The following is a 72089-nucleotide window of genomic DNA, read 5'->3' as shown; positions in this document are numbered from 1 at the left end:
TTCAGGCTGTGTTATTCTATTATAGAGCAGCTCATGAAAAAAACAACTTCCTCTCTGCTCATCCCCAAAATAAGATTTCAATTGATTAAATGCCACAGTTGGGAGGGAGCATCATCAGATCTGACCAAAGTCTCTCAGCATGTCGCCGCGGCTCCGAACGGGCAGAGGTCGGAGGAAGTTTGGAGATAAATGTACGGAAGCAGAGAGGAGGTGGATGGAAGGGAAAAGGAGAAGCAGCTGCGTGATGGATGGCGGGGAGGGTTGTTGTGTCGACGGCGGGGTTGCAGGAAGCAAAAAAAAAAAAAAAAGCAAGACGGAGAGATTTCCGCCAAGTCTGCAGCATAATCATCCAATGTGTCTCCGTCTGGCTCGGCGAAGACATCATTAAAAAAGACCTGAGGTTGTGCGGGTTCAGGGAGCTGTCGAGGCTCGGCCTTGCTCCTTTCTCTCCCACCACTCAATTTGTATAATTCACCTCCTCTCTGAGTCTGTTTTGAAAGGAGGATGCTTGAGCCCAAATGTGGATTTTGACCCCTAATGCGGAGAAGTCAAAAAAGCTATGTCTAAATAAAAATTGATGTCTGAGAGACTTCCTGGCGAGGGAGATGCTGATGGTGATTCGGAGAGAAGTCTGCACTTCGGAGGAGTCGTTTAGGTATGCGGAGAGAGGGGGAAGAAAATGAAAAGTTGAAGTGTGCCCTTCCCTGAGGTGATTTGTACAAGTGACCCAGGATTGAAAGGATGCTCCGCGGCATGCACATTCCTCTGCAGAAAGGCGTACGCTCAGTTTATGTTTTATACCCTGTCATGATGAGGCCGCTCTTAAGGGATGGAAGGATGGAGGAACCAAGGAGGAGAGAGCATGCTGCAGCAGTGGAGGAGTGATTACCCAGGGAGGAGAGCCGAACGGGTATTTTATTTTGTCAATTGGAGTGTGCAAATGGAAATGTCAGAGCAGCCGGAAAACTAATGAATCTGATAGGAGAGATGCCACCTCTCCCGCCGAACGCCTGATCAATTGCCATTGTCTCTTCTGGGCCCTGATGTTTTTCGTTGTTATTTTTTGATTGTTTTCTCCGCCTGGCCTGGCTGTTTGCGGTTAAGAGTTTGATGGTGAACTTTGAGTCAAGGAAATAAAGGAATCGATCTAAGATGTGAATCAATGCTTTCATCTGTTACTTACAAGTCTGGGCCTGTGAAAAGTGATTTTAGATTAGAGTTCTCTAACTCAGTTAACAAAGTCAACTTAAACAAAAAGAGGGTGTGCCAGCCTCTGAACAATTTAGTCTCGTTTATTTCCTCATCTCCATGCAGCGACAGATAGACGCTGATACTGAAATTCCCTAACGGCAATAACAGAAAATAAGTTGTCTCGCTTCGAAACGGCAAGTAACTTCTATAACCTTGGAGCAATTTTTGCGCATCAGTGAGAAAAAATAACACGGTTTAAATTTAGCTTTGACAACGATCCAGTTTGTTGGGGCTTTGTGCTTGTTTAGTCACAATTTCTGCTTCCTTGATGAGTGTTGCAAAGACGGCGAGTGCTGCGCGGGATGAAAGGGGGGGGGGGGAACACTGCATTTGCACTTTTCTGTTTTGACAGGCAGGCTTATTTCTGCCCAGGGTCATCAATATTTCTGACACTTCAGTGGTGGCATAAATATAGAATGAATGTCCCTTTGTTGTGCTTGGGGAGCCACATGTCTCTGAGCATCAACAGAAAGCACTTGGATCTGTTTGTTAGCTTGTTCTGTCGGTTGACGAAGCTGTCGCCGGTTCCCTCAGGAGTCTGTCTGCTTTCAATATCATGCATCATAAACAATATCCAATTTGGGCTACTGAACTATGAAAATACACTGAGCAAGGCGTGGGTGGGAGATGGCAAGAAATCAAACAGCTGTATGAGTGACGAGTAAAAGCATTGTTTTAGGGTAAAACATTGACTCTTTATTTTGGGATTTTTTTCTCTTAAGTCGTGCAGCAGAAACACAGAGCATTTAATAAGCCTCAAAACTGTCATTTCTCAACTTTGGGGTCGGGACCCCATCGGGGGTTGTGAGACACTGAGAGGGGGCCCCCCAGATTCCCTTAAAAAACTAAGAGTATTTCTTTAATTACACTGTTGCCACTATACACCAATTTTAACCCATTTTCATTCATTTCTCCATAAATTTTAGCACATTTTTGCCATTTAACACCTATTTTGTCCATTTTAAACCCTTTCCACCACTTTTTTTCTGCCTGTTGTTGCCACTTCCAAACCAGTTCTTGCCACTTAAGCCCAATGTTGCCTCTTTTGACCCATTATTGCCTCTATTAACCCCCCCCCTTTTTTTTTTACCACTTTTTACACCCAGTTTTCCCATTTAAACCACAATTCTCTGTCTGTTACAGGGGCGTAGCTAGGGATTTAGAGCCCCTAGAAAGAATATTACACAGGGCCCCCCTTAACCGGTTTGCCAGGCAACAACTGTTGCCTCATTTTTACAGATATCTGCATTTTAATGTTTTTTTTTTTTACCATAATTTTGCCACTTTTCACCACCTAGATTGTGGTTCTTGCAAAGGTATTTTTCAATAATTTGCTCTTTGGTTGACCAGGGTTGAGTAACACTGCTCTATTTGATACACCTTTCAATCTGTTGAATGATTCATTTAGTCACTTTTGATTCAATAATGACACTAAATGCTGGGAAAGTAAATAAAATCACACTTTTCATTGTGAGCTTCTCAAGGGCCCCTTATACTGTGGGCCCGGGTAATAATCCCCCCCCCCCCCCCATACTACACCCCTGATCTGATATGACGATTTTTGCCAGTTTAACTTACTTCTGCCAATATCTGTCTATTTTTTCTTCCTCAGTTAACACTTTTTTGCCAGTTTATGTTATTTTTTCAATTCAATTTAATTTTTTCACCAAATTTCCACCCATTTTTGCCAATTTAAAGCTTTTTCAGCCACTTTTGAAACTCCCTTTTACCACTATTTATGCCCATTTTTTCCACTTTTTCTGCTACTTTTAAAAATTCAATTTCACCTGTTTCTACACTTTTTTTTGCCATTATAAACCCATTTTAGCAAATTATAAACCATTTTAATCCTTTTTTTCCACAAAAGGGATTTACATTTTTAAGAAAGGCCATTTACTACACAAATGATGAAAAAATAAGAGTGCTTATTTTATCAGGTTAGATATAAAATATGATCATCACAGCTTAACTTTATAATGGATCATGATTTTACTGGCCCTCTTGGGCCCCCAGTTTGGCAGGGCACCAGAAAGGTCTCCCATTTATCCCCCCTTATGGGCGACCTTGTTTGTACATAACTATTCTTGAATGGCCGTGTTCAACTACCTTTAGGTTCAGTGAGGTCCCTGGTCTCTGGCACCTTTATTTTTGGGGTTGCAGGCTGAAAAGGTTGAGAACCCCTGATTTAAACAATGATCCCTTACCCTAACCCTGGCCCCCTTTTGCAGTTTTAACATCCTCCACTCTTCTTTGAAGGCTTTCCACAAGATTTTGGAGTCTTACACACCAAACTCATCAAACTTTGTCTTTATAGTCCTTGCTTTGTGCACTGGGGTACAGTCATGTTGGAATAGAAAAGGCCACCCCCAAACTGTTGGAAGCATAGCATTGTCCAAAATGTCTTGGTACGGCCTGAACTAGAGAAGGAGCCTAACCCTAACCCTGAGAGCACAGCCCCATACCATTAAAACCCCTCCACCAAACCTTACAGTTCACACAGTCCAGGCAGGCAAGTAACACTCTCCCGGCATCTGCCAAACCAAGACTCACCCATCTGACTGCCAAACAGGGGAGCGTGATTCGTCCCACCACATGTTTCCGCTGCTCCACAAGTAACGGTGGTCACTCAGAGTCAGACTAAGACTTTTCCTCTGGGGATAGTTGATCTCACTCTGATTCAACTTCACACCAAAATAGAAAGCAAACTAAAAGTAGCTTAGCCTTGGACAACAAAGAAACATGCTGTTTGTGTGTTTTTTTTCTCTTTATTTCCTGATCTTATGCTGCAACTGCTCTGTGCTGATCTCAGACATCTGTGATAATTAGTTTGCCAGGTGAGCACAAAGGAAAACTATTTTAAGAAGGACGTTCCAAATTATTAAGCAGGCCACAGCTGCTAAAATGCCATTACAAAGCAGCAAACAGGTATTTGAAGCTGCTGGAGCCTCTGGAGTCCAGGTGTAGGATCCCCCAGAGGCTTGCAGTCGTGCATAAACCTACTATTCAGCCACCCCTAACCAATGCTCACAAGCAGAAACGGTTGCAGTGGGCCCAGAAATACATGAAGACTCATTTTCAAACAGCCTTGTTTACTGATGAGTGCCGTGCAACCCTGGATGGTCCAAATTGGCTGCTATGGGCATAAAAGGAGTGAAACTCATGGTGCGGCCCCCATCCTCTCCTGACCTCAACCCTACTGAGAACCTTCGGAGCATCCTCAAGCTAAAGATCTATGAGGGTGGGAGGCAGTTCACATCAAAACAGCAGCTCTGGGAGGATATTCTGACATCCTGCAAAGAACTTCAAGCAGAAACTCTCTAAAAACTCACAAGTTCAATGGATGCAAGAATAGTGAAGGTGATATCAAAGAAGGGCTCCTATGTTAACATTGAACTTGGCCTGTTAAGATTTTTTGACTGAAATAGCTTTGATTTCAGTAAATATGACCTCCGAATGCTGCACATTCAACAAATGTCCATTTTCAGTTCTTTATGACCTATAAAATGTTTTGAAACTATGTTGTGCATAATAATTTGGAACAGTGCATTTTGAGTTTTTTATTTTTGAATAAAAAGTAGTTATCATTGGGAGGTTTGTTCAATAAAATTGGAATTATGTTCTAACGGCTGGCGACTTGAAAATTATGCTGACTGTCATTTCCATCAAGTGTTTAAGAAAACCAGAAAAAAATATAATTTGTATAATAATTTGGAATGCACTGTAGTCATGTAACAGTGTGTTAGAATGCATTTTAGGTTGTTGACAGCAGTAGGATTGATAGATTTGCACACCTCCATTGGCTTCTTGGCTTTGATTGAAGAGTTTTTTCAATCAAACCACCACTCCACATGGTTTATTTACCCAATATTATACCATTGCTTTTTTTTACATGCATGACTATGGGCTAATGAGGGAGAAAAGCTGTTGAAGTGGTCTACATCTTTGTCTTTGCTAGCATGTTTTCAGAACCAGGTCACACGTGGAGTGATGTGTGCCTAATGAGAGAAGGTGTGTCAGAGTTTCTTATGCACCAGATTCTGTGATGAATATTTCCATAAAAAGAGATTTTTCTGCAGAATAAAACAGAAACAAGATGAGAAAATGTCATCAACAGGTTTCTTTTCTGATCCAAGCACTTATGCTGCTTTGCTTGCCGAGTATCTATATCTGTCTCCTGACTGCTACAGGCTTAAGACCTCTTTGTTCCAATAGCTGTCCCATTCCTTTGATTGAAGCCTCCTCATTACCGCAGCTCCCCTTTGATTCCGATCGAGCTCGACTCCCCCATTTTCTCACCTCGCTAATCCTTCGCGAGAGCCGTGAATGCATGACTGGAACTTGCTCAATCTCAACACCTCCCTGTTTGAACGCCGGCAGGGAGAACTCGACAGCAAGACTTCTCCTGGCTCCAAAGCGAAGGCCCACGGCAAGGGTAGTCATTTCATAGAATCAAGATAGTAGCGGTGTAGATGCTTCCCCGCTAATGGCTTGCAGGAGTGAGAGAGATACAAGCCAGGGAACTTGTTATCACACATGTTCTTTTGGACACACTTCAGAGGAGCGAGAGGAGCTTTCCCTTTTGATCGGAACGAGATGAGGCTTACAAACAGAGCAAATCTACAGCTAGCTGCGCACACAGAACAAAAATAGACAGCTTTTAGTTTTCTTTCCTGCTGTTTCTCTTCAGTGATGTCATCAGCATTCATCCCTGCAGAGAGAGAAACATGTTCAGACATGGTCTGGAGAAACGGTAATTTGTTATGGGGACATTAATGAATGTCATGGTATTTCACACTAATTCCAGCATCAACATAACACAATATAATGTTTTTTTATTCCATAGAAAAGCAGCTTTCATTTAGAAGACACATCATTCTGGGTGCATATATTATAAAGGAGAGCCTCACAGTTAACTACCCCACTCCCTTCATTTCAATTGCAAATAATCTAGATGGGTAATTTATGTAAAACTATTATCATCAATGTGAAACGGTCATTCATTTTCAGCGTGATCTAATCTAAACTGGTGGATTTGTCTCATATGGAGATGAAAATATCCAAGAACAGAGCAGAGAGAAAGGAAATAAGGGGAATCTATCAAGAAGATAATGAAGATCAAACACAGGGCGCTGCTTATTGTTGTTCTTGTTTCCAGGGAAGCGTGTAATGAACTGAAGGAATATGGTTGTTTCCTATAACCTCACCGCCGCTCCGCGGTGTAGGGTACCACACAGAGTGCCAACGAGGGAGGGCCGGGATGATTGATGCTCATCTGCAGCCGTTTGTGTGCTCAAGTTTAAAAAATGGTGTAAACAAGGAAGGGAAAGCACACAAAGATGTCTACTCTCTTCAGCTAGGGGGGAAAATTTCATGTTAAATAAACTCACAATACACAGGTATGAGCAGCAATTTGAAGCATCTGACAGAGAGAAGTAGCGCTTTATCTGCACTGATGTGCTCCTCAGCTCAATGGCCCTCATGAGCCCCGACCCCCATCTAATAAAGTCCATCCCTCTCTCCGCCCGACGCTGCCATCATTACATCAAAGAACGAGGCCGCCCGTTATGATGAAAGAGACACGCCGAGCCATTTTATTTAGGCCATAGACCTCCTCGCTGCCTCATTCATACTGTACACAAAATCTCAGCAGCTCAGGAAAGGCTTTGATGCTAAAATGCTGCTCATTTTTCTGATATTTTTTTGCATTTTTAGATTAAAAACAGCAGAAAAATACTGATTATTGACTCATGCACTGAGGATGAGTCAATGGGTAGGATAAAAGAATATGGCGGCTTTACAATCCAGATCCTGGATCTGAGTATACTTGTCCAAAAAGGCCAAAGGGCCGATTTGCTTTTGTCGATATTGATGCAACTGATCTCAGACTTGATTTAAGTGGACTCTGGCACGGTTCAAATGAGATGTGTCAGCTTTATGAAGTCATTGTGAAAAATCAAGTATATAGCGTGAGGCCAAAGAGTCCAGAGCTGCCATATAGTCAAGATTAGCTGATCATACGCAAGCCCTCATCAGCAGACAGCCAGCTGATTTGCTCTAAGCATGCTATATACTAACTGCATTTAAACTGCCCTAGCCTGGCTATGCTCTGCTGCTCCCTCTGTAAATAGCTCTTTGCAACCCTCCTCCACCCCAGCTCCTCCTCTGAGCTTTATCTGACTTAATCACTGTCATTCTGTTGTCACTGATGGCTGCTCTCCTCTTGGTTTATTGCTGCTTCTCTCCCTGCTTTAGGTTTTCCTTTTAGGCACAGAGTATAGAGAATCATCAGAATCAAATCAACAAATGGTAACTTATGACTAGGTGAATACAAGTCAGTTCAAAAACCATCACATCCACACAATGCAAGCCAACTCAATCCTCTGAGCTGCATATAGATGTGTAGATATGAAGAGCAAAGTTGCTGGCATCTCAGAAAGTGATTTAAAAACCTCCATGGTGGCAGGATGGACTTTTTTTTTTGCCAGCTTAAAACATGAACAGTCTTTGCTCAGGTCATGACACGAGCAGGTGCAATCATTGCTTCTTCTTTTTCCGTCCCATCCCGGGCTGCAAACCAGCTATGTGCATGCACCTGCTGTAACAGACTGAGTTCATAATCGTGGGAGTGGGGGCAGATCACTCTGGCATCTGGCAATGTTTGCATGACAACATCAGCCAATGATGAACTTTTTGTTGCATTTTGGCTGTTTCTTGACCAAAAATGGTGGACTCCTGAGTTTATTTTGATCTGTGCTGTTCAGTCTTCTTGAAATGTTCTCCATCTGTAGTGGTATTTGGTACATGCAGGTGTGCTGAGGAAGTTTTTTTCTCATCATCTGTTGCATGATCTTAACCTTCAGGCTTTCTTATCTGCAGTTTTACCCCATTCTTCTTTGCAAAACTGCTCAACTTCTGTCAGGTTGCACATAGATCAGGCATCAATAGCCCTTTTTAAGCCTTTTCTATTGTTTTGAGGTCTGGGCTTTGACTTGTCCACTCCAGAGCATTCACCTTGTTGTCTGTGAAGCTTTAGCTGTCTGCTTTGCTGTCATTGTCTTGCTGGAAAATAAATCTAAATCTCTCACGCCATAGTTCTCTTGCAGACTGAATAAGATTGTCCTCCAGAAATGTCTTATGTTTTGCGGCATTGATTTTCCCTTCTACCTTCACAAGCCTTCTAGGGCCGGCTGCCGAGAAGCATCCCCACAGCATGATGCTGCCACCACTGTGCTTCACAGTGGGGATGGTGTGTTTGTGGTAATGTGCAGTGTTTAAGTGTCTTGTCTGATGACCCAAAAGCTCCATTTTGGTTTCATCAGACCAAAGAACTTTCCTCCAACTTGACCATGGAGCCTCCCACTCTAGTTTAGATTTATTCTGAGTTTGCGTTCTTTCTCTGCAGCTTGAACCTCCTTCAGAGTAGTCATAGGAGTCTTGGTGGCCTCTCTCACTAGTCTCCTTCTTGCACGCTCACTCAGTTTGTGAGGACGGTCTGATCTAGGCAGATTTACACATGCACCATATTCCTTCCATTTCTTGATGATGGATTTAACTGAACTCCGGGGGATGTTTAGTGCCTTGGACATGTTTTTGTATCCATCTCATGGCTTATACCTTTCTATAACCTTTTCTCTGAGGTGTTTGGGGTGTCCCTTTCTCTCCCTGGTGTAATGGTTGCCAGGATCACTGATAAACCTGTGACTGGACTTTTCAGACACGGGTGTCTTTATGCTAAAATCTCTTGAGACACATTGCTGCATTCAGGTGATCACCATTGCACCAATTGTGAGACTACTAGGACCAATTGACTGGAGGGAGTTCCAGATTTTTATTTAATTGGCATTACTATGTACAAATCAGTTTTCATTTTGGTGTTTTTGGATTTTTTGCACTTTTTTGGTCAAGATAATCACACCTTATTTGTTGACCATGCCTGATTTATAAAATAAACAAAAAGGTAAAAAATCCAGAAGGAGGACTACTTTTTATAGGCACTGTAAGTTAAGTGACAGATGCAAATCAAACTTTTTTCAGCTTTTAGATAAGAACAATCAAGCCAAGGCTGTAGACTGAGGTAAAAGCCAATCTGTTTTCTAATTTTTTATGTATTTTTTCTCTTCTATAAAGACCGCAGTAACCACAGCACAGGAACAGAAATCTCATTCAGATGTGCCAGCAATTCAAAAAGCAGAATTGTCCTTTTATGTCTGTAACTATCTGAGCAGCATTGATGGTTGTTTTCCTTTTTTCTACCATGCTGTTGCATACAATCTGCTGTTGCTGTTTACTGCCACCAAATTGCTTAATTTAGTTTCTGCTGTGCGAAAAGCAGCGTTTTATGTCGCTGTTACTGCTGCAAAAAAAAAGTCAGGAAAAAACAAGTTTCTTCTACATGTTTTACTCTTTTGAGTGCTTTTACACAAACTGAATCAAATTGATGTTAATGATTCATATTCCCATCCTTTTTCCATTTCAGCCACCCTCCACGGTTACTTCAAAAGTCTTACATTGGAAGCAGATGGTTCGTCAATTTGGCCGGTGCTTGACAACCAGTGGGTAAACAGGCATTTAGGCACGTTTTCACAAATATTAGTCCCCTAATTATTTCAATTAAAATATTCCCAGTATTTGGGCCTCTTTACCTCCTAGCTTGGTTGAGCTGTGAGTGCCTAGCTCTATCTCAGACCTACCATCTGCGTAATGGAGTCTAGAGTACAGATGGATATGAGCGAGGCTCTACATGAAGCAGCCTGCAGTAAAAAAGGTGGGACAATAACAGTAGGTGGCTCTTCTTCCATTCTACGAGACTTTAATGTTCTCTGATGATTAATGTGGGCTTCCTGGAATATCGATGGCCTCTGTAGTGCTAATGATTCTGATGGGAGTGATGGTGCATCAGTGCCACCAGGTTGACAAAGCTTTATGAAACCTGCTTAGAGATAGATGCTCTTTCATGTCCTTTAATGCTCACTTGTTTTCCACCTAACCATGCCTTTTTTCTCAATACCAATCCATCATTAATGTAAGCACACGAATGTGGATAACTCATTAGTCTCTGCATTGATCTGGCCCAGGCATGTACCAGCTGCACGCCCTCCTTGTGGAGGAAACAGCGGTGAGACAAAGGAAGGCAGGAATCAATCAGTAGCCCAGGAAACCAATCATTTATTTGAGAATGGGGCGTCCAATTAGTGAAAAAGCCCTCTGTGGGGTGATATCTAATCCCAGCTGATTTTTCACTGTGGCCTTCACAAGACTTATGAGCTCCAATTCATCAATATGTAGGGTTACTCAGAGGGGCTTTATGTTTAATATTCAGAGGTTTTATGATGTACTGAAGATTTGCAATACAAAAATGTACAACCTGAATTCCATAAAAGTTGGAACAGTGTGTAAAATGAAAGTAACATGTCATAATCTTATCCACAGTGGAACATAAAACATATCAGACATTGAAACTGGGATGTTTAACCACTGAATGAAAGATATCAGCTCATTTTGGATTTCATGGTTGCAACACATCCCAAAAAAGTAGGGACGGGGCAATATTTACTAACATGTGTAAAAAAAAGTCAGGAGACCAGCTGCTGGAGTTTTGGGAGAGAAATGTTGTCCCATTCTTTACCTTCCTAACCGTCCTGGGTCTTCTGTGCCAGATTTCTCCTTTTATGATGCTTCAAATGTTTCTGTTGGTTAAAGGTCGGGACTGCATGCGGCGCCTGGACTCTTGTATTGTGAAGCCATGCTGTTGTGATGTTTACAGTATGTTATTTAGTTTAAATATGCAAGGCCTTCCCTGAAATTGATGTCTAGATGGGAACATAAAACCTTTCTCTACTTTTCAGCATTGAAAGTGTGTTTGCAGATGTGTAAGCCGCCCACGCCATAGGCTCTAATGCAACCCCATACATCAGACATGCAGGCTTTTGAAATGCACATCGATTAAGACCCCCATTCACACTGAGACGAATTCGGGTGTATACGCAAAAGTTTTTTGTCGTATCAGCATTTCATCCACACTGAAACAGCGTTTTGGGTGGCTGTAAACGACACTTTTTGAAAACGGGTCCCAGAGTGCATAAATCTGTCAACGACTACCGTTTCGTCTCCGTGTGGACGGCTATCCGCATCTTTCTTGAAACGATTATGTAGCTTCCTTATGGCGCCTGCGCGGGTCTGGCCAAAACAATAATGGCGGACTTCACGGTTGTGTTCATGCTGCAGAAGCTACTGAGCTTGTTATGGCTTTTACAGCAAAATCTGATGCTCCTTTTACCACCACTGCGAAACGCATACACCATATGTTCTTAAATCCAACACGCAGAACAACCAGAGGGACAACAAGAAGAAAGTCTGTGTCAGTTTTCTGTGATCTTCTTCTTCTCTTTTGGTGCAATTCCATGACAGCAATACAGCGCCACGTACAGGCTTGGCATATGCACTACAGTGTTTTCAGTCATTTTCAGTGGTTCCATGCTTATGCAGATATTTCCTGAAACGATCCTGTCTTTATTGAAAACTTTTTCAAAACAAAATGGCAATATATTGTTTTCGTCTCCATGTGGACAGGGCCTAAAAGGTAGATGGCCCCTCTTCTTTTCAGTCCACAGGACAGAGCGCCCCTGGTTTCAAAAGAGAATTTCAAATTCTGATTCCCTCTGACCACAGAACAGTTTTCCATTTTGGCCCAGTAAATGTGCTTGGGCTTTGCCTTTAACCCTGCATGTCAGCGCCTGCGTCCAGTTGGACTTGAAGCACTTTGTGGCACTTACTGATGTTGTTTCTTCTTGTCTAGCTTGTCTTGTTCATGCTCTCGAATGCATGTTGCTTTGGATAAAAGCATCAGCTAAATGACATCGTAGCATAGTAATATTGTAAATACAGGGATTCTTGCTGCTGAACTGTCCTGGGTCTTCTTTGCCAGATTGGTCATGTGCCAGATGTTTTCTATTAATGAAAGGTCTGAACTGCAGGTAGGCCAGTTCAGCACATGGACTCTTCTACTGTGAAGCCATGCTGTTGTGATAGATGTGGTACAGCATCATTTTGCTGATTCCCTAAAAGAAACATTGTCTCGATGGGAGCAGATGCTGCTCTAAAACCTCTCTCTACTTTTCAGTATTGATAGCGTCTTTCCAGATGTGTAAGCTGCCCATGCCATAGGCACTAATGCACCTCCATACCATCAAAGATTCAGGCTTTAGAACTGGATCATCCCATTCTTTAGTCTGCAAGACAGGGCATCTGGTGTGCCCAAAAGAATAATTTTGATTCATCTGACCACAGAACAGTTTTCCATTTTCCTTTCAGTCCATTTTAAATGAGCTTTGGCCCAGCAGCTTTTCAGGATTGTGTCCAAATGCGGCTTCTACTTTGCATGATGCAGCTTTAACTTGCATTTGTGGATGGCACGGCAAGATGCGCTGACAGACAATCAAGTGTTCTTGACTCCATGCAGTGATTTCTAGTACAGAATCAGGTCATTTTTCATGCCTGAGGACCCAAACATCATAAGCATCCAATATTGACCTTCAGCTTTCAAACAGAGATTTCTCCAGATTCTTTGAATCTTTTGATGATATTATGTACTGTAGATGGTGGGATAGTCAAAGTCTTTGCAATTTTACATCCAAAAACATTTTTCTGACATTGTTCCACAATTTTTTAGATGCAGTTTTCACAGATTGGTAAACCTCTGTCCATCTTTATTTCTGAGACTCTAAAATGCTCATTTTATACCCAGCCATGTTACTAACCTTTGGCCAATTAGGTTTTTTTAGCTGCAACATGCTCCTTCAGCTGTTTTCATTTGTGCCACTTACTTTTAGAGACTTTTTCTGCCCTGTCCCTACTTTTTTGAGATGTGTTGCTACCATTAAATTCAAAATTACCTAATATTTTCATGAAATGATAAAATGTCTCAGTTCCTCAGTTTTATTTCAATTTTAAACTGCAGCCCTTTTTTGGGGAATTGGGGTTATAAAAGCAGTTTTCGTCTTGATCTCTGTGCCGGCAGCACACGGAGAGAGTCTGAAATGGAAGTAACTAATAGCAGCTGTGTTGTGGTTGGGCGCTTCCCCTGTATGTTAATGGATCCGCCTGCATGTGGATGTTGCAGAGGCTGAGCGGTTGAAAAAAAAAGCAGGTAATTATTTAGCCGAACATTGAAGATGCCCTGGGAGTGATGGGAATGGAAATGGAGACAGTAAGAGGCCAGACAGAGCAGAAACGCACACTCACAAATGGCTTCTGACTGGTTTGCTCTTTGACGAGCTGTACCAAATCGGCTGTGACATTCTGTCTCTACTTTTCAGGAAATACACGGCAATGCATGTTCAGAATAGTGATGCGCTGGGGAAATTGTGCATCACTGATGATACATGGTGTGAGTGTAAACTTCACCTGTCATTGGGAGTGACACCAGCTGCAGGGAAACGCATCAAAACGACAGAGAAAACAAAGCAGCCCACATCGCTGCAGCAAGCACGGTTAATTAACAAAAGTTAGCCTTGAAAATGATGTGCTATGTGCTAATAATGAGTTTCCTTTCATGGACATGACTCCTCAGAGGCACACTTCTTTTTATTCTGTCATGAAAGCAATCAGTGCTTTGTTATTACAATCCATAGGTCATCCTGTTAACTTGGCAATAGCTGGCCGCAGAGGCCTCTTAAAAGCAAGCAATGGCATTAAACATAGTGCCCGATTGTAAATGCTTGCTGACATTTTACTCCTTGATGCAATGTGGCTGCCTGTAGCAACGCTGGCTGACCTACGTGGAAGTTTGTAACTTTAATAAGCTGATAATTCAAACGTATAAAAGTGCCTGCAGCAGCCTGGACATTGTTTGTTTTCTGCCGCCCTTGCAGTACTATAAGACTATCTCAGATAGAAGGGCAGTTCAATATTTTTATTGTAGCTTCAAATGAAGGGACTTTTCTTATGAAATACAGCTTCCATTGGAAGAAACTTTCATTAATTTCACCTTTTTAAGAAACAACAGTGCTGTGAATGTATTTCCTCCCTTCCTGATTCTCTTTTAATTTTCCTTTTTTTTTTGCTTTTTTTTTTTTTTGCTTTTTTTTTTTTTTGCATTTTTGTACACTTAAATGTCTCAGATAATCAAACAAATTTTAATATTACACAGGCAACCAGAGTTTGTGCAAAATGCACTTTTCAAATGATGGTTGCATGTAAAAAGTGAAAAAATGCTCGGTAACTACCCACAAACATAATACAAATCTGCACAATTCACAAATTTAATAAAAGTTCCCTTCTGCAAATGTAATAACTAGGACATTTGCAGGGATTTATTACATAATGAGATGGTAAAAATTGGAATAATCCCCCCCCCCCAAAAAAAAAAAAAATGTAATACAATCATTTAAACTAAATGTTGGTGGTCTTTGCTTGTTTGTTTTAGCCTTTTTAGAAACTGCCAGTGTGTTCGAGTCATCCTTAACTCGAATTACATAAATAAAACCACAGTCATGGCAGTGTTTTGTTCACCAGGAAACAGGAAGTAGTTTTTTCAGAGTCTGAAAGCATTGATAGAGCCATGAATCTTAGCAGAGTATAATAATATATTACCTTTTTGAGAAACAACAGTGCTGTGAAAGTATTTCTTCCCCTTCTGATTTCTTTTTTAAGTTTTTTTTTTTTCTGCATTGTTGTGACATTTAAATGTCTCATCATTAAACAATTTTTAATATTACACAAATACAACCAGAGTATGTACAAAATGCACTTTTTAAATGATGGTTGGATGTACAAAGTGAAAAAAGTTGCGTTGCACTTGCAAACTTGGTGACTACACACAAACGTAATACAAATATGCAGATTTCATTGTAATGATTCCACAAACTAAATAAATTCCCCATTAATAGGAGTTCCCTTCTGCAAATGTAATAAATATGATACTTGCAGGGATTTATTACATTCATGGGATGGTCAAAATTGTAATAATTTTCCCAAAAAAATGTAATACAACCATTAAAACTAAATGTTTGTGGTCCTCACTTGTTTGTTGTTGCCGTTTTACATCCGCCAGTGTGTTCAAGTCATCTTAAGCTCAAGTCACACAAATACAAACATAGTCATGTCAGTTTTTTGTTCGCCATAAAACAGGAAGTTATTCTGTCAGAGTCTTAAAACACTGGTAGAGCCATGAATCTTAGCAGAGTGTAATAAAATGAGGTAACCAGTGCTCTGAGGAAATTATAAACAACATACAGAGACTCTGTTCACCCTGCCAGTTTTAAACTTTTACCATAACTAAAACTCCTTGTTCATTTTATTTATCAAGTGAAAAAGTGTTTGACCTGCAGGCATTATAACAAATGTAACTAAACCAAAAACATAATACAAATCTGCAGCTTTTAATGTAACAATCCAAAATAAATTCTCCACAACCATAATACTTTTTAGCTGCTGCAAATGTAATAAATGACATTGGTAGGGATTTATTACTTTTATGGGAAAATTCAAATGTTTTTTAATCATACAAATATGAAAACTAAATATTTGTGGTCCCTGCTTGTTTGTTCTATCCTGTTTGAAACTGCCAGCGTGTTCAAGTCATCTTAAGCTCAAGTCACATTAAAGAAAAAAAAAACAAAAAACAAAAAAATTGTCACCATGAATCAGGATGTTATTTTTTCAGAGTCTTAAAACATTGGTAAGTCTTGAATCTTAGCAGGGTAAAATAAATGAGTTCAACAGTGTTCTGAGGAAAATCTAAACAACATATAGAGGCTCTATTCACCCCACCAGTTTTATGATTTTATCATAAATTTAGCTCCCTGTTTATTTTATTTCTAACTGTAAAAAAGCTATGTTGCATCTGCAAATGTAATAAGTGCCTACAAATATAAAAAACACAACTGTAATACAGATCTTCAGGTTTTAATGTTATAATCCCACAAACAGAGTAAATTTCCCACAAACGTAATTGTGTCTCTCTACTGCAAAAGTGAAAACTATGACATTTGTGGGGATTTTTTTACAAAAATGGGAAGATAAATGATTTTGATCATTTCCCCCAAAAATAATATGAATATGAAAACTAAATGTTTGTGTTCACTGATTGTGTGTTGTAGCCTTTTGACAGCTGCCAGTCTGTTCAAGTCATCTTAACCAAAAAAAAAAAAAAAAGTCGCCATGAAACAGGAAGTTGTTTTTTCAGTCTTAAAACTCCAGTAGAGCCATGAATCTTAGCAGAGTGATTAAAAAGGTGTGAAAACAGTGCTCTAAGCTAATTATAAACAACATGGAAATATCATTAACCCAGCCAGTTTTTTATTTTACCACAACTAAAAATTCATCTATTTCATTTTCGAGGGAAAACGCCATCCAAACATACCTGTGTTTATGTAAAAAAGTAATTTCCCCTTTTGTTAAATCATGAATTAACACAAGATTAACCAGACTTTTTGTAAAGCTGAATTCAACTTGACTAGCCACACCCATGCTTATTACTGCCAGATCTGTTAAATCAAGAAATCCCTTAAATAGAAGCTGTCTGACAAAGTAGACTAAAAGAACTCAAAAAGCAACACATCATGGCACCATCTTTGAACAGCAGATGAGAAACAGTCTTCAGAGTCTGGAAAGGGTTACAAAGCCGTTTCTAAGGCTTTGGGACTCCAGTGAACCATGGTCAGTGCCATTATCCACAAATGGAGAAAACTGGGAACAGTGGTGAACCTTCCCAGGAGTGGTCGGCCAATCAAAATGACTCCAAGAGTGCAACAACGTCTCATCCAGGAGGTCACAAAAGAGCCCAGAACAACATCAAAAGACCTGCAGGCCTCACTTAACTTAGCCAAGGTCAGAGTTCACGACTCAACCATAAGAAAGAGACTAGGCAAAACTGGCATCCGTGGAGTTCAGAGACCAAAACCACTGCTGACCACGAAAGAACACAAAGCTTTGTCCCACATTTGCCCCAAAACATCTTGTGTGATGGCTTGGGGATGCTTTGCCATTCAAGTTCTGGACTTACAGTTGAAACCAGAAGTTTACATACACTATATAAAAAGGCACATAAACTTTTTTTTTTCTCACCGTCTAACATTTAATCAGATTAAACTTTTCCTGTTTTTGGTCAATTAGGATTACCAAAATTATTTCTATTTGCTAAATGCCAGAATAATGAGAAAAGGATTTTTTTAGACAATTTTTATTACTTTCTTCAAAGTCAGAAGTTTACATACACTAAGATTACTATGCCTATAAGCAATTTGGGAAAGCCCAGATGATGATGTCATGTCTTTGGAAGCCTCTGATAGGTTTATTGACAACATTTGAGTTAATTAGAGGCACACCTGTGGATGTATTTTAAGGCACACCTGAAACACATTGCTTCTTTGTGTAACATCATGGGAAAATCAAAAGAAATCAGCCAAGATATCAGGAAGAGAATTGTGGACTTGCACAAGTCTGGTTCTTCCTTAGGTGCAATTTCCAGATGCCTGAAGGTGCCACGTTCATCTGTTCAAACAATTATACACAAGTATAAACACCATGGGAATGTCCAGCCATCATACCACTCAGGAAGGAGACGGGTTCTGTGTCCCAGAGATGAACGTGCTTTGGTCCGAAAAGTGCATCTCAACCCAAGAACAAAAGCAAAAGACCTTGTGAAGATGCTGGCTGAAGCTGGTAAGAGTGTGTCATTATCAACAGTCAAACAAGTCCTGTACCGACATGGGCTGAAAGGCCACTCTCCCAGGAAGAAGCCATTACTCCAAAAGAAACATAAAAAAGCCAGATTACAGTTTGCAAATGCACACAGGGACAACAACCTTAATTTTTGGAGACATGTTCTGTGGTCTGACGAAACTAAAATTGAACTTTTTGGCCATAATGACCATCGTTACATTTGGAGAAAAAAGGGGGAAGCTTGCAAGCCTGAGAACACCATCCCAACTGTGAAACATGGGGGTGGCAGCATCATGTTGTGGGGTTGTTTTGCTGCAGGAGGGACTGGTGCACTTCACAAAATAGATGGCATCATGAGGAAAGAACATTATGTGGAAATACTGAAGCAACATCTCAAGACATCAGCCAGGAAGTTAAAGCTTGGGCGCAAATGGGTTTTCCAAATGGACAATGACCCTAAGCATACTGCCAAACTGGTTACAAAGTGGCTTAAGGATAACAAAGTCAGTGTTTTGGAGTGGCCATCACAAAGCCCTGATCTCAATCCCATTGAAAATTTATGGGCAGAGCTGAAAAGGCATGTGTGAGCAAGGCGGCCTACAAACCTGGCTCAGTTACACCAGTTCTGCCACGAGGAATGGGCCAAAATTCCTGCAAACTATTGTGAGCAGCTTGTGGAAGCATATCCAAAAAGTTTGATCCAAGTCATACAGTTTAAAGGCAATGATACCAAATACTAATGAAATGTATGTAAACATCTGACTCTCAAGAAAATAATAAAAAATTGTCTAAAAAATGATCTCTGTCATTATTCTGGCATTTAGCAAATAGAAATAATTTAGGTAATCCTAATTGACCAAAAACAGTAAAGGTTTAATCTGATTTAATGTTAGATGGTGAGAAAAAAAAGTTTATGTGCCTTTTTCTAAAGTGTATGTAAACTTCTGGTTTCAACTGTAAATCAGATTGTGACACTGTTGCACGCCCTTTAATAGGCCGTTCATGCTGTAAAACCCTTCAGTGTGGCTGAATTAAAACAATTCTGCACAGAGGAGTGGGCCAAACTTCCTCCACACAAACGATTGCTTGCAGTTGTTGCCATGGAGGCTGGAACAACCAGTTATTAGATTTAGGGGGTGATTACTTTTCACATAGGGCCAGGTAAGTTTGGATATATATATATATATATATATATATATATATATATATATATATATATGAAATAATAATTTAAAAACTGCATTTTGTTTATACTCAGGTTTTTTTTGTCAAAAAAAATTTCTAAGATCTAAAACATTTAAGTGTGACAAAAAATAAAATTGGAAAGGAGGGACACACTTCTATCAGCACTGTTGAGCATTTTTCTTAAAATTCTTAGGAATGAAAAAGGTTTTTGACCCAATGATTGAGTGATTTTTTTTAAGAAAATGAAGTAATAGACACACTCTTGAACCTTAACCTTCCACTGGGAAAGAGCACAATCAAACTTCATCCATGATCCTTGCAAAATTAAAATGAGTATGTAACCAGTTGGAACACTCATTTATAAACCTTCACAGAGCACCCTTTTATATCTGCCTCTGAGCTTTCTGTTAAAATAGAACAAGGTGGTTCAAATATTTGAAATATTTGAAGATTCAGCGAGAAACATTTTTTCCCTTCCTCGCTGCGGATTAAAGGGTGACAGCTCACTGCTTCTTTTCATGTGGGATTTAACTTAAATCCAGAGAGGGTTTCTTTTTTTTTCCCTCTAATAAAGGTAGTTTGAATTTACAATTTCAGACAAAAGCCCACCAGTAGAGAAAGAGTGCCATCAATGGAGGAGAGAAAGGAGAGAGAGAGAAAGAAAGAGGTCATGGAAATGCACAAGATTGGGACAGACAGCAGAAGAGATGAGTTTCCGGATAACATTCAGCTTATTCACTCAAGTATGTAATCTAGTCACGAGCTGTTGAAAAAATAGGAGGGAAAAATAATAAGACAAACAATATGGCTAATATCCAGGAGCTGCTTTAATCTCAGAGTACATGTTGTGCTGGTGATCTCATTTAGTGGCTTTTCTGGCTGTCATGTTGTGTTCCTTCAAGCCTGCAGACTCTGGAAGACTAAAGCAGCACAACACCTCTGGGTATGACAGGTCTGTTGATGCAGAGCTGCGGTGCGCGAATGCTTGTCTCTCGTCTTTACAAATGAGTCTCTTTGCACGAGTGATCGGCCTTGACTTTACGTTAGCATGTATGCTTTCTTGTGGCTTGTTTGCGCGTCAGTGTTCGTCGCTGTGTTCCCACAGAGACAGTCCAACCTGAGCATTACCTGAGGAGCGCAGCGTGTCATATTTTACCTCCTTTTTTGTCTTTGACAGATAGCCCGGCTCTAAAAGCCTCTGTCCGTGGCACTGAAGGCTGGCCTGATGTATGAGTGCTACGCCCTGTTTGATAAATCCACCATGTCACTCTGCCTCTGACAGCCATTCATCATGCTTGGCTTTCTCATGTGAAATGTTCTGTGTGCTGGATAATTCACTGAGACAAATAAAATAGTTGGGAAGCTTCTGCACCAACCTGCGTGGACTCCTCACCACTGTACTTTATCTCTGTTGTAGGGACGCTGTGTCCCTGTCTGAGCAGCAGCAGCTGTAGCCGTAGCACAGCGACTATATTCAGACCAGCTGAAGGACGAACATGTTCTTAATGAGGCGGCTAATGAGTTCTGTTCTTTTGTTGCTGCTTTTTCTTCCTCCCAGGGTCAGCATGGCCATTCAGCCATTCAGCTGAAGTCCCCTGACTTTTCCCCCGCGGTCTGACACAAAGGACGCTTTCTTGTTCCGTACCACTCGGTCATTATCAATATTTTGTCTTACATGCTTACAGAGGAAATGTCATGGACAAAGAGTCATTAAACAGTTCACAGAACCTGCTGATTCACTGAAAAGAAGTATCAACCCATGTAAGTCCACCGGCACCAAGAGTGGACGAAGCTCATCATTGTCATTTCCTTTCTGTAAATATTTTAATGTTGTGCATGCTTTTTCTATCAATACGCAAGTAGACACCTTGGGAAATAGTCTTCAGGGATAGAAGTAAGTCTCTATGAACTTCCTGTCACATGGCGTTGCTGACTTCCAGACTGATTTTCATTCATTCACAAGAAACGGTCTTTTTCGTGAAATATTTAAGTTTTTGTGGTTGATGCTTGTATGTCAGTGTAATCATAACCGTCTCTAACCTTGCAAAGCAGATGGATTCCATCTTGCAAAGCTCTCATCTGAACAGTTTTGGCCCGGTTAGAAAGTGACAGGACCAATCAGCTGAGTCGTGACATAAGCAAGCAGCGACAAGAGGCCGGTGCACTTCTGGCAGAAGAGATTAGTGTGGATGCTGCTGTAGAGTCAGTCTTATCAGAAATTGATGACATTTCTTTGTTAAAAGAAGAACAAAGAACAGCAGTGAGTTGTTTTCGTTTCAAAAATGACAAAAGTCCTGTACTGACATGTCTACAGTCGCCATGGTTCCCGTTATGTAGCTCTCTATGCAGTTCACTCCTCGGTAGCGGCTACGGCGTCACTCATTTTGTTGCTTTGATTGGCCGTAAAGATGTGACAGACATAATGTTCATCCAAACACCCTCTGGGTCTTTTTCCAAAGGCTCTGCCCTTTCCCAAACACTGTCTATGAGTAATTTTTTGTCAGGTTAGAAAGTCCTAGAACAACCCAGGTAACTCAAATATTACAACAAATGTGGAGTGTTTTTTGTGTGGCGTCATTTGTTCCTGCAGCAACTACTGTGTTTGGTGTTACAAAACATTGTCAGTAACAATGTACCTACGATGTACTTACATGCTCACCTGACACGCCAGATGGATTTGTTTCACACATCCTTTGGTAAACCTCTCATAGGAAGCATTTGGGAAAGGGCAAGGCCTTGGAAAAAAGACTCAAAGACTTTTGTCATTTTTGAAAAGAAAACAACTCACTGCTGTTCTTTGTTCTTCTTTAAATGAAGAAATGTCATCAAGCAGCATCCATGCTAATGTCTCCCACCATAATTGCACCAGCCTTGCGTTGCTACTTGCTTACGTCACACCCAAAATCACTGCCCCTTGACACTGATTGGTCCTGTCGCTTTCTAACCGCTTTCTAACCCAAACTATTCAGATGGGAGCTTTGCAAGATGGATTCGCCAGTGAGAAACACAGAAACAGGTGAATCCATCTGCTTTGCAAGGTTAGAGACATTCATGATTATGCTGACATATAAGCATCAACCACAGAAATGTTATTATTACACGAAAAAGACCTTTTCTTGTGAATGAATGAAAATCAGTCAGGAAGTCAGCAACGCCATGTGACAGGAAGTTCATGAAGACTTACTTCTATCCCTAAAGACTCACTGGGTCCAAACTGTTCAGATGGGAGCTTTGCAAGATGGATTCACCAATGAGAAACAAGAAAACGGCATATCCATCTGCTTTGCAAGGTAATGTACATGCCATATGACACCCAATAATAGCCTCTTATTATGAATTACTTCAGTTATTCTCCTCTATGTTCATAATTTTTTACTTAGGTCCATCTTGGCGTGTATTTTGGACATCCTGTTTATAGATGACGCCTCTGCAACAATCTCAACCATTACAATTGTGCAACATCTGAGGTAAAATTCCCATTAAACTGACTCATTGTAGATAAAAATGTTGAGGCTATATACTGAATTCCTTCAAATTGACTTGGGGTGACATCATTTTTAGAGATTTTTTTAATTGAACTGTTTTGCCTTTAACGAAGATTCAGAACTACAAACAAATGCCACAGGTCTCCTATTTGATGAAAAAAAAAAGTTCAAATATACTGTTATAAAGTTGTTTCACAATGAGGAAAGCTCTTTTGAAATAATAAACTTCATGTTTTTTGTTGTTGTTGTTCTTTCCCTATTTTTCATATTTTATTATTACAGTGGTAGAGACAAGGTATGTGCCCACTGACAACAACAGACACCACACATTCAAATTGGACTTTCTAGACAAGAGATCACACATGGAGAAAATAACATGTTCAAATTGGATCCAGTTAACCCTCTGAGCCTTGCTATATTTTAACCATTGTGTCTCGCCTGGACTTTTTGCCTCAAAAAGCTTGCAAAACAGCAACTCTGTGGTTTAAGTTCAAAACATCGTTTTAACAAGGACAACCAGGACTTTAAGAATATGTGTGTTCCAGTAATGTCATTTCAATTTTAATTTTTATTTGAGTTATGGATATTAAGGTAAAAGGAAAAAATCATCGAAATAAAAACTCAAAAGATATTTATGTATTAGGCACAGAAAACAATAATGACTAAGGGTTTTTTTGTTCTCATCTTTTTTTTTCAACCATCAATTTTAAAACTTAATCATACTGTGAAAAAAGGTCTTCAAAATGTTCACACTTTTACAAAAAAGTCCTTGTGCTTTTGGAAACTTGAGTCATTATTCAATACTGGTACTGTCTGCCATGACTCTGAGGGCCACATCACGGCCTCTCTGTGTCTCTTTCTCTCTATTATGGGTGATTCAGGCTCTCTTCTCTAGTTTCCAAGCATTACCGAATGACAGTTGCCATTGGTTGTCACAGCCTGTCACAATGCATTCTGGGATACAAACAGACAATATGGTGACAACATGAGGTGCTAACTGTGGGAACGGTGGAAAAATTGATTATAAAATAGATAAAAGATATTCAAGATCAGAGTGACTGGTGTAGAGTTAATCATCAAAGACCCCAGAAGGTAAGTCAAGTTTCAGGCTTGCTAAAAAAATGTACCTTAAGAGCTACACAGGCGTGGATAGCGGCATTAGAACGGCTCAATGGAGGGCTTTAAGAGAAATTAAACAAGTGGCTATTTACCTGGCACGCCAGGTAGATTTGTTTCACACATCCATCTGGAAAACCACTCATACAAGCATTTGGGAAAGGGAAGAGCCTTTGGAAAAAAAACTCAGAGCGTGATTGGATGAATGTTCTGTCTGTCACATCTTTACGGGCCAATCAGAGCAATAACACAGCACATGACATAGCCGCTATCAAGGATTTAATGCTGTTCCTTGTTCTTCTTTTAACAAAGAAATGTCATCGAGTTCTGATAAAACTGGCATTTCAGCAGCATCCACGCTTATGTCTTCTGTCATTATTGAACTGTCGTCTTGCTGCTGCTTGCCTACGTCACGACTCTGCTGTGCCAGAAAGTACTGCCCCTCGTCGCTGATTGGTGCTGTCACTTTCTAACCAGGCCCAAACGGTTCAGACAGGAGCTTTGCAAGATGGAATTTCCTGTGAGAAACACAGAAACGGGCGTATCCATCTGCTATGGACGGTAAAGTGGCGGTGATTTATGGTTCAAAAGTTATGTAACTTGAAAAACATGTCTCTTCTTGTGCATAAGCCTGATCTCAGAGGGTTAACATAATTTTGTGCATAGGAGTATTTGAAAGAAGTGGGCATAAATGTGTTAATGCCAACCTAACTGTGCCTCAGGGCAAACATATTGGGGAAAATTTGGGGCGGAAATGGGTCTAGACTTTACTCAGAGAAAAAAAAAAAAAAAGGTTAGGGCAATTGGGAGAGGTAAGTAAAAGAGAAAAGTAGGCGATGCTTTGTAAAAGAAACAATGACATTTATTTTTTTCTTAGCACTTTTCTTAATTAGTCTGTTGTGCCCATTGATCACATATAGTACAGTTAATATAAAAATGGCTTTTTAACTTTACATCCAAAGCAACAACGAAATGTTTCCTTAAAATATGTATGCTAAAAATACTGAGAAAGTATTTCCACTAAAAGTACTGGAGAAGAGAAGAGCTTGTGATTCTGCGAGGATGAGATGGCCGTGTTTTACTGTGGCTGATGTCTTCAGTTTCTTCTCTGTTCACCGCATGTAGTTCTTGTTGTAGGCACTTACCAGGGCATAACAGACCACTTCTTGAGAGGACAACACATCCATCACCTTCGTTTTAATCAACCTGTTAGATTAAAGTCCAAACTCTCCAATGAGAACTACACAGCTGAAACAGCCATTTGGCAAATGTCCTTTCTAGATACTCATTTTGTAGCTGAATTTCATTAAGCTTAATGTGACGTTGTAATCAAAAGTAGTCTGCTCCTTGCCTCAATTTAAAACCCATTTAGACACAGAGGATTTGTCATTACATCAACATAATAGAATATATAACAATATTTCCATGAAAACTCAAGAATCCATTTTTAAATAGAAAAAGGGGGGTATATTTCATCAAAAGGCTTACACCATAGTCACTGTTATTTGTCTACTCTACTAAATCTCCCTTCCCGTAATAGACAGGTGTTATTACTGTATCTCTAACTCGTCTATGGAGGTTTTACAAAGCACAGACGGTATTGCTTGGGACCACACAGACAGTTCCACAACTCTTAACACATTTAACAGTCAATTACAAGAGAGTTGACCATCCTCAGTACCAGCTTTACTTTCCTTTCTCTGCCTGCGTTTCTGTATGAATGATCTTTTTGCTGCAAATGCCCCTTCCTGTTGATGTGAGCTTGGTTTCATGGTTCCACCACGTCAGCTAGGGTTGAAACTGGGAGAGCATGTAGTCTATTTGGAACTGTTCCATCCCAGGCCAATAATACTTTAGGCGATGTAGCTGAGCAGGGGACTAGCAATGGGTATGCCTTTGAAACAGTCCTACACGTCGTCCGAAAACCCCTCCCCCCTGCCCATTGCCTCGTCCGTTCGGTGTGGTTGGTGTGTGGTGCTCTACAAAGCTGCACTTCTAAAAGGCATTGTCAGATACATTTATCACTGTTGCTTTCACTTCAACTCCACTTGGCAGGCCTTTACCCGAAACCCACAGCTTTGTAAAGAAAGGAGAGTGCATACCGGTGGCTTGTACCGGCGTCAGTGAAGCTTTGGAATCGCATTTCCTTATATCCCCATAAAGGTGGTGGTTCCTCAGAGACACATAAATAAGCAGGCATGCCACTGAAATCACCGCCAAGAGCACACCAAACACGGTGATCACTGCTGCGTCCCATTTTTCCGTGTCCTTGACTGCCAGCTCTAATCCCTTGGTGGTGACATTGACACAGTTGGTGTCATGGTTGTAGTGAATGCTGCGGACATCCACACATACTTTGTAGTGAGTCGCTGGGCTTAGATGGGTGAGGTTGTAGACCTGAACGTCGGAAGGAACCCTTGTTGTGAAGGCTGTGGTGGGATGATTAACATCTGTCACTGTGTACCATTTAATCTTGGATGCCAGGGTGCCTGGAGCTGTCTTCCAGGAAACCAAGATGGAGTTAATCTCCACTGATTTGATCATGACGCTCAAAGAACCATTCTCAGGTTGAGGAAAATATCCATTCACCTCTACTGAAACAGATTTAAGATCAGCTCCGACAAGATTATGGGCCACACAGGTGTAAAGACCAGCCTCATTTTCTGTTACGTCGTAGATGTCAAAAGTTCCCTCTGGGTGCATGTAGAACTTGTCGGATACGGTGTTAGGCAGGACTCTGGTACCAGAAGGTGTGATCCAGTAGATGTCCGGTTCAGGTTCAGCAAAGGCCCGACAATGGAGGGACACAGAGCTCCCGTTCTTCACTTTAATATGCCCAGGCATGCTTTCCGGAGAGATAAGTGGCAGACAAATCTCCATCATCTCCCTGAAGTGAACCTGTCTGACATGCTGGCCCTCGTACTCTGGCGGCTCCACGCAGTAGAGCGAATCCGGCTCCATAAAACGAATGTTGGTTTTGTTCATGTTCATCCAGCGGACTACACAGTCACAGCGGATGGGGTTGCTGTGCATGCTAACTTCTCTGAGATTTGGGAGGGACTCGACAGTAATCCTGTGGAGAGCGCTGAGCGCATTCCCATTAAGCATTAGGGTTTCCAGACGGGGAAGTTTGTAGAAAGCATTAGGATGGATGTAGGACAGTTTGGGATTGTTGGTGGCTTCTATTTTTGTTAGCTCCGGGAGGTTATTTAGGGCAAAGCTGTCGATGGAAACTAACTCTGGCATGCTGTTAATCCCCAGTTCTTTCAAATGGAGCATATCCACAAAGTCACCCCTCTGTATCCTGGAAATTGGATTTTTATTCAGATCCAGAAATTTTAGGTTTTTAGCACTCCTCAGGGCAGAGTGAGGCACCTCAGGGAAAATGTTATCATAGAAAGAGATGCTCTCTAAGTTATCAAGCCCGGCCAGTGCATCTTCAGGAAGCTGGGACAGGTTCATCCGAGTGAGAACAAGACTGCGGAGATTACTGAGAGGTTTAAAGTTCATATCATCAATAGAGAGAACAGGATTCTCACCAATCATGAGGATCTCAAGATTAGGCATGGGTTCAAACCACTCTCTTTTAATCACCTTCAGCTTGTTGGAATTGAGGTGGAGTCGCAAGAGATTGCTGAGACCCTGGAAAGCCGTCGGGGAAATTGAAGAAATTAAGTTGTGGTTCATGTAGAGCTCCTGGAGGTTAGGGACGTCAGAAAGACAGCATCCTGGCAATTCTCGTATCCAATTTTCCTCCATATGAAGGGAAAGCAGCTGGGGCAGACTCCCCAGATGGATGTCGCTGATGGATGATAAGTTGTTTTGCGATAGATCAATCTCTGTGATGTTGGCCAGGTAATCCAAGGGTTGGTTAATTTTAGCCACATTGTTTGTTTGCAGTAAAAGTACTTGTGTGCCCACTGGTAGGTTTTCCGGCAAGCTAAAGAGTCCCAAGTCATTACAGTCCACTGTCTGTGCCTCCATATACACCGAACTTGGAGAAAACCACGGTCTAATCTCACATACACAGAGCTTTGGGCAATCAGGCCTCTCCTCGGTGGCCAAAACAAAAGAGGCCACGGCCAAGCCAACAAAGAGACAATCCACGAATGACACGTCCTTCATATTGGACCGATTCCCTCCAGATAGAAATTGGTCCTTGTAGATTAAGTGGTCTGAGCTGTTAACTTCACAAATAATGAATCATTTGCTGCAGCTGCCGAGGCGACTGACTCACTGCCTCTGCCACCGCCACCACCAACTGCAGCAAGCCTCCCCGGGGATTTTTTTGTCTTGCTGTGTAGACGCCCTTGGAAGTAATGACCAATCACTCAATGCTGCCTGCTGGTGTCAGGGTTCGGGGCTGAGGCTGCAGTCAGGCAGACTCGAGAAAATAAGAGGGGGGAAAAGAAAAAAAAGGATGGACTGATGTTAAACCTCTACTTGAGGACAACGCTGAGCGGGAAAGGTATCCATGAACATGAAGCCGTTTCTCTAAAGACGGATGTCCTCATTGATTGTCGTGCCTATCTTCCATAGTCCTGAGGCCACGCCATTGCTACCTGTGGATGACAGAGAAGAGAAAAAGAGGCACGAGTTAAATGAAAATCGAGACGGTCAGGAAATATAATAAGAGAGGGATTTGGTCATATTGACATTTGTTATGTGCACTGTGATGCATGTTGGCATTTAAACTCGCTCCCAGCACGACAGAAAAGCATGGATTTACATCTGCTTGACCTTCTACACTAAATTCAAGAGACTTAAGGATGTGCCCCCACAATGTGGACTTCAATCTCATTCTAAGTAGTGTAGTGAGTCTATTAATGGCAGACATTCTCTGGCCAAAGCCTATAGAGCACCTTTGTTAAAGAAAGGAAAATATTAGCCACTGGCAGCCAATAACTCAATCCACTAAGAGTCAGCCAGGCTACACTGTTGAACCTGAAGGGTACCTAACCCCCCTGGCAACCTCTTTTGCTGAAAACATATGTATATGGGCATCAAGTAATGTATATCAATTTGAGTCCAAATCTTGACATTTCTGTACAAAGTTTTATATATATTGTGTTAGAAATATGCATAGTGACTGCCCTCTAAAGGCTGAAACCCAGCTACTGCAGCTACATTTCTCTATTGGCTGACCTGAACGTATATATAGGGCTAGATTTTTTCAGCCACATTTTTTCAGAAGTTATTTTCCCCTTTCAAATTATCGGCACTAGAACTGTAATTTTTTTAATTCAGTTGTAGTGGCTAACTGATGAAATTCACATATAGAGAGACTAGGCCCGTGCTCAGAAAATCAATACGGCAATATATCATCACATGCACCCTGCCGATAGACATATCAATACTTATACCACATAATTGATACTAGTTGGAACATACATTCCCCAGGGTGCAGTTAACCAAAGCCTGCAGATGGCATCAGTCAACCAAAACAGGTTAGAAGTGATACTCATAACATGGATTATAGTGTTTAGCTACTGCTAGTAAAACTTAAAGCAAAGATACTGGATGATTTCTGGTTTCTTCAAAGACCTCAAAGTCATAATTTGGACATGAGTCATGCATGCTGTAAGAAGGTAAAACACTGCAGCAACACCACACTTCTTTAACACTTGACACCAGGCTTATTAGTGGCAACAACTAGGTTCAGCACCAAACAACACTGTTAACTTAAAGTTTCCCTCTACTTCTAAACAGGATCAGAAGATCAAAAGCAGTACTTTATGCTTTATTTGTAAAGACACGAGCCAAACAGCTGTGCTGATAACAACAGCTTAAATCAGCCGCCTCAGGCAGTGTTAGTAACACTGTTTAAGCCTCACTTATCAGTTCATAACAGAAACAGTGGTGCCGTTTCATACAGACGTGAAGCAAAACTCATTCTTACAAATTCAAGTGGGCTTGTAGAAAAGTGAAACCAGAATATTATATGACAAGTATGAAAAACAACAGCAAGAGAGACAACAGAGTGGGACATTTTCAGTTTAAAAAGTAAAATATCACTGTATTCACATATATTTATTGCTAAGTAATTAAAGAGTGTTTAAATGTATTTGGATCTCTGAGGATCTGAATTAAGGTGTTTTAAAATGTCAACATCACAAATCTATACCTTTCTGTTATCAATGAAGAACAGCTGCTGTGGTGAATATGTGTAGAGCGTTTATCATGTCATATTATGGATCCTAATTCAACGTGTATCATACCCTGACCTCTGTGTCATGAAATCTATTAAATGTTGGCCAAATGTTGGTGATACATATAGTATCGTAGACTCTGTATCCTGACACCTATGGTATCAAGACCTCCGTCGTGATACCTATCATATCGTGACCTCTTTATTGTGAAATGTATAGTATTGTGGCCTCAGTATTGTGATAGGTATTGTATCATTGCCACGTATCATGACACCTATAGTATTGTGGCGTCATACTCATGATACCTATCATATCGTGGCCTCTTTATTGTGATACATATCATATTGAGACCTCTGTTTCATGACACCTATTGAATTGTGGCCTCATTATCATGATACCTATCATACTGTGGCCTATCTTTTTTGATAGGTATCGTGTTACGGCCTCTGTATCGTGATTTGTATCATATCAAGACCTCTGTATCATGACACCTATCATATTGTGGCCTCTGTATCATATGTATTGTATCATGACTTCTTGATTGTGATCTATATCATATCACAACCTCTTTATCTTGTGTATTGTATCGTGGCCTCTGTATCTTGATACGTATCATCTAATGCAGCTTCATAACGTGATTTTATTCAACCAAATAATCTACTTGAACAATATTTGTTGACATTAATAGCCTATCAAACCAAGATTCTCATTTATCTGCTAGAAACGTCCAAAACCCTACTGTCTTTGACTTTCTGATCCAAACTGCTGACATCATCAGCCAGCCTAATTTATGATGCAACGGTGAACCATGTCAACCGTGGCATTCTAAAAGGGTCCTGATGCATTGGAAATCTTTAGTCTGATCTAGGCTTTTAGCCTCGATATCCCCCATTCGTATCCCCTTAGGGCTTTGCCTGATGATGCACCTCATTTGAAACACTGGGGTTAAGCTACTCCTGAACAGTTAACAACACTGCAGTTTGTAACTTCTGCATTCGTGAGGCAGCAACCAACAAAAATGCAAACACACGTCTGTGTAGATAAAGTATGTTTTTAACAATAAACTTAGAGTCATGCTTGTGTTTCTGTGGCATCGAGAGGTAAGAATAAAAAACACAAAAATGGTTATATAAACTCTGAATATGTATTCTTAAAGCCTGAATTACATCTGAAAACATACAAAACAACTATGCAAAAAGACAAGTGGCACAGAAATGTCTCCTCCATTGGCTAACATACAGCTCTGTTCATAAAGAACCCTCATTTCCTCTAAGCGTGTAATAACAGTTATGGATAATTTTCACCCTGCTCATCACTTACAGATTTGCAGCAGTAATTTTCACATCTATAATAACAGAAATAAATATGATTTCAGCATTGCATGCACTAAAGGGACTTCTGACTGGTACATAAATGCTCCACTCGACATTTAAACTCTGCAAAATAACAGTGGAGTGTCAAAACATTCCCTCAGCACATAATCACTACGTTATAAACTGGGACTGTTTCTGAGCATAACACTTGCATTAATTTTGAATGCTTCTCATGATTTATTTAGAAACATAAATCTGTACATTTGAAGCTTTGTGCAAGGCTGAAAATATTCAAGACAACAGTCACAAGAACAAATTGACCAGGAGAAGCTCCACAGTAGGAGAGTGTGATAGGATGATCTTAGATCATGGAGAAACAGAATATATCGACTATCTGCCAAAGCACAGAGATCACATTACCAGGCTCTGTTGTGTACATTACACTTGTAGTAGTTCTTACTCTACTTTCTGTCAGAGTCATGGCTGAAGATAAGAGAACTGAAGATTTAGTCCTTAAAATGTGCTGTATCTCAGCTTTATGGGAATTATTTGTAGTCTTCTATACAAGCACAATTTGCACAAAGTTTGCAAAAACCAAGCCATGAGGTCAGAGGAACTGCCTGCAGAGCTCAGAGACAGTTGTTCCCACACCACAGTGGCCTCCATAATTCTCGTTTGGAAGAGGTTTGGCACAACAAGGACTCTTTCAAAAGCTGGCTGCCCAGTCAAACTAAACAAACGGGGAAGAAGGGCCTGAGTAAGAGAGGTGACCAAGAATGTATGTTCACTCTGAATGAGCTCCAGAGATCCTGTGTGGAGGTGGGGCAAACCTCCAGGGTCAACCATCACTGAGCTATGTTTTGTGGCTTTCATGGGGAGTTTTTTGCAAACTTCAAGTGGGTTTTGCACCTTGTGGCTTGGTGTCTGCTCTGATATTCATTGTCAGCTGTGAGGCCTTCTATAAAGATGCATATGCCTTTCCAAATCATGTCCAATCAATTCAACTGACCACAGGAGGAATCAGGGGCTATAGCAGTTGAACAGCATGCACTAGATTTGAAAATCTATTTTAGTGACTATTACTACCACATTGTCAACTTTAAAGGCTTTGGTGTAAGTATACCTTATGACAGGGGTTCCCAAACTTTCAGCTTGTGTCACCCTAATTGACAGAGACCAGGGACCCCCACCAGTCCTGCAGGTGGTTTAAGTGTACGATTGTGCACAAAACATCATCAACAAACTGCCATCTGAGGGAGTTTTTGGACATGTTTCTTATATATAAGCACAGATCTAACTTTAAATTATAGTTTTATTTTAAACTGATGTCATTTTCAGGATTTTATTTTTTACAAAAAATGATCATATGTACCACTTTAAATACTCTGAAATTTCTCTTTGTTATTTTAGAAAGCCTTTACTCTATTTTTATTCATTTAACAACAAGAGATTTAACTTGGACTTGGAATAGGTATCTTATCGCTTAAAAAACAAAACAAAAAAAAAAACAAAACAAAAAAAACATGGTGGAGTCTGGCAGCTCTGCTCCACTGAAGCCACAAAGAAACTCATAAGATGATAAGGATGCATTTTGGATTGGAGAACTATAAAGACAAAGATGAGGTGGACGAAAGTTAGTCCGTATGCATCATGAACCATATGGAGGTAAAATATTGTATAAATACTACTAGTTAGGGCTCATCTTATAATGCAAACATTGATGCATGGTTGCATGGTTGGAACATTCTTTGTACTATTTTCACCTTCAGTTCTCTGAGAATTTCTTTAACGTTGAAGCAAAACAGGTTTTGTAACCAAAGCATCCCTACATGAATCGATACAGAATCAGAGCGAGACCTTGGGAATCAGAATTGAATGGCGATCACTGGCACTACCCAGCCGTATTTCTGAATGCGCTGTATTTCTGCGCATGCTGCTGAGAGAAATCCGAGTCTGCAGCTCTCTGTTCTGGTTCAGTGTGCAGCAGGCAGGTGTCTGTGTGATCATCACATCATCGCTGTGTGTCTGTTAATGAACGCTTCCTCAGCCCCTTCATGAATAAAAGTCAGGATTACATTAAAAATAAAATAAGGTCACTACTTCACTGCGTGAACAGAAATGAGTCATATCATGGGTTATGTTTAAATTAGCTCGTTTTGTCATTCTGGCCAACAACGCTTAAGTTAATCTGTCATATGAATTTACACCTGAACAGAGGCTACCTATGTAAAGCTGCAGCTGCAGGAATTCTGCATGTTGTAAAATAAACATCACTGTGTAAAAATGTGCCAGATAGACATAAATAGACCTGAAAACACAAAAGAGGGCATATATGTAGATAATAGTTTCAAAGGGGAGCAGAAAGAGCAGAAATTGTTTCCATAAAATAAATCAGAATGCAGGGAAAAAAAACATTTGGTGCTTAACCTTCATGCATCCCTTTAATTTTACACCTGTTTGTGTTCCTTTGGACCAAAATGTCTCATTTCATACATTAGGCTATAAATGATCAAACATTAATATTTTTTGAAACTTTTTTTTGTTAATCGTTCAAATGAACCCTTCCCCTAAAAATAAAAATTAAAAATTTGTTAGTTTGAAAAATTTTACCCCTTATCAGGCAGGTTCTGTCATGGGAATTCCAGGAATATAAGATGGGAAAAAAGAAATTCTCAGTTATTTTCAATACACTGCATGCAAAGTCTTTTTTTCTGTTATCAGAGCCTGGTATATGCCAAGGATTTTCAGCTACATGGATGTTTAAGCATTGTTATTTTCTATGCAATTCAAAATATAACAAAACCCTGATGTTTGTGTCCCTTTGGATCAAAATGGCTTATTTTATACATAAGGGTATAAAAAATATTACAAATTAATGTTTTTTTTTTTAACCTCTTCTTTCAATGTTTTAACCGACCCCCTCTCCTAATAATAAAACTCAAAAATTCATATGTTAGAAAAATTTAAACCCCTTATTGGCCAAATTCTGTCATGGAAATACCTGATGTTTAAAATGAGCAAAAAATGAAAATTTCCATTATTTCCAATATATTGCATGCAAAGTTTTGTTTTGTTTTTTTTTTTTTTTTCCCTGAATATTAGAGCCTGATTTATGACAAGGATTTTCAGCTATAAATTTTATTTTACTTTTTTTGAGTTACCTTGTCAAGTTATATTTCTTCTTATCATTAAAATTCAAAATTCAAACAATTGACAATGAAATCCTTTTTTGCCACATAGAATACAATAGGGAAAATGGCACCATCTGGTGGAAAATTTGCAACTGTGACAAAAATACTAAAGAAAAATCCCCAGCATTTATGTTTTTATGTTATAATGGCTCCAGCATAAAATATATATATATATATATATAAAATGCAAGTAGATGGGCCCAAAATGGACCCCTGGGGCACGAACGTGGGGATTTTTGTACACAATGCATTGTAGGTGTAGGGTATGAGTAAAGACAAAGTTTGTCAAAATGCCATCAAAATACAAATAATTGCCAAAGCCCAAGTCTGAGGATTGAAAACTCATAAAATGGTGTCAAGATGAAAATGAAATTGCCCCAAAGGGTAAAATGAAGGTAAAAATACTCAGAGAGCTCTACAGACCTTCCTCTACCTGATGGTGCAACTATGAAAAGCAAATATTTAAATATTGCATGCACTGACTGACAGATTTCTGCAGAACACGTGGAAAAATTAAACATACTTGACTTGTAAACACATTCTTTGTGCATGTGACACATTTTATGTGAACTAGGTTTGTAATCTAGATGGTGATGTGGCCATAAAGAAATTCTGATATATTTTTTCCATACTACCCACCCTTTCTCCGCTGTAGAAGCACACCGTGTAATTTGTCGTACGTAACCGCCTCTTACTGAACAGATGGGTTTGATGATGCTTGTGATATTTTGGGCCTATAAGAACATGCGGCACATCATGGGGAAAAGCCATGAGAGACGGGAGATGAAATGGAAAGAATCAAGAGTATAAGTGTGACGGCAGCTGGGAAGTGAGAACAAGAAAAGAGAGGAATGGTTTCATTTCATCAACCTCGCTGTCTCCACCTCAGTGGCCACAGGGGAGACGAGGAGAGGGGGGTGGGGGTGGGAGAATGGAAATAAATAAATAAATAAAAAACTTCTGAAGGCAGCAGAAAACGGTGCGGTTTGCCCCGCTGGCGAAACCGAGCCGAGGGTTCATTCCTCAACCTCTGCTTCAGCGCTGGCTGGAGTCTGGTTCGGAGGGGTGAGGGATGAAGAAAAGAAAAAAGAGGAGAGGTGAGGGAGTGGTATTATTTTTCAAAAGCACCTGGCACTTTAATAAGCTGCAACACCGCGAGCATTCTGATAAACAGGCTTTAGCTTCTCTCCCTCAGCTCTGGCTCTTCATTGTGTGATATGCAGTTGATCCATGCTCGGAAAAAAAAACAGGCCGGAGTCTTTAATTCCACCTACAGCGTCCCGGCCTCACCTCTGGCTCCTTTCCTTAGTAATCACCAGCCCTGTAATGAAGCTCGGCTATTGCCCCGCTCTTCTTTGTGGTATTTTAGTTTTACACGATTATTAACAGTGACAGCAGGCACAATTTAAGGCTTTTATGATCAATATTTCCTTTAAAGCTGCAGCATAAGAACTCTAAGTGTTGTGTGATAAAAAAAAAAATTAATAAATGGAATCATGTAATCTGGACAGGCATTACTGATGCTAAAAGAGACAGATTGAGAGATATAATTCATTATGGTCTTTATTTTAGTGTTAGTGTGTGGTCCTTATTGGCAAAACTCAACGATGGGATTAAGATGGCTTTACTGGACAATCTGCAAGATGCTGAGGCCAGCAGACATATTTCGCTCTTAATTAATGAGGATAAAATAGTGTAAACGTTAATCCAACATTTTTTTCATGTGTAGCTGTGGTCACTCGTATATGATTATTTTTAAAGCATCCCTGATTCACTGAGACGGTGAAACTAGTTGGAAATGTTGGGAATTAAAACGTAACTTTTGGCAAATTTCGAAACAATCAAAACAATGACGAGCACGGGTGGAGACTAACTAATGATATTTGCTCAAATTACTGTAAATGAGTAGTTCTTTTGGGCACTTGTACTGCTTTAAATCAGTACTTTTACTTCTACTTCAGTTAGTTTTAACCAGAGTAACTGTACTTTGCAGCTCACACATTTTCTGGTGAATTTTTGTACACCTTTGCACCGTGAGTGAAGTTATCCACTGTGTTAGAGTTCCTGTCTGTGATTTTAGCAGTTCCTGAAGGAGCATAGAGTGTATTCATCATCAGTGTGTACTGTAGGGCTGAATGATTTGGGAAAATAACCTACTAGATATTTTTTCTCCAAACATTGCCATTTAATACAAGATTATTTTTAAGTTCCTCATCTTTTGTAATTATCAACAAATGGGAAATAAATCATTCTTTATTATAATAAACAAAATTACAGATTAACCTCCTAAGACCCCACATACAAATATAAGGACGTTACATTTGAGCTTTCCTACAACATAATAATAATTTCTACTATTGGAATTTTTGAGATTATTATCTGAAATGTCCACTGAAGTTTAAGTTATTACCTTGAATTACTGGGACAATTTCATGTGAAATTTTTATGGATATTTTTTGGATATATTTCTATATTTTTGAGTGCTTCTTTGAAGTTTTTTGCAGTTACATCTCTTAGTATTTGCAAAAAAAAAAAGGGATTTTTTGGGGGGATGTTTAAGGGAGTTTTTCAGGCAATTTTGTGCTAATTTGGAAAATTTATTAGTAATTTTGGGGAATTTTATTTGTTCCTTCTGGGGAGCAGGGGCTTGGGAAATTTGGCATTTGGGACATCAGGAGTCCTTTGAAATTTTTAGACTTCTATTGAAATTTTTGGGACTTTGTTCCAATATTTGGGGGACACTTTCGTGGAATCTTAGGGAATATATGAGGTCAATTTGAGGAGTTTGCTTTGATATTTTGGGCAATTTTTCACACTTCTTCCAGTATTTACATGGGATTTTTTTGGAGAAGTTTGTATTCAAATTCAGGCTTTATGATAAAGACATTTTGGGGTACTTATAATGGGAAGATTTAAAGCATGTTTGAGAATTGTACAGATAAGTTTTAGGTAGTTTCTTTGAAATCTGGGGAATTTTTGTTGATATTGGGCATCATTTTTGGTCAGAATTAACTCCTGCTCAAATAAATGCTTAGCTTTAAACTCATTACTTTTAACTTTGCTTGAGTGAATCTATCAGAAGTGGCAGCATGTCAGCACTGGGGTTACTGTTACTGTCTTAGAGCAAGAAAGTTCCTGATTCACCTCCCGGTCAGGGCTTTTCTCTGCAGTTAGCATAGGTTCTGGATTTCTGGGTACTCTGGCTTCCTCCCACCGCCAAAGACATGCCTGTTAGGTTAATTGGAAACTGGTAAGTGTGAGCGTGCCTGGTTGTATGTCAGCCCTGTGATAGACTGGCGACCAGTCTAAGGTGTACCCAGCCTCTCACCCAATGACAGCTGGGATAGGCTCTAGGCTTCCCCTGCAACCCCCAAATGGAAAAGCAGTGTAGAAAATGGATGGAAGCATGGAAACTAATCAGATCATGGCAGTTAAAGGTCAATTGTACATCACATGTGCCAATCTCAACCTTTTTTACCCCTGGTTAACACTGCCAGTGATTTTTCAGGCCCTTGGGACATCCACAGCATGACCAGAAGGATGGTACCCTTGGTCATGCGTGGTCTTCACATCTGTTCTTGCCCTGAAGGTGTGGACTTTGTGATTGTATCAACAGATTATTTCCCCCTGCCCCTGGTAATGTGCGAGGACATCCAGAGCACAACCGGGGTTGTGTCAATCCTTCGTCCTGCCCCAGGTGGTTTACCCGCCACATCTATGCCTTTCTGCAGCCTTAATTTTTGGTCCAAACATGCCTAAAAGTTCTGCACCCACTCTGTGCATAAATATCCTACCAAAATAAGAGCCTTTCTTTTTATATTGGGTATTTATCGTAGAAATAACAGTGTTTGTAATCTGGCAGCCAAAATGACCTCTCATAGTCTTTCTAGTAGGTTTGTCCTTCTGGCCCCTCCAGCGTTAAAGTATCCAGAGTCTTTGGTGAGAAAAGGCTGACAGGACTTGGAGGACCATCTTGTGTGCCCCTGTGTCCCATGTGGCGAATGTTTGAGTCTTGAGGCGTTCAATCTGAGGAGATTAGTGTAGACTCAGTCACTTAGTTACATAATAAAACAAAATGTGACACAGACATTACATTTAAAATATAACCCTGACACTTGAGGGCTGTGGAGTACAAGTACAGAAATATTTAGACAGCCCTTGCTTCAAATAAGCTGAATGTAAATGACAAGAGAAGACCCCAGAGCACAGTCGGCCTATCTTTCATCGAGATGTGCTAATGCATCAGCAAAATGGAAAGGCTTTTAACAACACAGCTTCCATTAAGATGGCTTGTTTAGACAGGAAAAGTGTGCCTGTTTAAGTTGCAGATGCTGCATTTCTATACTCTTCTTTCTCATTTTCATACTGCATCATCTTAAGTAGACTTCCCTCATCGTCCACAGGTAGTTGAACATGTAAATTGCTGTTGTACGACTGCATTATCTAAAGCCCAGTGAAGTGACAGTCTATATACTCATGGCCTTGCACCGTGACTCCTTCAGCTTGTACCAACCTATTAGTAAGAGGTCCAGTCACCCCCACAAACCCACTGCTACAACATAGAACTAATTTCCCACAATTCACTGCTCAGTTGCTTGTAATTGAGGTGGAACGAGAGGAGAGAGGAGAGATCTGGAGGACAGAGGGGGAGCTTGTCGTAGCCTCAGTGGTGGTGTATTAACCTCTAGTGATCCTAAGAATGCTGTCATTGCAGGAAATATCATCCTTGGCGAGACTAGAGCAGAAAAAATAGACCAAACCCACTTTAAGATTGGAAAAAACAAGGACTTTAATTTGGCAGCAATCGGCAATAACTTGTGCAATCATTGGAGAAAGAGGAATGTGGCTAATAGCGCCAGTGCTAATAGAATTCAAAGATGGATGCTTGTGCTTTGGAAATCTTGGGCCAGAAGATACATAATGAGCAGCTGGTTATATAAAGAGATGGAACTGGATCTTCTATAACCCAACGTCTAACTGCAGTGATGCATTAAGTGCGAGCTTTGACATTTGCTCGAGGAGCCGATGGAAGCCTTTTATAGGTCAGGCTGAGGTGTTCACTCATGGAGCTAACATGAGTTCCCAGGTGTCACAGGAACGAGGGTGGACAATCATTCAAGCCGCGCTCTCCAAAGCACCTCCATTACTGTAGCGGGCTGACAGTCTCGCCCATGGGCTTTTCACTTTCGCTGGTGTTAATCCTGACTGCTAACAGCACAGCAAACAAGCCCCCGATAGCCAGCCTGTTTCAGGGTGGCCCTAACTGTACCAACACACATCTCCTTTTATTGAACACTACTCCAAAAATCAGATCTGTAATAATTTAATATTCAGTCCAACACTTAGATGATATTTAAAGCTGCAAAAACAGAGCACTATGGGTCTTTAAACTCTACTTAATGCTTCCCTCTGATCTTAAGCTCATCAGTAAATCTCTTTATTTGCCGTGCAGTGCTGTGCAGGTAGCACTGAGTGTGTTTTTACAGCTGTTACACTGAAAACAGACACTTCCTGCAGGCTAGAACATCTTGTAAGCTGAAAGACAATATAAACCCCAATGGAGCCGAGGAGAGATATTGTTATCATAAAAGCCCAAGAGATACTGGATTTTTTAGGCCAGATCTCATAGTGGTATTTGGTATTTTCCAAACTCAGACATTTTTAATCAGCATTTCATTTCATATGCAAGATTTTCCATTCTAGGAGAGATGTTTTACTGGTGAGAATTACTAATTGGTGGTCTCTGGCTGCCCCCTATCCAGTGTAATAAGACACTTTGTGCTTAAGCAGGATATTTACAAACCTGATGTGTTATTGTGCATAGTAACAGGTACAGGCCTGTCTGCAGATGGGCCCCAGAAAAAAAACAGCAAATGGACCCTCACCAGTTGTGATTTATTATTGGGTTTTGATGTTTAACTTCCTTATGCTTGCAAATTTTAGACGTTTATCATCACTGTTCCCCCCAGTTTTTCTTTCTTTGCCATTTCTAACACATTTGAGACACTTTTTAAAAATGTTCACCATTTATCACACCCATGTTGCTTTCTTATTTTTGCATCTATTTCATTTTGTCACTTATAACCCATTTTTGCCACTTTTTGCCTATTTTGCTATTTTTAACCCCCTTTGGTTTTTTCCCTGCCCATTTTGCCCACATTGGCTTTTTTTTATTTTTTTATTTTTTGGTGCTGTTATCCCATTTCTCCCTTTTTTAACCCCTAACTTGACACTTTTTGACCACTTTTCACCAATTTTTTTTTCCCACCATTTTTTTCCCCTTTTTGCCTTTTTAGCCCATCTGTGTTTCTCTTGTCCCATTTTTGCCACTCTGTAACCACTTTTCACCACTTTTTGGCCTTTTTTTTTTTTTGCAGAATTTTAGCTTTTTTTCCTTATGTTTTTTTTGTTTGTTAATTATTACATCAATTTTCCAATAAAGCTAGTTAACTTCCTTCTGCTTTATTCTCTACCACCTTGTTGTTTGTCCACATAATGGCTTAAATGAAATCTAACATTACTTTCCAAATGGTTGAGTTTAATGTGTCCATCCGCACTGTTAAAATTACACAAACATAAAAAGGTAATTCTGTTTTGTGAAAAGGATTTTACATTTTCAAAAGGCTATATTATACTACAGCATAAATAAATAAAAGTCATTTTTGTTGCTTTAACAAGAGCAATTACTATTCTTACTATTCCCCTTATGAACGGCCTTGAACAGATGTAATTTGGTGGAAGTAATGGAGATAAAGAGCAAAATTTACACATGGTCAACTTAATTTACCCATACCATGTTTGATCTTAACTACAAAATGTAAAATAAAACATAAACTGGGCACGTTAGTAGTACTTATTTAAAACAATAATAACCTTAAAACATGGGTATTTAAATGTGGTTTAATGATGTGCTTTTATGAAACAGTTTTTTTTTAATAAAAACAAAACAACATTTTTTTAAATTAATGTGGGGAGCTCATTATTATTTTAATGTGATGCTCTTCACTTTGATTAAAACTGCTGCCTGAATGAACGACATCTTCTGATTTTTGCGTTTGAATCTGATGCTGATGCTGAACGTACAAATGAAACGTTTTTGTTTTATTTTGAGCAACACTGCATCCTGAGGGTGTAATGTTTTGGTACAGGTTCAGTTCTTTACAAAAAACGTCCAGTTTTTATAGGCCTAATTCCAGGTTTCTCTCATTTATAATTATTAAGCTGACAGTTTGATCCTTTTGGTGTGAGAACTATCTGTGATGGCTGGTACAGCCCCCTGTGGTAATAAACACCAAAAAAAGGGAATAACAGATTTAAAAGGATGCAAAATAAAAAAGGAACACTGAAATGAACCGTCTAATACAGCGTTACTCAACCCTGCTCAACCAAAGAGCCAAATTGTTGAAATATACCTTTGCAAGAGCCACAATCTAACTTTGAAAAGCAGGCAATAAAAATGACTTAAAGCTGGCAAAATAGGTGAAAAATCTGCAAAAAAGTGGCCGAAATGGGTGAACAGGAGTAAAATAAGCAGCAAATTGCAAAAATGATGAAAATTGGAGAAAAAATATGGAGAAAAAGTGGCAGAAATGGGTGAGACGTGACAAAAAATGACTTAGAAGTGGCAATAATGGTAAAAAAGTGGGGAAAAAATGAGTTAAAAGAGACTACAAATAGGCAAAAGCAGCAATGAAATGCCAGGAAGCACCTTAAATGGGCAAAAAGTGGCAAACAAGGTAGAAAATGAAACTTGTGAAAAGCAAGATAAAAGAGGCAAAAGGGGGGTGGGTGCAAAAAAGTGCAAATAAGGGCAATGGAAATATACAGATGAAAATAAAAGTTGACAGTTAGGTTCGACAGTTAAAGCCTACTGTATAAGTGTGGGAAACAAATTGCAATAGATAATTCTGAGGTCAAAGTTTCCCTTTTTTATGGTTTTCCGGGGAATCATATTTCAAATTAAGACATGAAAGAGCCACAATCCTCACAAAAAGCCACATGTGGCCCTAGAGCCATGCACTGAGTATCACTGGTCTAATACCTCCTGAGAATGATCAAATTTATAAAACGTTAAAACCTATCGAGGTATCTGATCATGTTTTATGTATTAGTTAGTAAAAAGTGTGTTAAACACTGTGTATTAATCATGATCTGTGTTCGTCAGGACAGAACACTGTAAGAGTCTAAGCAGAGCGCTAAAATACACACATGTATTTGTTCTCTACTTCTGCACATTCGCACATAAATGTGTTAGTCGCTAAAGTCCTCAGATTTAAATTGGACATCACTGACACATGTCTCTTATCATTCCTGTGTGCTTTTGGTGTTTGCACCCTGCAGTCTCATGCCCTTATATGGGCAAAAAAGGAGCAAATGTTATCTATGCTGACTAGAAAAACTATGTGTACAATGATACGGCATTTATCAATTTAAGAGCAATTCACCGGTTTAATAAATCTGATGTAGATTAATCTGAAAAACTTGCTAATGAGCAAACTTCAGTAAAATCTGATCAGTAAATCATTCTATCAGAGCAATACTAGAACGATCAGACATTAGCAGTTCTTTCCTTCATGTTAGAATGACAGAACATGCTGCATAAATCAGTATGACGTACACATCTTTATTTACTTTGATCACAGCAGTACAATGACTGATCTGTTTTACTCTGTAAGCCATCATCATCAACACGAGGGCTGGAAAGCAATTTTTCTGACTCATGTTGCAGATTCAGCTTGAATTGTTGTAATGAAGGGGATGAGCTTTTCAAAAAACAAAAAACTTACAAAAATAAGAAAAGTTCTATTTTTGCAAACTATCCTATAAACACTTGATGCTTTAATGTTTGCACAATGTGTATGGCAATCCATCTCTGCTGCAAACACACATCTCTGGTTAAAGAAATAATGCAACTTCTGCATTTTAACAATCGCAGTGCGATTATTTCCCCAGCCTAAAATGAGACCTGATGTGTAACAGCAGAGCTAGAGAGTGAAATCAGGCTGCGAATGCCTGGTTGTGTGTCTGAAGCTCCCACTGTGTCTCTAAGTGTTTTCTTTAGCGCCTTTGCATCGCCCTGACACAATGTAAACCACACACTAGGGCAGCAGTGATGCACAGCTGCAGATGCAATATGTGGGTACAGTAGGGATGGGTGATATGGCCTACAAGAAAGGGACATTTCTCTTTTGGGGTTGAAGTGTGCACTGTAAACTTTTCTATGAGCTTCGTAGTTTCAGATGAGTGTTTGCTTTTAGGAGTAGCATGAGGAATTGTTTCATTATATGCAATACTGTGCAGAACTTTTAGGCAAGTTTTAGGCATGAGCCAAAAATTGGGGCTTAAGCCCCACCTTAGGCCGCCACCAATCAGGTTGAAGGAAGGATTGACACAACCTCGGTTGTGCTCTGGATGTCCTTGCATAAGACCAGGGGCATGGGGAAATGATATGTAGAAAAAAATAACTAAGTCCACACCTTTACGTGTGGTGGGTGTGACAAGATAGCATGACCAAGGGTGCTGGTTCCCAAACTGGGGTCTGGGCACCCATAGGGGGGCACACCTAAGATCTCAGGAAGGGCGTAGGATCCTGTCCACATTGATACGGTCAAAATTAGATGTGCATTATTTAAAAGATTATGGCTAAAAACGTAATATTTGATAGCTTATTAGGGCCATCCTATGAAAAAATAAATAAAGATGAGAGAGGTAACTTTTTGAAATTCTGAAGTACTGTTTTTAATCCATACTCAAGAAAACAACCATAGTGTTTCAGATTTAAAAGTTGTTCATTTACAAGGGGAGAAAAAAAATAGAGTTTAATTAGTCTTAAATTTTGACCTTAAAAACTCAAAATTTTGTGGCGTGCAGATCGTAAAGTGGTTTAAAGCGCACCCCATGTACGTGGGCGGCCCAGGTTGAATCTGGCCTGTGGCCCTTTGTCGGATGTCTCTCCCCACTCTCTACCCTGTTTCCAAGTCTATCCACTGTCCTCCTTACCTGACAGTGGAGGTGTGATTGGCCAGATGGAGGCCAATCACACCTCCATCTGGGAATCTTTCACTCTAAGCGTTTGGGAAAGGGCAGATGCTTTGAAAAAACTTGGAGTGTGATTGGCTGAATGCTCTGTCTGTCACATCTTTACGGGCCAATCAGAGCAACAAAACATGTGACGTCATAGCCGCAACTGAGGTGCACGTGCACAGCTACCGAGGAATAACGCGAACCATGGTGACTGTAGACATGTCAGTACATGACTTCTGTCTTTTTGGAAAAGAAAACAACTCACTGCTGTTCTTTGTTCTTCTTTAAACAAAGACATTTCGTCAAGGTCTGATAAAACTGGCGCTTTAGCAGCATCCACGCTAAGCTCTTCCACCATATCTGCACCGGCCTCTTGCTGCTGCTTGTTTACGTCCCGACTCTGTCGCTCCTGAAAGTACTGCCCCTCATCGCTTGTTGGCCCTGTCACTTTCTAACCGGGCCCAAACGGTTCAGATGGGAGCTTTGCAAGATGGATTCGCCAGTCAGAAACAAGGAAACGGGCATAATTTCAAATTTGTAAAATCTGACATTTCCGATTGTAATGACAAAAATCTATGAGAAACCAGCCTGAAAACAATGGTTGCTTTCTTGACTTTTCCAGTTAATATATTGTTAAAAAAAAAATAGGTTTATGTGCATTACTGCCTTTTGAAGTAAAAAAATAAAAATAAAAAATCTCTTGTAAATCAATACCTTTTTTTTTTTCCTTAAAATATGAACAGATGCTCTGGTTTTTTTCCTAGTGTTGCCCTCATATGCTGTTGTGATAACGGATAGTTTATACATAGCTATTTTGTCAAGAACAAGTGTCTGTAGGCCTATGATGTTGAGAGGTTTTCAATGCAAACAACTAAAACTGATGTTTAATTTTTCCTAGTGGGTTCTGGGGGGGGGTTATCTTTTCTTAGATACGAGTAGAGGAGACCCTAATGGAAAAAAAAGTTGGGAACCATTGACCTAGGTACCGCCCAGGCAGGTAGGAGGATTTCCATGAACCCCTGATCATGCTGCTAATGTCCTAAGGACCCAAAAACCTGGACAGTCTCAGAGTAAATAACCAGGGGTGAATAGGACTTGATGAAAGCAATGCCGCCAAGCTTGACCTTGGCTGACCCCTAACTCCAGCCCCACATTGTGGCACATTCAGGCCTTTGACAAACCCATAGTGCCCTACAAGCCTAAAACATTTATCCCTGATATTTATATAAATTGTTTCCCCTTACAAAAAAACCAAGCCATTCCACAGATAAGGTATAATATGACCACTCATGTTAGAGATAGGCTACACTAGCCTGTTTATGACAGTTAGGATAATTAATTCTGTTAATCAGGCTTTATTCTCAAACTTATTTTTGTTGTTTGTTCACAAATAACTCTAATCTGCTTAGCGAGTTTGTCCAAATGACCCGCCACGCAAAGCCTGAGGGGAGTAGCTGAGAAAGTTTAAAAGAAAATGTGCATTTTAATTGTTCCAAATCTAGACCTTTTACAAATATAATTCATCACTAAAATCCTTTAATCACCCCGGCCATGCACAGAGGCTCAATGGCGCCGTTTCTACATTACCTTAAACATTTCATTGTACTTCTCAGTCCACACATACTGTACACCTGCAGCATCAAGCTGGTTTGTAAATGCACCAGCCTTGCCAGCTAATTGTTCCTCTGAATAGCGGTGTGTTGTTGCTATGAGTGACCTCTCACTAATTACCTGCAGCTTTTTGATCCATTCTCTATTGAATAAATAGAATAAATTTAGCTTTTGTTGCAGGTACTCCATTTTCATGGAGGTGCTGTTGCATCACCATCATCATATCTGTATATCTATTGACATATTCCACCAGAAATCCTGCTGAGAGATGACACTTCTATTGCATCATTTTTTAGAGCCTGGCATGTCTCCAGCATGTCCTCCTCAGCCTCAGATTTCACTCTTAATTAGAGTGACATTTGACACTAAAACATGAAATACCTCCTCATTAAAATAGTGCTGTTTTTGTTGGCATGTTGTTGCTGAGTTAAAGCTGACATAACACTGTTTCTGATCAGACACATTAATTAAACTCGTGCACATGAGATCCTTTCTACGCTGAAAAGCTGCCAGATGAATCATGATATACCTGATTTGGGACACAGCTTTCATCTGCGGGGTTCAGACAGCGTCAAGGTGAAAAGGATTCCAGATCTTGGCAACACATCACTCTCACTACCCCTAAGGACTTCCTCCATTATATTAACTCTGTGGCTGTTCTGGACAGTAATGGCACAAAAACAGTTTGATTAGAGACCAGTGAGATATGACTACTTTTAATTAACGAGTGTGCACAGCCGGGGCAGAAAGCATCAGTCCTGGTGGCTCTGCGGCGCTAATTCACGTAAGCCTGACTCAAAGTCGGCCATGCAGCCAAACAGGCAGGCAGAGCTGTTTGTTTTATGCTGTTTATTGGAATGAGATATAAATCCTGGCCCTCGCTTAGCAGGGCTTAGATGGGTTTAGCGGAGCAGGGAGAGAAAGGTCATTGCTTTGTCGCAGGTGAGGTGGTCATGGGTGTTATGTGTGACCACACGCTGTCCTATAAATGGATCAATCAAGAAGCTCATTTTTATTCATATAGGGCTATATCAAAAGTATAAAGCTCTTCCTTTAGAGCTGGCTGAGCCTGCTCTCTTTGTAAAAATGCTTGCAGCAAGCCAACATGACTCTATCATGAGAAAGCATGTTAAAATAGTCTAAAGTAGGAATGCAGGATCTTGAATTTTTGCTGACAACCAGAGGTCACGCTAACGGAAAATTCTCCATCACTTTCTTGAAAATGACAGAGAAAATGTGGAAGGATGTGTAAACAGATTCACAAGCTTTTTCCATTTTGCACTCCTGACTTAACAAGGTTATCAAAGCTATGAAAAATCCAGTTTCCTGGTGGCTCTGTCTGAGTGAAAGCACGTCAGCCTCTGTGCTAACGGAACACCGAGCAGCTGGTTGAGGTGCTGGGGTGCGTCACAGAGGGACAGAGGTCGGCACATTTCAAGCTTTGTGCAGAGTTTTAGGCACCGAGACACAATAAAAAACTGTCTCATGCACATTTCTTAGTGTCTATTTCCACTTTCGGCTAAATGCTCATTCAAATTTCGTTTAACTGACTAGTCAAAAGAGGACAAAATCCTTCGAAAACAGTCAAATTCCTCCCAGGGTCATTATTTCAGCAGGTGTGAGGTTAGCCTGATATACTCTCTAGAGCGTGGCTAACATTAGCAGCTAGCTCTGCAAGCCTCCGTTCCTCTTTGCAGATTAATATCGTGCTTTGATGTGTGGCCTGTTTTCACTTCAGTTGAGTCTTTATATGTGAGCTCAACCCTCGACAGCCTACACACCACTTTTATTTCCATTTACTACTTCAAAAACCGTCCGCTGTTCCTATCACACGCTAACCTCTACGCTACCGCTAAGCTCCTCATATTAACGTCCGGTGAAGTGCCAGGGGAGAGCTCAGACAGGAAGGCAGCACCATTAACTGAAGCTACAGCGGCCTCTAGTGGGGGTAGGTTCAATACAGTTTAAAAAAGGATTACACTGGGATTTCAAGCTGTGTTTACAAAAAAATGATACGTAATTAGATTAATCAACTTGTAAATCTCACACCTGCTAACTTGATAAGCAAATTTAACCGGCACATCCGTATCATCAACAGTGACTTTTAGGGCTAAATCTGGCATACAGGGTGCCGACACGATGTATTGTGATGTACTGCAATAAATAACGATATTATCGGCAAGGCAAAAATTGGGATATAATGCGATTTTTAAAAAGTAGTATATTTATGGGTCAATGACATATCAGGCTTTATTCATTTGTGGTCATGCTACCTGAAATTTGCAACTAATTTAGATTTAGACAAATACTTTCACACATTTTTCTATTATTTTTTAAATAAATATGTATTTTTGGGCATTTTGTGCTTTTATTGGATAGAGGAGGAAGAGGGGAAAGACATGCGACAAAGGGCCACAGGTCAGATTCGCCATCCACATTCATGGGTGGTGTCTTAAACCGCTAAGTCCCTGCGCGCCCTTTGCTGTTCTATTCTTGATAGAAAGTGGACGCATGTATTTTCAAAATAAAATCAGGAGTTTTATGGTGAAATAAAATATAGCTGTTTTACCTTGGGTTTACCACCTGACAGTGAAAGTGTACTCGCTCACCTAAGCAAACCTGTAATTAATTATGTTTCTTTCTAAATTCATTATGCCTCATTTACCTGATTAGAAGCAGAGTAAATATTTTTAGAGCTTAAAATATTATTCATTTTATAAAATACTGGCTAGCCACCTGGCATAGATTAAAAAAACAGACAAAAACTCATTAAAAACACATTTTAGCTCTTATTAGGAAGTGGACAGATATTTCAAAAATAAAATCAAGAGTTTCACGGTAAAATAATTTTTTGACAGTTTTACATTGGTTGTTCCACCTTACACTGAGAGTGACTGAAAAGAAATGTTTTAATCTTTACCTGAAAATGATCTATAAACCATTTCACTTTTTCATGAGTGCCAGCTGGAGTCAAATAAATGATCAATTTCACAACAATCTCTTTTATCACTTTTAAAATAAAAGTCCTATGATTATGGTGACTCCACCAGGACATTAAAGAACTTGAAAATTCTGGTGCAAATGTACTTTGATGATCTTTCTGACTTTATATTGGTAAGTTTATAATTACATTTATTTATTTCACAGATTTCAACCACAAAATTATGCCAGAGTATTAATATTTTTTACATTGTAACTTATCAATTGAGGTTAAAGATGCCAAAATAGGAAAAATTTTATTATCTAACATTTTAAAAAATGCAAGTTTTACAGAACAAACTGATAAATGCCATGAACTGATTAATTTCAAAAGGAAATAATAGATTCAGATGCAAAAAAAACCTGCATATCATGTCACTGACCCATATGAATGCAGTGGTTGTAAATCTTACATTACACTAGAATGGATTAACGTGGCGGTGCAGATGTAGCATAAGTGTACAGTAATGATCAGAAATCCTGAGAAGAAGACAAAAGTATGCAGGCTCCACATTTCAGCCTTTTATCTATTTTCATATCAACTATGACCTTCAGACTGCTGCATGTTGGTACTGAGGGTTGACCAATATTGTTCTTTCAGGGCCGATATTGATGCCAAGTATTAGTTATGCATGAGACCAGCAACCGGTAAATGTAACTGATATGCATTTGTTCTTAGAAACAAATTGTACTTCATGTGACAAGAGTAAAATTGCATGTTAAAAAAGCAGGAAAATAAACAATTTATCAGAATATCTCCTAATGTGACAAAGCAAAGAGCAACACAGAGCAGCAGGAAATGATGCCACAAACTCATCCCCTTCTCCCGATCCACTCTGTGGTGAGCAGCATAGTGGACTAACCTGTGGACTCCACTCCTGAAACAGAAAACTTTTATTTTATTTATTTAGATTTCTTTAACCAGGAAAGCCTCGCTGAGATTACAAATCTCATTTACAAGAGTTTCCTGGCCAAGACAAGGGCCAAATTAAAGCAGCAACAGCTCGTTAGTATCCATGACAACGGCTGAGGGTTGAAATTAACAATAGAATTTCACTGAAAACTGAAACTAAATGTTATATATTTTCTCAAAAATGTTCTCAATTTTCTCAAAAAACAAAATTTTCAGTAGGTGAAAAGTTTTGACTTTTGTGACTAAATATTCCTAAATATTTTCATGTATTTCCCTTATTTGTGATGGTCAAAAGTTTGAATCGTGAACCTTTTCTCACAGATTAACAAAAAAAGCCTCATTAATGCACTGATCTCGTTCATCTGCCATGTTTGAGAGCAGTCTTTCTGCCCATTAGAACTTTGAACTGCAATGCATGATGGTAATATTGCTGGGTTAGTGACCACTACTTTTTACAATGCAATGAGTGCACTATATGGTGAATAACAACTCAGAATTCAGACATCACTACAAAATTCTGTCTTCTCTGCATAGTGCACTATAGTGAACAAGGAGTGATTTCCAAGACAGTCCCTGTGTCAGTGCCACCTGGGCCTCAGTGCTGATTGGCTGGTGCTTGTGTGACATCAAACCAGTCAGTGTTATGGGCGTGGCACTGAGTGAGACTGTAGAGAGTTAAAACAAAGAGACAAAGGTGATTTCACATTAGGCTCAATTGATTCGAACCGCATCATGGTGCTATTCCTCCCCTTCCTTGCTGGCCTGCTTCCACACTAACAACACCAATCCATGCAAAGGCCCACTTGTGTATGCACTCAATCTGAAACAGCAGGTGGCAGTATGCATATAGCTGGTTTACAAATCCACCAAGGGGGAGAAAGAAGAAGTAGCTACCATGCCAACCACTCAGGTCATGACCTAAGCAAAGACTGTTTCTGTTTTAACCTGGCAAAAAAGTCTATCGTGCTTCCATGGATGATTTAAAAACACTTTCTAAGATGCGTGCAACATCGCTCTTCATATCTACACAAATACCTGCAGTTCAGAGGATTAAATGGGCTGATACAACACTCATTCCTTTATTTGGGCGCAACTGCATTCACATCTCATCCAAATCACACCAGAATCCACTTAAATCATGCACGAGACCACATATCTAAGTGGGCCTGGTGCCCAGGCGGGGTTTGCATTCACACTGACTAAAGCTGAGCAGTTCATGAAAATTGAGATTAACCTGCAGTATGGCCTGCTACAGTTTTCAAGTTACTTAAGTTGCAAAATTTCGTTAACCTGAAATTTTTGTCAAAATACTGGTTAATGCCCTTTTTGCAGCAGCAGCAGAGACTTTATGCATTACAAAGCATGCAATTATTCAAGTGCCATTTTTTTAAAACCAGACTACAAAAAATCCTACATCCTTCAATTTTGTACATTTTGCTGATAAAATATGAGGATGACATTAATTGATCACCCCCTCAATACAATTCATATCTAATTTGCAATACAAGTCAAAATCATTACAATTAGATAGTTTTTTTCAAAATAGTTCAGCCCTAATCTTATCTAATACTGTGTTGATTATAATATAGGGTGATTTATTGCTTGTGTTTGTTAGAAAATACTTAAAATGAAGAATTTAAGGAATAACTCCATATCAAGTTGCAATTGCAATACTGGGGGAAAAATTGCAATTAAATTATTTTCTAGGCGTGGGAATCACTAGTGGCCCCGCGATACGATATTATCACAATACTTGGGTCACGATTTGATATTGTTACGATTTTTAACATTTTGCAATACAATGAGTATTGTGATACCATATATTGCAATCTATACCATTTTTTGAACTGTTTAGCTGATTCAGCATTAGTCTTGCCCTCATGTTTGTTGCATTTCTGCAGTATTTTATTTTCATGTGGCACTTCTCGCAAACCTCATGTGTCATGTCCATCTCATTCCTGCTCTGCTTGTATTCCTAATGTCCTTCCTCTAGTGCTGCCATGTTTGTTGTACTAACTTTCTCCTGCTCTATGACCGTCACCTCTGCCAACCTCACTGGACAAACAATTGACCAAATAATTGATTTTATTTTTTCCATCATCATAGACTTTAGTTCATATTAGCAATTAATTTGAAGATAAAAGATACTTGGTGGACGAGACGATATATCACCAGACAAAATACCACAGAACTATGCTGTATTGATTTTTTCTCCCACCCCTATTATTTGCCCAAATCGTTCGGCTCTAACACTGACCAAAAAGAACTGGACTTTGGGCTCAGGTGCACTCGGATCCAAGACCAGGCCCCTAGAGTAAAAAAACCACCAAAGACACACCTTGAAGTGAAGCCACAGTACCTTTAAATTAAATGGTTAATGGCAGATTATTGGTAAAATAAAATGCCAGTACTGATAATCAGCTAAATGCCAAATATCAGCAATAACCCTTGTAATTCTAAAACAGTAAACACTGTGCTACTGTGTTGATCCTTTTTCCACTAAAAATGCCCAACCTCAAAGATTTTTCTTTGTATAAAATGTTAGTTGGGAATGACAGGCAGCAAAAGTCTAGTATCTTTATATCCAACATGCCAAAATTTACCAACTAATTTTTGCTGATATCGATACTGATATTTAAATGTAGTTTAGACTTAAAACCCACAATTTAAAGTCTGAGAATAAACAAATCAACACTTCTGAATAATTAAAACACACTTATAAGTGTAAGGGAAGCCAATCCTCCAGCTGATATAGGCGGGTTTTTATAGCCAAAATTTTACTTGTAAATATGCCAATCTTGTACTGATTTTATCCCCAGTAGAAACAAAATCGAAGACCAATGGGTGGAAAGCAAGAAACCAACGAAGCCAAGACAGTTACGTATATGCAGACAAAAAAAGAAAGAACGGAAACAGGTAGTTGTACAGAAGGTTGTAAATATAACAACAAACCCTAACTATGGCTACCATTGTAGCCATCAATGTCTACATATGTCTAATATTGGCTATAACAATGATTTTATTACATTATTCCATGACCTACAGTTCAGAAAAAGGTTTCTTGTACAAGATCTTCTAAGGTTATAAGAATACAGTAGAAAATTGGGCAGAAATCTAAGCAGCGGAATAAGAGTGGATGTATGATTCTGCGGCGAGCACGTCGGCCCTTTGGGGAGACGATTATGAGACCTGCACGGTTTAAGTGGTAACAAGGCAGTGTTGCATCTGCTGAGAGGTAGACATTACACTCGCTGGTGTAAAACTGGGTGGAAGACATAAAGGTCAGACGTAAGTGGAAAGTAGGGCGCGGTAGAATTGCCTCCTCTCTCAGGCAAATAGCCTTTGCATTGTAGAAATGGTTCACTGGGAATTTTGATCCACTGGTAATAAGCCTCGTAAGGCTTTCGTCTTGGAGCCATCACCACTTTCTACCGCTCTTTTTTTTTTTTCTTTTCCTTCTCTCATTGCCTTTCTTCATAATACAGCAACCCCCACATCTCTCTTCACAGACCTTTTCCTTTACTTTCTCCTTTTTTTCTGTCCGCTCTTTGAAACCAGCGAACCACTCTGGCAGTGAAACGTATGAAAATACAAGGCACTGAATTTGGTCCCTGTGCTCATCCAGGTTCCAGTCTTTCTTTCCGGGCCTCCCACTGTCCTGTCGCCCATTTGCTGTCAGCCTAATTGCATCCTCAATACTTGTCACCCCTGCTGTGCCAAATCTAGACTATCTGCATACTGTCTCAGGCGACAGCCGGTCCTATTTACCAGAGTCTGAATGTGTTTATTTTGGACCTCTGCCGCATGACTTTTTGTGAACCCCTAAAGGATTTGGAGCGGTCCTGTTTTGGGTCGTGTTACCTCTGCCAGAGCATGTTACATTCCAGCAGGTGAGTCATCATCCCCTGTACACGGTTCAACACTTTCACTCTGCTCTGCCATCTTACTCATCTGCTTTAATGCCAGATCAGGTTACACCTGTTATTATTACTACTATTAATACTATCCTCTTTAGCAGTTCAAACTCACACTAGTGGAACATCACTTACAATGACACCTAAGAGATTTCAACTAGGGCTGACAAATCAGTCAAATTTTCCATTGCAATTTTTCTGATGTGTTAAACTCGCTTTTATTTAGAAAGAAAATAAGAAATCCTGAGTATTTTACATCATTGTGGCTGCAAGGAGACATTGTAGAAAGTATGCAATTGTAATTGCAATGTCAAGCGCAGTGCAATTTCACGAGCACATAAATGGCTGCAATTACCTTTGGATGACACAGTGCTTGAAATGTTCACAAAAATGCCTGCAGGAAGTCCACAGTAATTCCACTCCATTTACACTCTGTAGGGCAGTGGTTCTCAACCTTTTCAGCCCAGCCCCAAAAATAAAGGTGGAAGAGACTGGGACCCCCACTGTACCTGAAGGTGGTTGAACACAGCCATACACAATCAGCAATCTTGTGCAGACAAGGCCGCCCGTAAGTGGGGATAAAGGGGAGAGCTTTACCCTGATAAAATAATCACTCTTATCAAAGAAGCAAGTACATTCTTAAATTCATTTGTGTGGTAGATAGCCTTTTTAAAAATGGCTTCAAATCCTTTTAGTTAAAAATGGAAAGAAAATGGGTTAAATATGGCTGGAATGGGTTAATGATGGCAAAAAATGGTGGAAAAGGTGGTGAAATTGGATTTTAATTATTTTAATTAATTTAGATATTGGTTAGAAGTGGCAAAATTTGATAAAATTGGTAAAAAATAAGGAAAAAGTGGCAAAAAATGGTTAAAGCAGCAAACACAGGCATAGATAGTGGTAAGGCTAATTAAAAAGAGGCTGAAATGACTTTAAATTGGCAAAAATGGGTGGAAAATTTGGTGAAATGGGACAAAAAATTGATATAAACTAGCAGAAAGGGTTAACTAAGAGAGAAAAATGGGCCGAAATTGGCAGAAACGGGTTAAACAGGCAAAAATAGCCATCAAATAGTGAAATGTGGTTGAAATGGGCATAAAATGTGGTAACAAGTGGTTAATAGAAGCAATACTGGGTCAACAGAGGCAACAACAGGTGGAAAGTGGCAAGACTTGGTTTAGAAGTGGTAAAAACAGGCAGAAAAAGTGTTGGAAAGGGTTTTAAGTGGCAAAAGTGTGTTGAAATTGGCAAAATCAGTGGGAAAAAGTGATAAAAAATGGGTTAAAATTTAGCTAAATTAGGCAACAGTGTAATTTTAAAAAAATCTTAGTTTTTCAGGGCATCTTGCGAGCCCCTCTCAGCGTCTCACAATCCCCATGGGGGTCCCGACCCCAACGTTGAGAACCACTGCTGTAGGGTACCTTTATTTAAAAAAACGTAGAAACCTTAATCTCTATGTTCTCACCTAATGTCCCGCCCACAACACAATCTAACTGGCTTGAAGTCACACAACTAACAGCCAATCAGCACTAAGACCTGGGTGGCACTGACACAAGGAGCACGGCATCACTTCCTGTTTCCTGCTGCTACTATGTTGCTCTGTATTGTTTCTCATGAGTTTTTATTTGTCATAACATATGCATATGGATTCCAAATATCTGCTATCATCTCATGCACCACTTATAATTGGTAATATCTGCCCTAAAAAACCAACATCAGTCAACCTATAGACAGCAGAGCTGTAAAAACTATGGCTCGGCAATTAATCCAAAGTTACATTAAATTACAATATGGCTGACTGCAATTTACAAATTGCAGATGATGCAATATTTTATTATCCTGAAATATGTGTAAAAATACCAGTTTAATGCCAGCAGAGATGTTATACTCAGAGCATCATGCAAACATCCAAGCATCATTTCTTCTTCTTACAATGCTTGGCGTCAGTTCATGTAGGACACAGTAGTCATATGCCTTGCCATGATCAGCTTACAATCAGCTGATCACAATTGTCGCCTCCTACCTCTCATAGCCAATCACAGCTCTTCCTCTTACCACAGCCATGTATCTAAATATGATGCACATCTCACTAATCCCTGCTTGTGTCAATGCTCATGCACCATGATGCGGCTGCTGCTGCTGGCAAAGCTTCACCTCCTCCACCCCAGCCTCCTCCTTTATAGCATAGAGCCTGTTGACCCTTTTTATTCAGATTCATGTTACGATGGATAAAATGCTTTTGAAATAATTCTAATGTATTCAGAATGTAAAGTTCTAGTCATGCTCTCCCTGGAAACACTATCCCACTATCAAGCCTATCCCAGCTGTTCTAATTGCACTAATGCATAATTTTAAAAAATGAATGCACTAATTATGGACCTTAATTAAGCCCGAATAATGAGTTGACTCTGCAAACCTTAATTCCAAGATACCAAAGACCTCCATCCATCCATTTGTAATAATGTAAATTTATAGGTGTACAAATTACAGTCAGTGTTAAATGTAACCATTTATTCCAAAGTCTGGCATTTTTAACAAGGTCAGACTAGCTTTATTGGCTTTTATTTTGGCAATTTTGGGCATTTTTTTTAAAGAAGAGCTGAAGAGAGATGAGAAAAGTAGAGACGGAGAAGGATGACATGTAAAATAGCACCAAGACTGGGAGTTCAACTGCAACAAATGTGACAAGGACTATGATCAAATGAGCTAAAATTAAAAAAAAACACCCAATACTATATGTCATACTGTGGGGAAAAAAGAATACTGTATGTTCCTAATTGTTATGCATATACTGTTGTCAAAACACTTAATACTTTCTAAAGGATTGAAAACAGAAATCTGTTGTAATTTTCTGAATTAGAAGGTATTTTTTCTCAAATCAGAGCATCTTTACAGGTCATGTTCCATATTAACATGGGAGCCCTTATTGATGTCATCTCTCATCCATTAAACTTGTAAGTCCTTGTGTAGTTCCTGCCTGTATTTCCTTTGAGGATGCCAGAATTGCCTCCCTAAGTTGCTGTTTTGAGGAAAACTGCTGTCCACCATCATGAAGCTTCCTTTTAAGGATGCTCCACAGGTTCTCAGTAGGGTTGAGGTCAGAGGATGATGGTGGCCACACCATGATTTTTCCTCCCTATATGCCCATAGCAGCCAAAGCCTCAGTGGGATTTTCTGCAGCATGGGATGGTGCGTTGTCTTCCATAAAAATGATTTAAAACCGAAAGGCACGGTTCTTCTTTTTATATCGTGGCAGGAAATGGGCAGTTAGGAACTCCATATATTTTGCTGAGGTTATTTTTACACCTTTAGGCACCTTAAACTCACTTCCTCTGACTCCAGCTCTTGCTGACGTTGCAGCTTTGTTGGGACATGGTGGCCATCCAGCAACCATCCAGAGCTCCATCCATCTGGACCATGCATCGAAGCACGGCATTCATCATGAAATGAGCCTTCTTATATTTCTGAGCCTATTGCAATCATTCTTGGCGTAACGTTTTAATTGGAAAACTAAAAATCAAATGTTTGTTGAATTGGATCCTATTTGCATAGTAATTTGGAACACAGTGTAGTCATGCTTCATGAACACGCTCTTATGTCTTAAAACATTTGTTCACCATACATCATGACTATTCTAACACGCTTCCTTTGGGTGCTGGTCTCTGTATCATTTACAGCTAGTTTTGAATGCCACTGCTCTGCTTTTAACTAGTAAATGTGACCGCATTACCCCCTTTTTCTCTCTTCACTGGCTCTTACAGGATTAGTTTTACAGTTTTACTATCGACTTATGAATCTTTAAACAGGCTGGCTCCCTTCTATCTTTCTGATCTTTTAAAACCCCAGACACTCAAATCCATCAGTCAGTTGCTTTTGACCTTCCTAGGTCAAAGTTAAAGCTCAGGGGTCAGCCGACCTTTTCAGTAGCTGTGCCAAAGCTCTGGAACAATCTGCCTCAAATTTAAAAACATCTTTTTTTCCCTGCCTTCTTGGGAATTGGTTTTATCGTCTCAATTGTCTATTTTTGTTAATACTGTCATTGTTTTTCCTCTTCACAGTTGCACAGCTTTTTAAATTGTCTCTTTGTTTTATTGTAATTTTATTGTTTTTAGTTTCATTCTACATCTTTGGTCAACTTTGGTTGTATTTAATGTGCCTTATAAAATAAATTTGGATTGGATTGGTTGAATTTCAATTTTTTTCTATTATATTTTTTGCAAATGTGAAAGCTACAGGAGCTAGAGCTTCTTAAAGACTTCCAGTAGACATGCAGAGCAGCAATGACATTTCCAATCTACTTTGAATAGACAGTCTAGGTAAGCCCCTTAGAGGGTGGAAACCTCCGGAAGGCTTGACTGTCCCTCCCTCCGCCCTTCACCTCATTGATTTACTATTATACTTTCTCTTAGGTAAGAAAGAGTCCATTAAAGGGAAACTTCTATGCGACGTGTATGCATAATGAAGCTTCCTGTATGTATGTGGGAGCGGATAGAAACCAAGAACCGCCATGAATCAGTAGCAAGTCGACTGTTAATGTGAAATCAATGTTCCAAATTAACCACAGGAACTCTGTCTCTGCTTTTCCGCCCTTTTCTGGACAAGACATGCCCTTGGGCTGAGTGAGGGAGAGCACACATGCCGCACTATCCAGCGCTCTAGCACGCCCACCTGCACTTATGCACATACACTAACGCTTGCAATGTGGAACACACACAAATCCGTTTAGAGGAGCATGCATTTGCAGACACAAGCGTGTGTAACTTCGCCGCCAGTGTCCTCGCTGTGGAAAAATCAAGCTCATTCGCATAATGCATGCGTAACGCGCCACATAGTGAAAGAGCACAGCTAGGTCCCCTTGTTTAATTCACCTCGTGCTGCATCTATTAAAATTAAGCCAAGGTATCCAGCTTAGGGGCTGCCGCTGATAAGGTCAAAGGCGTAGCGAACATTTCTACACTCATTCCACCCCCCCAACATAATCGCACTCACTCTTGACAAAAAAAAATCTGCATAATGTTCCGTGTATTGCTGCTAGCCAGAATGAAAGAGAGGAGGTGTGAGGAGTAAAGGGGGGAAGGAGTGGAGCCGGCGGCGTATCCCTCAAAGTCAGAGCCAAATTGAATCTGCAGGTGCAAATGTGGCATGTGTGCTGCCTCTGAGATGCGCAGCTATCTATATTTATATGAATAATATATGGCTGGTCAAGGGGCCACATGCCTGCAGGGAATAAGCTCCTATGGCAGACGGAATCAATCATTATATGCCACTGAAATGCATTTATCGTCCAGCTTGGACCTCTTTATTATGATTTCATGCGGTTTGATATGGGCTGTCTCTTTCTGTTTTCATTCTCTGTGACCCTCAGATAAAACCGATGAAAGATACGCCACGTTCAAATTGCATGATTGCTTTGTGTGTGCTCGATAGCTCTCCCGGCACAATGCCCGTCTGATTCACTTCGTATATTGTTTGCATTATTCCTGCACATATGTAAACATGCATGCATCTTTAGGCTTCTGCAGCTCCATCAGTGCGTGCACGCTCGGTTTGGCCTCCTGCAGCATCCACCGAGCTTTTCATTAGTGCACGGACGGCCTATATGTATCAATCCAACTGCAGAACAGATGGATGGCCCAGCAGTAGCCCTTAGATGTCCTCCTTCTTCTCTCCTCCTGTTTGAAACTGCAATATGGGCATATGTCCTCATCATGTCCAGCTCTGATATGAATCTGCAAAGCACACTTAATAGAGGCTTTGATTTGTCTCACAATCTACCTATTCATATGTGATCATTTTAAGTGCACCTTTTGTTAAAGCAGCGCCAGCACCCACACAGCTTTTAAAGCTGATTAGCTGGAGCTCTAATGTAAAAGTAAATGTCATTGGACACAAAGAAGTGCCATTCCCTATTCTGACCTTTGATACTGGCTGGAAATGTCATGGATGCAGCCATCAAGCCATCCTCTCCTCTTTCAGGTCTTTTACAATCCATTCTTTCCTTCTCCCCTTGTTCTTTTTGCCCTCTGCCTGCGCTTATTCCATTTTAATGGGTGCCTGTGTTTGTTTGGGAACATGCTGCTATCACAGAGCCTATGCTTGGCTGCACAGGCTGATCCCCTGCAGCCGCCTTGTGAATATGTTTACATGCATTTCACTCAGGAGCGCCGATAGATCCCGGGGCTTCTTGTTACCGCCGTTATGACAAAAAAATCTCCACATGAATTGGATTTTCGATGGCGCCGTTTTAATTTTCGTGGCACCCACACATCCTTTCACCTCCTAGGCACCTGCTGCCCTCTGCCTATGGAGAAATTAATATGGAACACCCACACTGTGCTGCCTATCATGCTCTCTGTGCCTCCACAAGGCCACTGCAGGCACAGTATACCTCTCCCATCCCCTCCTTTACATCGCCTTTCACTGTTTCACACGCAGATCAATAGGCAATTCGCAAAGCCACTCACTTTAAGCGTATAACTTAGTGTGGACATGTTTTATTGATCTGCTTTGCACGAATGTGACAAATTAATAATGAAATGCAATACTTTCTAGAAACACTTGCACATTTGCATGGGAAAAAATAGTCCTGGCTACCTCAGCAGGTAGTCAAATCCTTCCAAACAGGAAGAATGCGTGGCGTGTGGGCTGAGGGTTTTCTCAGTGCAGCAGCACGGCGTCTGATACAAGGCCATGATGGCTCTCCTGTGGCATTTGACTGTGTGTTTCATATTGAGCAAGCTGCTTTGGGGGTGACTCATTCGCACTGTGGAGGCCAAACTCTATTGTATCTATCACTGGGAACAAGCATACATGCACAGACCCCCCCCCCAAATCCCCGGTGCATGCACTGAAGATTACAGCAATCACATCCAGCAGCTCTCCTGGTGAGAATTACATTTGTCATTATAGCTCATTATCTGTTTATTTGCCTTTGAAATATGCATACATCTGCTGGGTGACAGATTTTGGACAGAGGAGAGGGGGAGAGGGAGAGGGAAGGGAGGGAGGAGAGAGAGAGACGCCCCAATGCAGTTAAGGGATTAGTGAATACCTTCCCCTCTCTCTCCATCTCTCTCTCTCTCTTCAGCCGGATCTCTGGATGTGTGGGTGGGTGTACTGGGCACCAGCAGGTGAAGCGATGATGGTGAATCCGCTCAAAGATGCCTCTCTGTGGCGGAGTTGGTTACGCATGCAGCGTGCAGAGATTTCAGCGAACGCACAGCATTGCATTAGTGACTGTGAGGCTGTTTTGGAGCACACTTTGATGGCAGGTGTCGTTCAGTGTTTGCAACAGGAAGGTTTGAAGGAGACGAGAGGAGGATGAGGATGAGGAGGAGGAGGGGGGGTGCCACCATTCTGTGGATTTCTTTTAGACGTGTCTGGTGTGCGCTCACTGAGCAGGACCCGGGGATATGAAACTGCTAGTCCATCTCCACATAAACACAATTCTGCCCTCAATTTCCCCAACTAATGTGGCGTTGGAGCCAAAGCACAGCCGGTTTAGTTCAGGCGCAACCTGCATAGTTGCGCAAAAGCAACGCGCGTCTCCACGTTAAGAGTATTCGAGGCCATAATTAAAGATAGCATTAATACGTGTTTAATCTGTGAATCTGTGCAGGGTTGGGTGGTGTTTTTGAAGCGGAAGGACTATTTTCTTAAGATTCTACGTCCGCTAAAACATCCCCGAATCACAGGATTCAGGCGTTTTTCGCTAACTTGGAGAAAGCGGTTGCACAAACGCAACCGTGCGATGCTCTCCGATGACAGGCACATATTTCAGAGACAAACAGAGCAAACTCACCTGATTCAGCCACCATAGCCCTTCAAGAAGAGTCCGCTTTCTGTATTTCCATCAAGTGCGCCGCTCCAGTGGAGAGAAAACCCGAGCGCGCGACATAAAGCCCGTCAACAATGTGTGGTCTTCTTCTTCTCCTTACGCAGCTGCTCACAAATCACTTCCTCCGCTTCTCTGCGAAGAGCAAAACGACGAGGGGGGAAAAAAAAAAGTCCAGGTAGACTGGAGTGTGTGTTGAGGTTCATGTGTTCCCGGTGCCCTTCCCTTTCCCCGTCCTCACAGCGGCTGCTGAGGGCGCATCTCTCCCCTCGATCAAGTGTCAGGCGGACCACATAGATGCTCCGCCGTCTCCTCAGCAGTCATTAATATCAGAGCGAACCCGGACTCTCCAGAGAACAGCCAATAGCGTCAGAGAAGCGGGCGAGCTGCTCGCAGCACCCCTGCTCTGGTTGGCTGAGAGCAGACGTCACTCACTTCCCAGAAGCCTGTTCTCATCTGTGTCTTCTGTCGGAGGTGAAGCACGCTGCAAAAAATATCCGTTAATATCCAGTCTTAAATTTAGGCCCAGGCTTTATAAAAAAGTGCTGGAATCAGGAACAGGAGTGGGAAAAGGAAAATGGATGTAGGATTTTTTATACAGACATTTCACTAAAATCTAAAATCAGGTTTAAAATCTCAGGTCATTAAAAATGTTTGAAACAATCAGGCAGACTCTATGAATGAAAAAAGAGCGTTAAAAGTACATTTATCAACCTCCTCAGACCTCAGCTTTTTTTTGGAGTACACTTTTTAGTTTCTCCTACTTATATTGGATCAGTAGGACCTGATAAATTTAAAAGCTACGCCTTTTCTTGAAACAGGAAGTAGATCTCACCAAAAATGTTGTCCCAAAATCTCCTGGAGGTTCCGTTTCTGCAGAAAATCCAGCACTGGATCGGTTTTCGAGAACATGTTTTGGCTGTGAATCAACCAGATGTTGGGGGTCTGCGGTCAGGGGGAGTCATTTTTATTGACACGCCAAATGGATTTGTTTCACACATCCATCTGGGAAAGCTTCAATAGGAAACGTTTGAGAAAAGGCAGAGGCTTTGAAAAAAACTCGGAGTGTGATTGGATGAACATTCTGTCTGTCACATCTCTGTGGGCCAATCAGAGCAACAAAACAAAACTATTGGGAGATAAGGCAAATGGCGGAGGTCTGCGCTGTTACCACTTTACACCAGGAGATGGCGGACATGAGCAGCTTCAATCACAGCGGCATCCTGGGTGTTTTTCTTCGAAGTTTTGGAGTTTAAAGAGTTTCAAAGACACACGCCTGGTCGAGGAGACGAGTCGGAGCGTAAAGGCCTTTGCACACTGAGTCAGATTATTTCGTCCGAATTTTTCGCACGTTAAAAAAAGAAAATCTAGCTCATGTTGTTCTAATGACGTTTGCACACGGACGCCGAAATTTTCGTCCGTCATATTTTTATTCAGAACAGGTTCGATTTTGTGCGAAATTTCGCATCAGTCCAAGTCATTTCAGTGGCGGAGTGATGGTTCAAAACAGTGCCTGCTGCTTCCTCCTCCTTTCTCACCCTCCTTCTCTCTCGCACTAACCTCACTTTAAACACCAAAGTGTGCTCATTTATTATGTGGATATAAACCACTGAAATATAACATAGATGGGTGATTCATGATTCAGATTAGCGTCCATTATTCTCTCTCGCTCACTCACCCCCGTCCAGCTCCTCCCTCTCTCTCACTGCAAACACCGTAGTTGTCCGGTGCATTACGTGGATATCAGCTATGGAAATACAACAGATAAAGGCATAAGTTGTAACCTACTCACAGCTCGTAACAGACACAGAATTATAAAGTTGCTCTCTCCATCTCTCCAACCTTGCTCGCCGCTATTACGTATGAATGGGTGCTGAATAAAGCTCTCTGTCAGGATGGATCCAGCAGGATTCTAAAGGAGTGACGGAGACACAGGCTCGCAGTTCGAAACTATTTGCCACATTCTCCGAATTTTCACAGTGAAGGCAAATAAAAACGCATCGGATCCAGTGTGCAAGGTCCGAGTGCGTGACCCAGTGTGTAAAGACCTTTACAGAGAGAAAAACAGCAAGTTGTCGCGAGAATACTCATAATGCTGGGAGGAATAGAGGAATATTCACCCTCTGCCATGACTTTCAGTTGTCTGGTGAGACCATGGGTTCTTCCGACATGACAGTCCACACATAGCAGCTCCAACCAACCGAGGAGGGAGTAATTGGCGAATTAGATTTTGGGAGTGATCCGGATCACCGTCTGGATCCAGGAATGTTTTTCAAGGACCCTCACTACTGGGAGATAGGGTTGATGGCGGAGCTCTGCGCTCTCTGAGTGCTTTTCTAGTTCTTGTTATTTTTATGATGGATGAACTTCTTGAGTCCAAGCATCAACAAAGTTTCCATAAAATGTTCTGAATTTATTGCAAATTTTCCTTTCCAACTTCCGCACAAATTCCCCTAAAATTTCAAAGAAATAATCTAAAATCTATGTATCCTTGAAAAATTTCCTCAAAATTCTCCAAATAGGAGCACAGGTGGCCTAGTGGTTTAAGACGTGCCCCATGTACACAGACGGCTCGAATCCAGCCAGAGGCCCTTTACCGCTTATCTGTCCTCCGCTCTTGTCCCTGTTTCCGACTCTATCCACTGTCCTCCTCCATCAAATAAAGGTACAAAAATGCCCAAAACAATTCTTAGGAAAAAAAATAAAATTCTCTAAATATTCCCCTAAACAGTGATCATCAACTACACAAGATGTGCAGAGGAAGGGGGAAGCTCGAATGTCCCTGCAGTATGGTTTATATTTGTCAGACGAAACGCCCCCTCAAAGCACGCATAGCAGAACACAAAGCAGCCACCTGCAACAACGTGGACTATGCATTAGCATGACACTACAAACAGGCAAATCGCGGCTCCACTGCAACTCCCCACTTCTGGGGCATTAAGAAATTCCCCCCTCCCTCCCTGAGGAGTGGTGACATGGTCAACAAGCTCCTCAGAAGGGAGGCATTTTGGATATATACCCTTGACACGGTTGAACCATTTGGACTTGATGAAGAACTTAGCTTCTCATATTTTTTGTAATGTGTGGTTTTGGTTGCTGAGTTCAACTTATCTTCTCTAAATTTTGGTCTATGTCTATTGTACGTACAGTATATATTGTGTATATTTGTTGTTAATTATGTCCACATATTTCTGATTGGAATAGAGGGCTTGACATGAGTGCTGTCACAGTATTGGTCCACTGCATGCTGACGTCCCACTCCAAACAACCAATCATGGTTGAAACTCTAATTAGGAGGGTATTTAAAAGGAACCCTGCATGATCAGACAAGTTCCTCTTGTTGGATAGATATTTGTATCTTCAGTATGTATATTGAACAAAAAAGCTCACTGGAAATCTGCATTTTGAATGAATTTGAGTTCATAAACTCACCAGGAGGACACCATGTTTTGGTCCGTGGTGGCGCTTTGACGTCACAGTTCTGCAGTGCTCCTCCTCGTTTCTATGTAGTAACGCTGGCAGCCAGTGTTAGAGCCGCATCTCAGAGAGGCTGCACATCTCACACACGAATAATTTTAAATCTTGAGGTCTCTTCTATTTTTTATTTGCACCATGAGCCTTTATCTGTCCATCTAGACAGGAAAATGATAGATACAGAGCCATATTTACCTTCTTGCAGCAAATATTTATGTCCACATCTGCAGAATGTGTTTGAAATCTGTTTCTTGATGAACCAGATGAAGGCCACGAGCTAAAGTGCGTGTATTTGATAAAGTTGTTCCCCAAACGTCGACTCTTTATGAAACTTTTGTTTCCACACGGTTCAGGTAAAGATAAACACAGAACAACAGCACTTCCGGTTTACGTCACACTACCAGTGTGGACCAAAACATGGTGGCCTCCTGGTGAGTTTATAAGCTCAAATTTACTCAAAATGCAGATATCTAGTGTGTTTTTTAGTTCAATATACATACAAGAGATACAAAAACCTGTCTAACAAGATGAACTTATCTGATCATGCAGTCCTCTGCACCTGATTAAACGGCATCGAGTGATTTGTGTTCTCCAGTTTCTTCCTTGGATTTACCTGGTAGATCTATTCAAACACCCTTGTATATAAGCGTTACTGTTTTAACAAGGGCTCCTCCGTATAATCACATAAATGAAGTCCAAGAACAGCACATCAGTGGTGGTCTGGACTAAACTGACATGCCAGATAGATTTATTTTACTCATCCATCTGGAAAACCTTCAATACTAAGCCTCTGGGAAAGGGCAGAGGATTTGAAAAAACTCGGAGTGTGATTGGCTGAACGTTCTGTCTGTCACATCTTTACAGGCCAATCAGGGCAACAAAACACGTGATGTAGCTGCAAATGTGGTGTGCAGCTAACCAAAGAATAACATGAACCATGGCTTTTTTGAAAAGAAAACAACTCACTGCTGTACTTTGTTCTTCTTTTAACAGAGAAATGTCATCAAGGTCTGATAAAACTGGCGCTTTAGCAGCATCCACGCTAATCTCTTCCGTCATAATTGCACCGGCCTCTCGTTGCTGCTTGCTTACTTCACGATCCTACTGCGCCTGAAAGTAGTACGCTGATTGGTCCTGTCACTTTCCAAGTGGGCCCAAATAGTTCAGATGGGAGCTTTGCAAGATGGATTCACCAGGGAGAAACACGCGTATCCGTGTGCTTTGCAAAGTTAGGTCTCAACCAGTCTTGACAGAAAATCCTGAGTCCAAGACCAGGTAAAAATTCTCTTGATTCCGAGACAAGACCGAGACGTTAAAAACCAAAACGTGGTCTCGAGACTGGTATTGATACCAAGACCATGCTTCATTACAACACCACTAAAGATGTCTTTTTTTTTGGGGGGGGGGGGGGGGAATCAATATTACAAATCAATTTTCAAAATTCCCCCAAATATCTAAACAAACGAATTAACAAATTTACATGAAAATTCCAAGAAAAATTCAAAGCAATTTTCACCCAAAACTTCAAATGAAGCCCTCCAAAATATACAAACATATCCTCCAAATTTCCATGACAATACTTAGAAATTTGCAGCAAATTGTCAACCCTTTAATTTAAATCAAGTTCAGGACATTTATATTTTTAGAAATAGTAAAGTTAATAAAGCAGTTTGACAGCGTAAGGATATATTTATTTAGATTAACTTGTTTACAGTATATCTAATTTTTATGACTCATTATTCTAAAAAGACCACAGAAAAAAAGGCTTTGTTTGTTCAATAACATCAAAGTAGCTGCAACTGTTTTTGTGTGCCAAATTGCATGACTGTGCAGAATCCACAGGGATTAGTTAAATTTGCATTCATAATAAAGCTGCATGGAGGGGCTGATATAGCCCTGATGAAAGGCCCATATAAAAACAGTTAATCAGTTATTAAGCAATCATGTCCACTTGGAACTCCTCACTACAGGAAGACAAAGAAGATATCCTTTTAATTCTAGATCCACCATCGCTACTTTTTGTCGTCTAGTAGTCATGTTAATTTTAAGTTGTCATTTTGTAGATTCATGTCATCAAAAATTAAAATTAGCCTTTAAAGTTTGAGGAGTAATGCGAAATAATGAGAAATACTTCAGCTGACACAGGTCTGTCTGTTCAACCAAAAACTCCACTACCTTATTGTTTTGTTTGGATGATATTTACAGCTGACATAGGGAAATTATTCCCAAACTATTGGTTGTAAATATCTGTACTAATATTCATATCTGCTGATACCAGAATCATCCCAGTTATGTCGTGACTCCTTATAAAAAAGTGAAATATTGGTCTTTGCATGTTTTAAAATTTGGTAGCACTTCATTTTATTAGGCCCAAATTGCCTTAATTTTTAAGTAATGAATGTGATTATCTTCTCATTTCTGAATAATAAGTCGGTAAATACCTAGTGATAGGTTTGCATTTTATCAAATTATAACTTGGTAATATTACAAAAGGTTTTACCTAGTAAAAATGTATTCACTATGATGTAATTCTTAGTAATATTGTAACAATTGTCCTGGTATAAAGGTGGCATTGTACATAGTAATTTCTTAATAATAAGATGATAATTCCCAGGTAATTTATTTGTCTTGGCCCCCTTAAAAACGAGTTCTTCCTGTATAATTTTCAAGTAATTTTTAAGGGTTGGGGTGGGGTAAGGGGTTAGGGTAAGAACAAGAGGATTAGGGTGAAAAAAACACCCAATTACCAGAGAGTTTCCACAATATTATATTGCAGGGATTAGATATATTACAACCTAAATACCAGAGAATTGCATCTTTATAATACTACACATGTAAGGGTTAAAATACCACTTAATAACCTAAAATTGCCACAATATTATATTATAATGGTTACAGTTAGTACTAGAGAGTTACTGTTAAGGTATAATACCACCTAAATAACAGAGAATAGCAACGGTATAATGAGACTTAGGGTTAGGACTAGGGTGTTAGGGTTAAGGTAAAATGCCACTCGATTACCAGATAATTTCTACAGTACAATATTACAAGGGTTAGGGTTAGAGGTTAGGACTGGGGGTTAAGGTCAGGAAAAATACCAATTAATTACCAGAGAATTAACATATTATTACATCACAAGGGTTACAGTTAGTACTAGAGTGTCAGCGTTTGGGTAAAATACCACCTAAATACCAAAGAAATGGAACGGTATTATGAAGCTTAGGGTTAGGACTAAGGTGTTAGGGTTAGGCTAAAACACCACTTGATTGCCAAAGAATTGCTACAGTACACTATTACAAGAGTCTGGGTTTGAGGTCAGGACTAGGGAGTTAGGGTCAGCCAATGAATTACCAGAGAATTGCCACAATTTTTTTCCAAGGGTTACAGTTAGTACTAGAGGGTCAACGTTTGGGTAAAATACCACCTAAATACCAGAGAACAGCAACATTATGAGGCTTAGGGTTAGGACTGGGGGGTAAGGCTTAGGCTAAAACACCACTTCATTTCCAAAGAATTGCTACAACACAATAGTAAAAGGGTTAGGGTTAGAGGTTAAGACTAGGGGGTTAAGTTCAAGGAAAAAATATTACATCACAAGGGTTACAGTTATTACTGGGGGTTAGGGTTAGGGTACAAGACCACCTAAATACCAAAGAATTGCAACAGTATTATGAGGCTTAGAGTTAGGACTAGGGGGTTAGGGTTAGGCTAAAACACCACTTAATTACCAGAGCATTGCGTCAATACAATATTATAAGAGTTAGGGTTACAGGTTAGCACTAGAGGGTTAAGGTCAGCCTATAAATTACCAAAGAATTAGCACAATATTATATCACAAGGGTTACGGTTAGTACTAGAGGGTTAGGGTTAGGGTACATTACCACCTAAATACCAAAGAATTGCAACAGTATTATGAGGCTTAGGGTTAGGACTAAAGGGTTAGGGTTAGGGTAAAACACCATTTCATTACCAGAGAAGTGCCACAGTATCATACTGTGAGGATTAGAGGTTAGGACTGGGGGTTAGAGAAAAAATACCAATTAATTACTCGAGAGTTTTCCCATTTGAATATTACAAGGGTTAGGGCTAGAACTAGAGGTTTAGTGTTAGGGTGTAATACCAACTAAATACCAGAGAATTTCAACAATATTACGAGGCTTAAGGCCAGGTCTGGAGGGTTAGGGTAGTGTGAAGTGCCACTTAATTACCAAATAATTGCTGCAAATTTTATATTATGAGGCTAAGGGGTTAGGGTTAGGGTAAAATACCACTTAATTATCAGAGGATTGCCACAATGTTGCAAGGAATCATTTAATAATTCATACATTACTGCTAGATAAATGCCGCTACCTTATTATAAGAGTTGTTTCTTGAAAATTTCTAATTTATTACTAGGTAATTATCACTTTATTCATAATAAATTACTAGATAATTGCACAACAGTTTCAAACGCCCTAAACGCACAGCAACTACCAGGCTTTCTACCTTGTCCCTGTTCTTCTCTCAGCTCTGCTTGCTCAGCTTCTCTTTGCACAGAAAAGTCTTGATATTCTTTACAACAAAAACAGAAAACAGGTGTTTATAGATCCGCTAAATTGAGTTTAGAAATACTGGCAACAATTCAGTGTCATGCATCCCTGTTATTTAGCACGCTACAAAGGCTGAAATAGAAGCACATGCTGGCAACTCTCCAGCTTCCAGACCTCTTTCCAGCAACCCTTCAGCTCCCATTTCCAGTTCTTACTTTAATGCAATCCAGAAATAAAATCTTGCATACCTGTTGAGTGCATTCTTAAACCTTTTAAATCCTGGGTTCTGTTGGTCTATTTGGCTAATGCTGCAGAACTTTGCTGCAGGAAATCAAGGCTTTTCCAACCTGTGTGCCATGGCCCAGTGTTTCTTTACCTTTTCTACATCTAAGATCAAGACAAAATCTTATGGATGCTGTATAAATGTCCATGCAAAGTAGTCTCTTTCACATGTTACAGCATTTTAAGTTTTTTGTAGTTGACTTGTAGTTGAACCACCAGTTCAGCCTGACTTTGCTAATGTAGGCCAAAACTGGAATCAGGTCTGCCTGAAATACTCCCCCTTGAAGTTTGATGAAACTATGCCAAATACAGCAGTTGAATCATTCATTTTTATCAGTCACCATATTTTTGCATATTTACTAATCACATCAGCACCATTGCCTTCCTGCTGCGTCTCTGTCTGCAGTAGTTTAAGTTCCCCTCACTGCCAGCTGAATGAATTTAACTCATTCCAGTCAGCAGCCTCCACGTCTATGCAGTGCAATGGAGACGGACATTTTTTGCAGTGCAGGGGGAATGAGGAAGAAGACGGCAGGCAGTGAAAGAAAATGGATATCTGTACCTATTAGCTCCAGAGCTCCAGACTCACATCCCAGGAGGATTTCTAACACAATGTTCTACAAACTGATGTTCCTGGAGGTCGGGCGGGGTTATCCGCTGCCTCAGAGAAGAGAGACGTACCTCATCTGTCAGCCTGAAGAGTTCTGATCCAAAGACTGTACTGCTGGAGGCTGTTATAACTCCATCTGTGTCTGATTTCACCCAGTGTGTTTTTTATTAATACAACACTTTTGTGTTCTTTCATTTAAGCGGCATTAGTTCTGTTTTTGCAGCCACTCTGGGGAGTTTGCTTGGGTCACATTCCTGTTTAGTTCCCATCTGAATCTCTAGAATGAATTCAAATTTCATGTAAATTACACAAAGTAATTTATTTTGAAAGTTTACTTCTAAATGGATGACCTTTATGAATAAATTCAATGCCACGAGACTATTTAGACAGTTTTCTTTTAATTGGATGCGGAGGATTTCGCCATGCCCCAGGTGCTGCTCACTCACACTCAAAAGTAATTATGCAATTCTTCAAATACTTTATATACTTCCCCTCTTCTTTTGCTTATTCTGCATTTTTTATAATGCTGCTTAAGATTTGTGAAATGCAAGCCTTCCCTCCTCCTGTGATAATGGGACAAATGCACTCTCCAAAGACCCCAGCTTTGTATAATTATGGAGAAAAGAAGCAGCAGGATGTTTGAATGCAGTGCAGGTAGTCGCCTAAGGGGATGCTGTATAACTTGTATGTTCTCATTTTCACAATATAAAGTTATTATGTTCATTAATGTGCTCATGTTTAATGCGTACACTTTGTCTGATTCATATAGACGAGGAAAGAGCGGAAATTATTCATCCTTTATTCTTTTATTGTTTTTCCTGCCTGCCAGCACAAACAGGATGCATACTGACAGGATGACACCTTTATTGTTTTCATTAACCTGTAGGCAAAACAGCATTCATCATCAAATGTCAAATTAGGTGAAATCCAGACTCAGAAATATTAAAAAAATGTAATTTCTTGATTCCTCTGTGGATGTCATTAAATCGACTGTGTTTCACAGCAACACCTGTTGCATTAACTCCAACTCCTTCATCCTATACATGCAATACTTGTGAAAATGCTCTACAGCACTGATCATCAACTGGCGGCCAAATCAGGCCCCCCAAAGCTTCCTGTCCAGCCCCTGAAAGATCATTACATTCAGAAAAGGAGGAAAAGAAGATGTTGTGGTTTTAAGAGTATCCTTTGGCTTGAAATGTCTGCAGCTGTTAAATCTACCCCACAAACAATTAACATTGAAATATTTTTAGAATGACTTATATTTGATCTGTTTTACAGACATTTACTCTCATAATTAGCAGATATTTTGAAAAGTGGTAAAGTTGGCAGAAGTGCTGCAAAAATGACCATATCAAGTGATGAAAAGAGGTTAAAATGTGGCAAAAGAAACTAATAAGGAGGGAAAAGGAGGCAAAAAGTATCAAAAATTGGTTACAAATTACAAAAATAGTTCAAAAAAGTAATAAAAAGAGGTTAAAAAGTGGCATAAATTGATGAAAAGTGGCAAAATGGATAAAAGAGTGGCACAAAGGGGATAAAACATGCAGGAAAAGTGGTTAAAATGG

General features: G+C 40.1%; 1 protein-coding gene across 1 annotated transcript; it reads right to left on the bottom strand.

Moving 5' to 3' along the window:
* Positions 1-24584: 24584 nt before the first annotated feature.
* On the bottom strand, positions 24585-61926 carry LOC121505263 (leucine-rich repeat neuronal protein 3). Its single transcript, XM_041780403.1, has 2 exons — positions 61594-61926; positions 24585-28261 (listed from the first exon to the last, which is right to left on the bottom strand). The coding sequence occupies exon 2, from the start codon at positions 27822-27824 to the stop codon at positions 25695-25697; it is 2130 nt and encodes a 709-aa protein (XP_041636337.1). The 5' UTR covers positions 27825-28261; positions 61594-61926; the 3' UTR covers positions 24585-25694.
* Positions 61927-72089: the final 10163 nt, after the last annotated feature.

This window comes from Cheilinus undulatus, linkage group 23, assembly GCF_018320785.1.
Source record: "Cheilinus undulatus linkage group 23, ASM1832078v1, whole genome shotgun sequence".
Classification (NCBI taxonomy): Eukaryota; Metazoa; Chordata; class Actinopteri; order Labriformes; family Labridae; genus Cheilinus; species Cheilinus undulatus.
Note: the sequence above shows the minus strand (reverse complement) of the source record. Positions and strands in the feature narration are given on the sequence as shown.

What these genes read in the sequence shown, in the direction of transcription:
- LOC121505263 (XM_041780403.1), bottom strand. Translation starts at nt 27,824, where the DNA reads ATGAAGGACGTGTCATTCGTGGATTGTCTCTTTGTTGGCTTGGCCGTG.